The sequence below is a fragment of the Artibeus jamaicensis genome, unplaced genomic scaffold (genome assembly GCF_021234435.1).
Source record: "Artibeus jamaicensis isolate MK-2021 breed Jamaican fruit bat unplaced genomic scaffold, CSHL_Jam_final scaffold_461, whole genome shotgun sequence".
NCBI classification, from domain to species: Eukaryota; Metazoa; Chordata; class Mammalia; order Chiroptera; family Phyllostomidae; genus Artibeus; species Artibeus jamaicensis.
This window is the reverse complement of record NW_026522045.1, coordinates 6,790,119-6,862,207: the sequence shown is the minus strand read 5'-3', so window position 1 is coordinate 6,862,207 and position 72,089 is coordinate 6,790,119. Positions and strand designations below refer to the sequence as shown.

The window sequence follows — 72,089 nt, the reverse complement described above, 5'->3', positions numbered from 1 at the left end:
GGGTTCTAAGTTTAGACTGTGACTTGAAAAATATTTAAATTTCTAAGGACTAAAGCTTTTTGAAATGTCCTGATGCACACAAGAAGGGAATAGCAGAAATCACGCAAAATACACTTGGCTTAATAGACGCTTTAAAAAAATTGCTCTACAACTTCCATTTGAAAGACTCTAAATAACAATTACAACTTTATCTCTTACCCTTTCTTTTGTGTGTGCACTTTTAAAGAGGCACAGTTATTCTTACATTACTGACTTACCAATTTGAGGTATGCTTTTAAAAGGCTTCTTACTTTTAACAGCATGAAGATCCTGCTTTGGAGCCACTGTTCAAGTCAATAGTGTGACCTAACATGCAATGCTCCAACTGTTCCTCTACAGCCAACACCTGCCTGACAGCTTCTTCAAAGGCCACTGTTACATTAGTATCATCTTTGGCACTTGTTTCTAAATAAGGGTAATCACCATTCTCCATGCACCAGGCTTGTGCCTCCTCAGTAGTCACTTGCCTATCCTCTTTGTCTACCTTGTTACCCAGAACTACAAAGGGGAAGTGCTCAGGGTCTTTCACATCTGCATAGTAGATGAATTCTTTCTGCCAGTTACCAAGGTTCTCAAAGCTCTGTCGGTCATCCACGCTGAAGGTCAAGAGGCAGCAGTCTGCTCCCCTGTAGAAGGGTGTCCTAAGGCTCTTGAAGCGTTCCTGCCCTGCAGTGTCCCAAATCTGAAGAGTTACAAAACGTCCATCTACCTCCAGATCTCGATTTAAGAACTCTACCCCTATGGTGTGAAAAGCCTGGGAGTCAAATTTATTGGTTACATAACGGTTCATAAGTGAGCTTTTCCCAACTCCACCATCACCCAAGAGAATGACCTTTAAGAGCAGGGATTTACCACTCATTGTTGCAGCACCAAATAAGAAGGAGTTTATAACCAAGAGAACCTGAAAATAAAAAGTAGGAGGGAAACAGTTAAACTTGAAATGGAAATCAACTTCATAATAAAAGTATCTAAATTATGAGGCTTTCTAATTTAGCTTTTCTTGATTCATGCTCATTAACTGATGTAGTACAGCAGAAGGAATAAACCTCTTTTTGAATGAGGAGAAAAATAGGTCTTGTTTTTCCGAGAGCTCTTTCTTGTGCCAGGAAAATCACTGAATGCCATGGGTAAGCAGACCAGCAGATGGTGCTGCAACCGGCAATTGGTTCAGCTCTAACACTATTCTCTCTCAGAAGAGAGAGTCTAGAATAGGGATGCCACTCAAATGTGTTAACCATATTAGCTTCTACTTTGAACAGTTCCAAACAAGAGGCAACTACTATGAATCTGATTCAGGGTTTGAAGTTTGTTCCCAGTGGACCCAAGCATTATTGAGGAGAAAAGGCTGCATAAGCTTGAAGTCTGTCAGTAGAGGTTTGGGCTAGAATTAGACCAAACTTGAAAGATGGAAAAAGGTCAAGTTTCTTCTGGCATTTGCCCCATTTTACTTGCATTGATATGGGTACTCTCGCAAGTAAAAGATCTTCCATAAGCTTTTCTTTATAGAACAGTATCAATTAAATTGATGACAGTTGGCTGGTTACCAATATAACAGCTATCATTCAGGAGGAATATATTGAATAGCTTATTAATTTTTAGATTTGGGTTCTATCCCATACCAACACTAAAAAATAATGTAAACTCTCAAATGCTAATAATTATACTGAATCCTTTTGTTATCTCCATAACACGTCTATACATGAAATACCTAGAATGCATTTTAAAATAAAAAGATCAAATATTTACTGACCAACTACCTTGTACAAGATTTTGGTAGATACTTTCACACTAGCTCCATTATGGGAGCTCAACAATGATGATGTTAGTTGAGTATTATTTTTTCAACAGGCCCAAAGAGATGAAAACTAATCAGTAAAAAAAAAAAAAAAGCACGTGCAAAAGAGTCTGGAGGCACATACATTTGAAATGTAATTTTTTAAAAACCTCAGTAGTCCTTAAAATTATGTTGGTGTGCATATGTGCTAACAATATATTTTTCCAAACACTCATTTTTAGGAGCTCTGATGAAAAAAGTATAAAATACATCTAGCCAGGTAAGTATGAAATATAAACCTACCCAGTTGGGTCTTTGTCACAATCTTGCCTTTTCTTGTTATTTTTCTTTTTTGGGATTCTAAAAAACAAGTTGGGAAACATTATTTTTTTAAATCTATAATAAAATAAAGAATATATATATTAAAAAACAAACTGAAGTCAGGAAAAACACAGACCAACCTCCAACTTACCTACAGGGAATGATTTTCATAAACATACTTAAAAGTTTAAAATGCTATAAATGCTTAACATGAACAAAATAATTTTATTGCAAGAACTTTAACTTGCCTTAACTTGAATGTACTTTATATGAATTTAAAGTTTTACACTGTCTCTCCATTGAACTCTCAATTCAAAGTAAATTGAACTCTTAATTCAAAGAAAGTGGGTGATATTCATAGTAGAAGATATTCAGGGAAGGGAAAGCACAGAGGAGTCTAAGATATGTTGAGATTCTATGTCAGAGGTGAAACTCCTTCCCTTCAAACCTACCAATGGTCCTATCTGCATGAACTTCCTAGTGCACTCACAAATCTAGCTTGAGTTTGTCTCTGCATTTGATCCCACAAGATCAGTGAAGAAAAAACTATGTTTGGGGATTCCCTGTTTACAATATATTCTCTTGGCTAATTATTTTACTGATTAACTTTGATCACCTGTCTTTAAAATAAGTTTTAGTATTTAGTTGGTTTTATTAAATTCAAACACAACTTTATCTAACATTTTAGTTACTTATGGCAAGAGTCTTATTTAACCAGCATAAAGGATGCTGGTCTAAAAAGCAAAACTGTCCCTAGATTTACTGAGTCTTCTTCCTTAATGAGAAATAAAGAAGCTTTTAAGAAATCTCTTCTGTTTAATAATCTCATCAATTTTTTCAAATATAGGTAAAGCGTATAATAAGGGATTTATTATTAGAGGTAAATTAGTAAATATAAATTTAAGTAATGTTTTTAAATTGATAGGCTTTACCTTCCTTCTTGGTTTTATCTAAAGAATTCTCACATTTTCCACAATTTGTGATTTTTGTCCTCTTTTTTCTATGCTCTCAAACTGCTGTCTTTGGCACCAGCCCAAGTAATAAACATTTCTTTAAATTGCAATGAAACAAGTGTTAGCACACCTCTTTATTTTTAATGCTGGTCTGTAGGATAATTTTATAGAGCCAAACTCTTGAACTCTCACTTTTAAAAAGTAACAGAAGGAAGTGCAAACTTGGGCACAAAAATGACTGTATTAAGGGCCCATGCCAACTAAGTTCCTTAAGTTTCTAGTGAACAGGTGTTCACATCATTCAACGACTCACTAACTCTGCTCTCCCAGTTGCAGATACATCAAATGACAGGCCAAGGACTGAGTCCATATGGAAACCAAATGCTCAGCTCCAGGAATAATAATAAAGTATTACCTATCTGAGGTAGTGCTGCAGTTGCTTCTACATTCCCTATTTGGTCATGTGCACACATACTTCTGGGTACATAGGCTCTATGCCACAGAAAAGGGAGGAAAAGCAATGTGGTTCAGTGTCAAGTGCACTGGCTGGTAGCGACCAGGAGATAAGAGTCTTCATCTCTGCTTTCCCATTCATTTTTTTATGAGCTTGGACAGGTCACTTATGGTAATCGTACTCTGTTTCAATATCTTCCTATATAAAAATAGAGCAGATAATACATGCCATACTTAACTCATAGGATTTGGGGGGAAATGAATAACTTATGAGGTCTGCAAAGATTTGTAAGCATTAATTGAAATTTTGGGTTTGAGGTTTTTGTTCCTCTTGCTCCTCCACCTCCTTTCATTCACTGATGAGAGCACCTAATGACTCAGTATTAACCCTTCTCAGAAAGGGCCGTTCAGTGAGAAGAAAACAATTATTTCTTTTCTCTGTCTTCTATATTTGACAATGCCTTGTTTCCCAAAATTCTGAGCATTTTCATATACTACAGGATCTCAGTGTTGGAGGGACCTTAAGGGTCTTCTGGTCCAATCCTGCTACTGATACCTGAGAAAACATTTGACTACCTATTGTGTGCTGTGTCCTTACTAAGGTGACTCTCTACTCTCCTGCTATCTCCAATACCCATTTGTTTGCTGGAAGTAGAAATGAATACAGTTCAGGCTTATCTCCTTGACTTCAGTCACTAAATGCTGCTGATTTTTCCTTGGACTATCCTTTTCCAGTCTTCTGCTATCAACCTCATTTTGGCCCATATCTCCTTATATCTAAGGAGATTTTGACCCATATCTCCTTATATCTAAGGAGATATCTAAGCTTTCATTTATCCTAAGAAAGCTTCCTGGCTGTTCTCTCCCTGGCCTCAGGTTTCTCCTTACCTAATCTACTTCTCAAATCACTTGAGCACTCACTGGATATAGACACCATTGGAAATTCATACATATTTCAGGCGAGGTCTTAACCTCAAGGAATTTACAAATTAACACATAAGCTTCAGATCTCATGGTTTATAGTTGAAACAGTATCATTTTATTAAAACTTTTCCCCAAGTATGTCCTCCCAACACAACCAAATTTTAAATTCCTGGATAGTATGACACATGTTTGTATATGTCTTTGGAGCCCCTTCAACAAGCAGCACCAGGGTCCTCCATATGGCTAATCAATAAACATTTCTTCATTAATTGTTTAAGTAGGTTCCCAGAACTAATGCCTCTGAATTTATGCTAAGGTACAATAGACCCACAGTTGTATAAGAAATCCAAATACTGTTATTTATAAGGTGGCTTAAGAGCAGAAGTAATGCACTTATCTGGATCATTTTCTAAATGGGACTTAACAGGAATTCCACTTATTGAAAGTTGGTGGAAATATTCTAGTTTTCCTCCTTTTCCATCACATTTTAAAAATAAGTATATAAATTTTTGCATTCCCATAAAAATAAGAGGAAAATAATTCTCCCCATTTCATGTTTTCAGTGGTTGCTCACATCCCCATCAGCAGCATCATCGTTTGAAAATGAGTGTGATCTCTTTTAGTACATATTTATGTTAAAAAGAACTAGCATGGTATAAAAGCAAATCAATTTTTCCTCCCCTAGAATATGCCAAATTTAAATCAAACCTTGAAAGAAGACAACATAAATAAGCAAAAGAACTCTTTGGTAACTAAGTACATTTAATAGGAAAGTCAAACTCCTTATACATCCTTTATGGGTTCCATATCAGGTTAGGATTTGGACTAAAATGTTTATTCTGCTTTTGGTCCTATTAAAAAAAGCTCTGGCTTTAACAGACCAATTACCTTAGAAATGCAATTCTCCTTTCCTACCCCATTGCACCAAATAGATTAACAAGCATTCTCTAATGATAGTTTATTCATTTTTTCCAGTTAGAGTTTAAGTGTCAGACAGTAAATTGAATTAAGAATTCACATAACATATTTGTCAGCTTTCTTTGTTCTTCAACATACTTGAAACCTTCTGAATCTACTGTGCTGGCACCCACACAGGCTTATTAAACTGATTGTATTTAGTTAGGGGTAGGGATGAAGGTGAGGGAGGAGGCAGTACAATGAGGAGAGAGAAGTTGAACCTTTGAAAATAGTACATTTTAGTGTGATGATGGAGAGAAGAAAGAAGTGCAAATTAGTAATGTCAGTTCAGTTGCCATGGGTACAATAATGCACAAATCCAAAGTGCAGATTGGGAGCAAGTCTTGAGAAGAATTGTACTGCAGGACTGAGGGTGGGGATGGAGTAGCAGAAGAGGGCTAGACAGTGGGTGAGAGTGGCACTAGTGGCAATCTGCATAGGAGAGGGACCATAGTTGGAGAGGAGTGAGGAAAGCCCATCTTGTGGTGATATACTGGTTGAGGCTCCTCAACTCACTGTTGATTCTTGGCAAAATATTTGTTAATATTGCACTTGAGAACTGGGAAAAGCTTTTATGTAAAAATCAGTACAAATAAGAAATTATTGAATCCCTGAGGTTCTCCTCCTCAAACAGTGTAGGTTATTTCCAATACATCTGATGGTTGGTGGTATTGGTGGGGTTCGTAGCAGGAAAGCCCTGTGATGTGTGCGCTGTATTCATTTTGTAGAGCTAACAAGTTATTGGCTACATCCATGCACTGAGTCCAAGTACCACAACTGTCATGCCACTGACATGCTATTCCCACATTTTTGCCCATATTTAGACTCTATATATAACTAGAATGAACCAATGTGGAACTTCACTTCCAATCTTTCATTCCTCACTATGACAGTTCTGTGACTATAAGCCTGAAGGCACACTAGATAGCAATTTTGCACTGTCCCCAGGCCACTTCTTCCCAAGTAGAATGGCTGGAGATAAATAGGCAAGGTTTGGGTAACTGGTCAGGGTATCGGGAAAAGAAGCTTCCCTAGGAGACCGGGAATGTTGTAATCTTTATGGCAGGGATACTGTTAGCTTGAAAATCCAGAAAATGAGATGTCACGCATGGTGTCAACTACCTCAGACCCAGGTCCTCTCATCTCATTCCTAGCTCTTGGAACTAGCGGCTCTGGCGCATGCGCGCTGAGCCACACCCGATCCCCAGGGAGCCCTATGCCTCCCTGCCAGGTTCTGGCAGCCTTTGGGATTACTCAGCAACGCCTGCCCTCAGCCACCACCTACTCCTGAATCCCGACCACTGCAGTGCCGAGGTCCCTTTCTCAAGGGTAAGCGGCCCCAGAAATCACCTAGACCTCCCCTTCTCTGTCCTCTCCCAAAACCCCCACCTTTCAGCCTCCTCGGTGTCTGTGGTCCACCTCCCTCCCTGTTCACGCAGAGGCACCTTACCTGACACAATGGGACAGACAGAAGAGATATGAGGGCTCCAGGCAGTAAGCTTCAGGAGCCAGTAGCCCAGCTCCTCAGAGACACCGTCACTGCTCCCACTGCCTCCTTGTCCTCAGTGGGGCAGCAAGTGCAGCTTAGACCTCGCGGGCCTGACGGCTGCCGCTCGTGCCCGCGGCTGCCGCCGCTCAGCATCTCGGGCCCGCGCCTGCCAGGGGAGGGGGTGGGGCCCCCGCGCTGCCTCTTTGGGTCCCTTTCTTGGCTCTGGAGACCCAGCCTCCTGCCATTGCTGGTGCAGAGCACAACCTGGCTCACTCACTCTTCTTTTATGCTTAGTGTCCAACCCTGGTCTCCCCAGTCCTCTGCCCCTCCCCTCGGTAGGCATGGAGACAATGGACTGTCAAATGTTGCTCTCCCATTTTGTGCCTCTGCAGCCGGGGTCCACAGCCCCATTTCCTGCAACTGCCCTTCGATGTACCTCATTTACCTTACCGCCAAACCTTCTAATTTTGCCAAAAGTATAGCACACACATTTTCCTGTTTCAAATAGCTCAGGGAAATACATTACTAGCAAATACATTACACAGCACATTACTCGGCCCTCTAGCTCCCTACTGCTCATGAAATTCTCATGACGTCCCAAAAAGAAACGTTCACATATGTAATTCAGGCACAGAAGTCACAGCCTTTTACCCTTACCGTTAGCGTTCTGGAGGCCCACATAGAGAGCATTGCTAGAGGTTTCCGGAATTGTTGATGGAGTAGAATGAAACGTTCCAATTGTGCCCAGCCTCTCAGCCAGTACTTTTTTGTTGTCTCCTGTGGCCCTCTAGTGCATCCAAATTGTTTGTGATTTATTCTTTTCTGGAATCAAAGAAAGACAGAGTTCCTGTGGTTAGTCAGCCAGCACTCCATCTCTCTGTCAAGCAGATCTACTTGTGAATCTTCCCTGATATCTGAAGACCTGTGCCTCCATGGCACTGCCCCTCACTCACCATGTGCCCCCGAGGGCCCTCACACATGCCCTCCCTCCAAAACTACTCAGTCAGTGCCACAGGGCCCGGCTTAAATGTCACTTCCTCAGAGTAATCTTTCTCAATTACCCCTGAACAGAGGAAGTGCCCTGATTTATTCTCTTGCAGTCTTGTGTAGACTGCTGTGCTTTTCTACATAATACTTATACATTAATGATTAGGTATTTAAATGTATATTTTGATTGACAACTGCCTTCCTCCACTAAACTATATTGCATGCTAAAATCAAGGACTGTGACTGTCTAGATTCACTATCATATCCCCAGGGCCTAGGGCAATGCTTGTTACACAGGACATGCTCAGAAAATATTTGGTGAATATGATTGAATGTTTTATCATCAACAATTATTGTTCTTTAAAAATAAAATAAAGGGATCTAAATGAATCCTTTGTGCTCCTACTTAAACCAGTCCTCCACTTTCTCCACACTAAAACCCTCTTCTGATGGATATAGTCCTCTAAATCAATTTTTCACTCCCACATTCTTATCTATAATAACAGGAAACTTCTTGAGCATGGGCCCCATTATATGTATATGTATTTATAGAATATACACATATACTACTGTGCATATATACTTTATACATTACATTATATAATACATATACATTAAAACATTCCAACAGACCTTTTAAAAGAATGAAAAAAATATAAATGTATTTCAATGTTTTTTCTGCACTCCAATGAGTTGTTTAGTAAACTGCTCAAAAATAATAGTCCTTCATACTACAGTGTCTCATTTTTACGTGACTCTTAATCTCTTTTTTCCCTTTTCCCATAGATGGTATTTTTCAACAGTGTAATCATCTCTGAGAATCCTCCAAACTTACTTGCAAGTTTCAAGGTCCTTTTAATTTCTAGGTTTGAATACCCTCTTCTGTAGTCAGAAGCTTATAATTGCTGAAGAAATTACACATTTGCAGAATGTTCAAACCCTTAAGGGTAAACAAAATCCTATGTTAGCCCACATACTCTTAACTGCATATCCTATATTAAAAGTCTCTAAAGGCCACTTGAAAAGTAACTACTATCCAAATAGAATAGAAGCAACATACTCCCACTATTCCTTAGGAAAAACCACAAAAATGCATAGCTCAAAGTTTCAAAGTTGTAATTGGTTTTGTAGCTCTTGCACTGTCAAACCATGTCTTCCACGAATAATGCTTCCATGTATAAGGAAATAATATAATCCTGTTTTTTTATAACACAGTTCCACAAACATACAAAAACACATACCACTTTTATCATACTGTGGTCAGAGATAGGAGGCTAAGCCAAGATTGCCTTTAAATAACTGGAGAAAAGGTTACCTTTGGAGAATGACACACATGCAAAAGAAAGCATTCAATGTATAATATTCATTATTTTGAAGAGTCCTCAATTATGATTCAATTTTTAAATACATTGACTTGGGCTTCAAGAACATATAATTGAAATGTGATGACTATAAAAGAAAAGCCTAATTCAGTGTTAAAAAGATCGTTATGAACAAAAGACTGCTGGCTGGTGTGACTCAGAGGATTGAGTTCTGGTGTATGAACCAAAGGGTCACTGGTTTGATTCCCAGTCAGGGCACATGCCTGAGTTGTGGGCCAGGTCCCCAGTAGGGGGAACGCAAGAGACAACCAAACTTTGATGTTTCTCTCCCTCTTTTTCTCCCTTCCCCCCCCTAAAAATAAATAAATACAATCTAAATAAAAGAGACCCATGAAGAGATCCAAATAAATTCATAAACGCTGCATACTATTTCCCTTCCTGGAGAGTCATAATGCATAATAGAACATTAAAACATCTTTTGTTTATGGAATACCTGTTAACAGGATTCAGACACTTCAGAACTCAATTTGGTAGTTGCTCTCTTAATCAATTGTAAAAAGTGGTAATGTGAGAATAGGACATTGGTTTGCCTTGGACGTGGATGGCAATAGATGTCTTCTTGCTTGGCAACTCATACAGACTTGTAGTGGTTTCTTGGAGAACTGTACTCTGGAGGATTCCAAGGTGCAACAAACTCAGTAGAGAAGAGTGATTAGTTAGTGATGACTACCATAAATAAGGCAATGTGTTTGCTGTCCTTGGCCTAAAGTATTCATATGGCAACTATACACTTCATATTTTCCAGATAGTTCTGATTTCAAATGTTGTTCTGATGGAGCCACATTTACAGTAATAATTATAGGACTATCTGATATTTTATTCAGAAAATATAGTAACCATATATATGTAAAAAGGAAATTGGGTAGTAAGAATTTGTCAGTCTTCATGCCCTCACTGGTGTAGACCAGTGGATTGAGCGTTGGCCTGCAAACCAAGAGTTACCAGTTCAATTCCCAGTCAGGGCACATGCCTGGGTTGTGGCCAGGTCCCCAGTGAGGGGTGCACAGGAGGCAACCACACATTGATGTTTATCTGTCTTTCTTTCTCCTTCCCTTCCCTTCTCTCTAAAAGTATGTAAATAAAATCCTTTAAAAAAAGTGTCAGTCTTCACCAATCATTCTCCAAAAGCAACTAACTGGTTCTGGTGACACAATAACTTTGTCCCTTGATATGTGGATAATCTTTGCAATAAGGATACTTTGCAAATTTTTCCATAGCCTGAAGGAAAGATCTCTGAAGATCACACAATTATTGAAAGCATCAGTATAAACTCAGTTTTATTATTTTAAATACATGTATTTTTTAGATGGAGGCAGAGGCAGAAACACTATACCTCCTCAAACAACCAAGTTTAAACACAACAAAGTTTTAGTAACAAAAACGCAGCCAAAACACAGAAAATTAAACTATGGAAGTCCCACAGCCACAAACCATTTATCCAGACTGGTAAGAGGGGTGAGTCAGCGGCTGGCAAGGTGGGATCAGGCAGGAAAAAATTGGCCAGACCGACCCAGGTGCTCAGGCAGCTGTTGGCAGATCCCAGGTGTGGGGTGGCAACGGGCAGACCCAGTGAGGGTGCAAGGTGGTTGGCTGACCATCGTCACACATTCACATGCAGATAAACCAAGCAAAGGAGCGAGCAGTGAGACAGACCTCCTAGGCTAGGGTCCCAGCACCGGGAATTAAAGCCTAAAAGCACCAATTGGAAAAAATTTCCGGGTTGAGGTTCTGGGAGAAGCTCCCAGGCTCAGAGAGTGTTTGTTGGAGAGACCCAAAGGGTCCTGGAGGGTGCACAGGCCCACACACCTGGGAGCTGGCACCAGGGGGCCAATTTGCTTACAGGAAGCAGCAGAGGGGACCGAAATCCGAGAGAGAGTGGAACAAACAACATTGCCCCTCTCTGACCCTGCTCCCACATACAGTATCACAACCCAGCAACTGGGTCGCCTCACCCTGGTGAATACCTAAGGATCTGCCCCGCGTACAAAACAGGTATGAACAGACCAAAACATTATGGCTTAAGAAAAGCTCAAAGCCCCAGAGCCAATACTTCTAAGTGACAAAGAGAGAGCCAACCTATTAGATGCACAGTTCAAAACACTGGTGATCAGGATGCTCACAGAACTGGTTGATTTTAGTCACAAATTAGAGGAACAAATGAAGGCTAAACTAATTGAAATGAAGGGAAATGCACAGGAAACCGATAGTGATGGAAAGGAAACTGAGTCTCAAATCAACGGAGTGGATAAGAAGCAAGAAAAAAAATGACCAAACAGAAAAGAATGAAGAAACAAGAATTCATAAAAATGAGGAGAGACTTAGGAACCTCCAGGACATCTTTAAAGGCTCCAACATCCGAATTATAGGGGTACCAGAAGGGGGAAAGGCACAGCCACCAGTGGAAAACTTATTTGAACAAATAATAAAGGAGAATTTCCCCAATCCAGCAAAGGAAATAGACTTCCAGGAAGTCCAGGAAGCTCAGAGAGTCCCACAGAAGTTGGACCCAAGAAGGAACACACCAAAGCACATAATTATATTAGCCAAGATTCAAATGAAGGAGAGAATCCTAGAAGCAGCAAGAGCTAAGGGGACAGTCACCTACAAAGGAGTTCCCATCAGACTGTCAGCGGATTTCTCAAAAGAGACCTTACAGGCAAGAAGGGGCTGGAAAGAAGTATTCCAAGTCATGAAATCCAAAGACCTACATCCAAGATTGTTCTACCCAGCAAAGCTTTCATTTAGAATGGAAGGGTAGATAAAGTGCTTCTCAGATAAGGTTAAGTTCAAGGAGTTCATCATCACCAAGCCCTTATTATATGAAATGTTAAAGGGACTTATCTAAGAAAAAGAAGTTAAAAAAAACATGAACAGTGAAAGGACAGCAAACTCACAGTTATTAACAACCACACCGAAAACAAAAGCAAACTAAAAGGACAGCTAGATCAGGAGTGGAAACATAGAAATGAAGATCACATGGAAGGTTAGCAACAGGGGAGTGGGAGGAGAAGGGGGGAGAAGGTACAGAGAATAAGTAGCATAGATGGTAGATAGAAAATAGACAGGGGGGAGAGCAAGAATAGTATGGGAAATGTAGAATCTAAAGAACTTGAGACACATGGACATAAACTAAAGGGGGGGAATGGTGGGGGAGGGGTGTGCAGGGTGGAGGGGAATGAAGGGGGGAAAGGACAAATGTAATGGCATAATCAATAAAATATAAAAACTAAAAATATGTATTTCTTCTTTTTTAAATGATTTTATTTATTTATCTTTAGAGAGAATGGAAGGATGGGAAAAGAGAATAAGAGAAACACTGATATGAGAGAAACATCAATCAGCTGCCTCTCACACCTGCCCGATGTGGACTGAACCTGCAACCCAGGCATGTGCCCTGACTGGGAATCAAACCAGTGACATTTTGTCCTGCAAAATCATGTCCAACCTGTTGAGCCACACTGGTCAGGTAAAAAATATGTATTTTCAAGCTCTGCTTACTGAAAATACTTAGAAAAAATGAAAATCCCAGTGCCACAGAGTAACGTTGTGCCTAGCTTGATATTCTTTTTTTTTTTCATTTTACTGTTCATATTTTTGATCTTCTTTTTCTTAGATAAATCCCTTTAACATTTCATGCAATAAGGGCTGGGTGATGATTTACTCCTTTAACTTGACCTTATCTGGGAAGCAATTTATCTGCCCTTCCATTCTAAATGAAAGCTTTGCTGGATAGAGCAATCTTGGATGTAAGTCCTTGCCTTTCATGACTTTAAATACTTCTTTCAGCCCCTTCTTGTCTGCAAGGTTTCTTTTGAAAAATCAGCTGACAGTCTTTTTTTAATTAATTTTTTTAGTGATTATGCTGTTACAGTTGTTCTATTCCCCCCCTTAATTCCCCTCCCCCCTACCCCCTCCCCATTACCCCCCCTTTAGTTTATGACCATGTGTCTCAAGTTCTTTAGATTCTATATTTCCCATACTATTCTTGCCTCCCCCCATCTATTTTCTATCTACTGTCTATGCTACTTATTTTCTGTACCTTCTCCCCCCTTCTCCTCCTCCCACTCCCCTGTTGCTAACCCTCCTTGAGATCTTCATTTCTATGTTTCCACTCCTGATCTAGCTGTCCTTTTAGTTTGCTTTTGTTTTAGGTGTGGTTCTTAATAACTGTGAGTTTGCTGTCCTTTCACTGTTCATGTTTTTTTTTAACTTCTTTTTCTTAGATAAGTCCCTTTAACATTTCATATAATAAGGGCTTGGTGATGATGAACTCCTTGAATTTGATCTTATCTGAGAAGCACTTTATCTGTCCTTCCATTCTAAATGAAAGTTTTGCTGGATGGAGCAATCTTGGTTGTAGGTCTTTAGATTTCATGACTTGGAATACCTCTTTCCAGCCCCTTCTTGCCTGTAAGGTCTCTCTTGAGAAATCCGCTGACAGTCTGATGGGGACTCCTTTGTAGGTGACTGTCCCCTTAGCTCTTGCTGCTTCTAGGATTCTCTCCTTCATTTTAATCTTGGCTAATGTAATTATGATGTGCCTTGGTGTGTTCCTTCTTGGGTCCAACTTCTGTGGGACTCTCTGAGCTTCCTGGATTTCCTAGAAGTCTATTTCCTTTGCCAGATTGGGGAAATTCTCCTTTATTATTTGTTCAAATAAGTTTTCCACTGGTGGCTGTGCCTTTCCCCCTTCTGGTACCCCTATAATTCGGATGTTGGAGCCTTTAAAGATGTCCTGGAGGTTCCTAACACTCTCCTCATTTTTTTGAATCCTTACTTCTTCACTCTTTTCTGTTTGGCCATTATTTGCTTTCTTCTGGTCCACTCCATTGATTTGAGGCCCAGTTTCCTTTTCATCGCTATTGGTTTCCTGTGCAATTCCATTCATTTCAATTAGTTTCGCCTTCATATGTTTGTCTAATTTGTGGCTATAATCAACCAGTTCTGTGAGCATCCTGATCACCAGTGTTTTAAACTGTGCGTCTGAGAGTTTTGCTATTTCTTCATTGCTTAGATTTATAGGCTATGGGGCTTTGAGATCTTCTTGAGCCATTTTTGTTATGTTCACGCCTGTTAGGTATGAGAAGCGGTGCCTTGGACTCCCAGGTTGCTGGGTTGTGACTCTGTATGTGGAGGCGGGGTCAGAGCAGGGAAATGGCGGCCCCCTCTGCTGTTTCTTGCAGCAGGGTGAAGAGCGGAGCCTTAGGTGGTTCACTGGTTCACCGGGGCAGGGCCACTTAGGTCCCTGGATTATGACACTGTATGTGGAGGTGGGGTTAGAGTGGGGAAATGGCAGCATCCTCCACCTCCGCTTGCCACTGGAGCTGCTGGCTCTCATCCAATTGCCCACTCCCTCACTTGTCTATCCACACATGAATGCGCGACCACAGTCAACCCACAGCCCTGCTCCCTCGCTGTGTCCCTGAGATTGCTTGCTGAGTTGCACACCAGGTCCAACCCTGCGCCTGGATTCCACGCGCCTGAGTCCACCTGACCGAGTTTTCCTGTGCTACCCCACTCTGCCAGCTGCTGGTTTCGCCCCTCTTACCGGTCAGGCTGAAGAATTTGTTGTTATCAGACTTCCGAAAAGTTCAATTTTCTGTGTTCTGGCTGTGTTTTCTGTTGCTATTATTTAGTTGTCTCTAAACTTGGTTGTGTGAGGAAGGATGGCGTCTCCACCCATGCCTCCATCTTGGCAGAAGTCCCAGCTGACAGTCTTATGTTAACTCCTTTGTAGGTAACTGTCTCCTTTTCTCTTGCTGCTTCTAAGATTTTCTCCTTATTTTTAATCTTGGGTAATGTAATTATGATGTGCCTTGGTGAGTTCCTCCTTGGGTTCAACTTCTTTGGGACTCTCTGAGCTTCCTGGACTTCCTGGAAGTCTATTTCCTTTGCCAGATTGAGGAAGTTCTCCATTATTTGTTCAAATAAGTTTTCAATTTTTTGTTCTTCCTCTTTTCTATCTGGTACTCCTATGATTTGAGTGTTGGAACATTTAAAGGTGTCTTGTAGGTTACTAACCCTGTATTCATTTTTTTTTTTAAATTCTTGTTTGTTCATTCTTTCCTGGTTGAATGTTTCTTTCTCCCTTCTGGTCCACACATTGATTTGAGTCCCAGTTTCCTTCCCATCATTGTTGGTTCCCTATACATTTTCCTTTATTTCACTTAGCATAGCTTTCATTTTTTCTTCTAATCTGTGACTATATTGAATCAATTCTGTGAGCATCTTGATTGCCAGTATTTTGAACTGTGCATCTGATAGTTTGGCTATCTCTTCATCACTTGGATGTATTTTTTCTGGAGCTTTGATCTGTTCTTTCATATGGGCCATTCTTTTTTCTCTTTCAGTAAGCCTATTACGTATAAGGTGCAAAGCCTCATGTGTTCACCAGGACAGGGCAACCCACATCGCTGGGTTGTGATGCTGTATGTTGGGGACGGGTTTGGGAGGGAACAATGCCACTTGCTCCATTCTCTGCCAATTTTCAGTCACTTCTTCCACTACCCACAAGGAAATTGGTCCCTTCTGGTGCTGATTCCCAAGTGGGTGGGCTTGTGTATGTTCTGGGACCCTATTGGTCTCTCCAATTAACTCTCCTGTGAGGCTGTTTCTCTTGCTGCTTTATCAACCCCCACAGGTGTTTTCAATCAGCAATCTGAGGCTTTATTTCCCCATGCTGGAATTCTGGGTTGTGAAGCCTGTCTTGCTCCCCAGTTTTTCCTCCTGGTTTATTTGTGTGTGGATGTTGTACTGCCCAGTCCACAATCTGCTGCCTTGCCCACCCTGGTCCTCCAGCAACTGCCTTGCTGGGAGTCCTCTCTGCCCGGCTGCCTGTCTCCACCCCGCACCCCACTGGTCTGGATGAATGTTTCTTCTTTGACTCCTTGCTTGTCGGACTTTCATATAGTTTGATTTTCTCTCAGTTCTGTTTTTTTGTTGTTTTGTTTTTAAATTTTTTGTTGTGCTTTTGGTTGTGCAAGGAGGCACAATGTGTCTACCTATTCCTTCATCTTGGCGAGAAGTCTCTCTAGCTTGAGATTCTGAATGCCAGTTCCCAATGAAAGGACCCAAGGTTTGTTAAATAAATTTCTGTGGCAAGAAATGTCCAAGATGAACCTCGTATAGCATGTCAAAACAGATTGCAAAGAAGCTAAGAAACTGTGAAATAATAGAAAAATATATTGGGTTGGCCGAAAAAAATCCATTTAGTATTTTCCATAAAGTAAAAGACATATTTTTAATTTTCATTATTAACTTTATTGATTTCGATATTTTGAGTATGTCTCCTATCTCCCACATGGTATAATGTTGATTGTTCTCAATTAATGTCTCTGTTTGATCGCTATCAACTTCAACTAGCATAGTTACCTGTAGGGCATTGTCCAGCGAGAAATCTCCAACACAAAACTTTTTAAACCATTTTTGACATGTTCAATCAGTCACAGCACCTTCCCATACACAGCACAATTTTTTTTTTTTGCATTTCAGCTGTGTTTTCACTTTTCTTGAAATGGTGAAGAATAATATGCTGAAAATGTGTATTTTCTTCCATTATTAATATGACTACACAAAAATTCACCAATTTTGATAAGGTTTTTAAAAAATGCACACTGATATGACAGCTGTCACAATACAATCTAACAAAATTGTTTTGAATGATGTTAAAGAGAACTAAGAGGTACTAGAGCCAACTTACGAAAAAAACAACAACAAATGAACTTTTTGGACAACCCAATACATTGATCTCAACCCCCACTGCTCCATTCTTGACACAGAACTTCTGAAACCCTTGTAAATTTCTAAGGGATAAGAACACTAGGAGCATCTTTGTTCTAATATTCGGTGTTTGACCCTAGTCCCTGACACAAGGCTCCTAAATCCTCTGGAATTTCCTTGGTGATAGGATTGTCTTTTTGTTCTGAGGGGATTCTGGGTGGCTCCTGGATGACTCCTGCATGGGGGCTGGTCACCAGAGAGTCCAAGTCATAATTAGAAGCTTGGAATTTTCAGCCATGCCCCTGGCCCCACTTCTCTACAGAGATCCTCCATAAACATCCCAAAAGTAAGGGGTTCAAAGAGCTTCCATATTGGTGAACACATCTACATACCATGAGGGAGACGCACCCCAACTCCACAGGGACAGAAGATCCCACTCTCAGGACCCTCCCAGACCTCACCTTATCTATCTCTTCATCAGGCTGTTTATCTGTATGCTTTATCATGTCCTTTAATAAACTGGTATTTCCTTGATAAACTAGGCCTTTCCTTGAGTTATGTGAGCTTCTCTAGCAAATAATATAATCCAAGGGTTAGGAGGTCATGGAACCTCTGATATATAGCTAATCAGTCAGAATCACAAGTAACAGCCTGGACTTGTGATTAGGCTTTTCCCTGTACTAGACACTACAGGCTTATGTGAAAAAACTTAGGAACCAAATTGAAGAGGCTCTCATAGGACAGTAAAGACAGTAACTACAATGGACAGAAATGTATCAAATATATTTAAATATATAAGTTAATAATGATACTTAAATATAATTGCTCAACTTGGAGAAAGCTAGGGAAGTAACTCATTATTTTGAAACTGGTGAATAAAATAATTAATCAAATATTTAACCTGCTTTTCTTATACACATTATCTTTCTGTGTAACCAAATAGTGAGAAAAATGTTGTTTTTGTGGAAGATTTCCAGCTAGTAAATTAAGAAGCAATTATACAATTTTACACGTGTTAATGAATCTATTGATTTATTTTATAAATAAAATTTTTAAGGATTTTATTTATGTATCTTTAGAGAGGAAGGAGAGAAGGAGAGAAATATCAATGTATGGTTGCCTCTCGTAAGTCCCCTGCTGGGAACTGGCCTGCAACCCAGGCATGTGCCCTGACTGGGAATCGAACCACGATCATATAGTTCGAAGGCCCACGCTCAATCCACTGAGCTACACCAGCCAGGGTATTTTATAAATAATTTTTAATTGTTGTTTATGTAGAGTTGTCTCCATTTTCCTGACACCACTCCCCCCCCCCACCGCCCGACCCCAACCCTCACTTCCTACTCTCAATCCTTCCCACCTTTGGCTTTGTCCATGGATACCTTATACATGTTCCTTGATGACACTTTCCCTTCTTTCTCCCATTCTCCCTCTCCCCTAGTCCCTCTAGTTACTGTCAGTTTGCTCTTTCTTTCAATATCTCTGGTTATATTTTCCTTGCTTTTTTGTTGATTACATTCCATTTGTAGGTGAGATCATATGGTATTTGTCTTTCACCACCTGGCTTGTTTCACTTAGCATAATACTCTCCAGTCTAATTCATGCTGTCGTGAAGGTAGGAGTGCCTTCTTTCTTTATGCTCCATAGCATTCCATTGTGTAAATCTTCCACAACTTTTTGATCCACTCATTTACTGATGGGCACTTAGGTTACTTCCAGCACTTGGCTATTGTAAATAACATTATTATGAACATTGGGGTGCATAAGTTCTTTTGAATTGCTGTTTCAGGACTGTTACAATATAATCCTAGCATTGGAATTTCTGGATGCAGCTTCCAGCTGCATTCCAAAATGCAGCTTCATTTTTAGTTTTTTGAGAAAAGTCCATACTGTATTCCACAGGGGCTGCGCCAGTCTGCATTCCCTTTTCTTCATGTCCTCTCCAACACTTGTCTGTTGATATATTTATGATGGCCATTCTCACCAGCATGAAGTAGTATCTCATGGTGGTTTTAATTTGCATCTTTCTGATGGCTAGTAATGCTGAGCATCTTTTTTTTAAATTTAATTTATTTATTTTTTATTGATTATGCCATTACAGATGTTCTATTCCCCCCTTCTTTCCCCTCCACCCTACCTCCCCGTCCCCATTACCCCCCCTTTAGTTTATGACCATGTGTCTCAAGTTCTTTAGATTCTATATTTCCCATACTATTTTTGTCCTCCCCTGTCTATTTTCTACCTGCCATCTATGCTACTTATTTTCTGTACCTCCTCCCCCCTTCCCCTTCTCCCACTCCCCTGTTGCTAACCCTCCATGTGATCTCCACCTCTATGGTTTTGCTCCTGATCTAGCTGTCCTCTTAGTTTGCTTTTGTTTTAGGTGTGGTTGTTAATAACTGTGAGTTTGCTGTCCTTTCACTGTTTATGTTTTTTTAACTTCTTTTTTTTAGATAAGTCCCTTTAACATTTCATATAATAAGGGCTTGGTGATGATGAACTTCTTGAATTTGATCTTATCTGAGAAGCACTTTATCTGCCCTTTCATTCCAAATGAAAGTTTTGCTGGATAGAGCAATCTTGGTTGTAGGTCTTTAGATTTCATGACTTGGAATACCTCTTTCCAGCCCCTTCTTGCCTATAAGGTCTCTTTTGAGAAATCCACTGACAGTCTGATGGGAACTCCTTTGTAGGTGACTGTCCCCTTATCTCTTGCTGCTTCTAGGATTCTCTCCTTCATTTGAATCTTGGCTAATGTAATGATGATGTGCCTTGGTGTGTTTCTTCTTGGGTCCAACTTCTGTGGGACTCTCTGAGCTTCCTGGATTTCCTAGAAGTCTATTTCCTTTGCCAGATTGGGGAAATTCTCCTTTATTATTTGTTCAAATAAGTTTTCCACTGGTGGCTGTGCCTTTTCCCCTTCTGGTACCCCTATAATTCGGATGTTGGAGCCTTTAAAGAGGTCCTGGAGGTTCCTAACACTCTCCTCATTTTTTTGAATCCTTACTTCTTCACTCTTTTCTGTTTGGCCATTATTTGCTTTCTTCTGGTCCACTCCATTGATTTGAGTCCTAGTTTCCTTTTCATCGCTATTGGTTTCCTGTGCAATTCCATTCATTTCAATTAGTTTCGCCTTCATATGTTTGTCTAATTTGTGGCTATAATCAACCAGTTCTGTGAGCATCCTGATCACCAGTGTTTTAAACTGTGCGTCTGAGAGTTTTGCTATTTCTTCATTGCTTAGATTTATAGGCTATGGGGCTTTGAGATCTTCTTGAGCCATTTTTGGTCTGTTCCTGCCCTTTAAGTGTGAGGAGCAGAGCCTTGGACTCCCAGGTCACTGGGTTATGACTCTGTATGTGGAGGCGGGGTCAGAGTGGGGAAATGGCGGTGCCCACTACTGCCGCTTGCAGTTGGGACCCGCTGGGTCCCGGTCCAATCGCCCACTCTCTCGCTTGTCTATCCACACACAAATGCGCGACCACATTCAACCCCCACAGTCAACCCGCAGCCCTGCTCCCTCGCTGTTTCCCCATGGTCGCTCGCCCGGTCGCTTGCTCAGTCTCTCACTAGGTCCAACCCTGCGCCTGGATTCCGTGCGCCTGAGTCCGTCTGACTGAGTTTTCCTGTGTGACCCTGCTCCACCAGGTGTTGGTTTCGCCCCTTACTGGTCAGGCTGAAGAATTTGTTGTTAACAGACTTCCAAAAAGTTCAATTTTCTGTGTTCTGGCTGTGTTTTCTGTTGCTAATATTTAGTTGTCTCTAAACTTGGTTGTGTGAGAAGGCACCGCGTCTCCACCTATGCCTCCATCTTGGCGGAAGTGTTGAGCATCTTTTCATATGTCTCTTGGTCCTCTGTATGTCCTCCTTAGAGAAGCGTCTGTTCAGATCCTTTAAACATTGTTTAATTGGTTTGTTTGTCTTCCTGAACTGGAGTCATGTGATTTCTTTATATATATATTGGAGATGAAACCCTTCCCTAGGTATCATTGGCATATATGTTTTCCCATATGATTGGTTCTCTTTTTATTTTAATGCTGTTTTCTTTAGCTATGAATAGCTTTTTAATTTGATGAGATCCCATTTGTTTATTCTTTCTTTTATGTACATTACTCTAGGGGACATATTGGTGAAAATATTGCTGATTGGTATGTCTGAGATTTTCCCGCTAATGTTCTCCTCTAGGAATTTTATGATATCGCGAGTTATATTTAAGTCTTTTCCCCACGTTGAATTTACTTTTGTGTACAGTGCAAGTTGGTGATTGAGTTTCTTTTTTCTTCTGCATGTAGCTGAAGAAAAAAGATCTCCCAACACCATTCGTTGAAGAGGCTATTTTTTCTCCATTTTATGCTTCTGCCTTCTTTGTGGAATATTAACTGATCACAGAGAGTTGGGTTTATTTCTGGGCTCTTTATTGTGTTCCATTGGTCTATGTGTATGTTCCTATGCCAGTACCATACTGTTTTGATTACAGTAACATTTTAATATAGTTTTCTATTGGGTATTGTGATCACTGCTACTTTGTTATTTCACAAAATTGCTGCAGCTATTTGAAGTCATTTACAGTTCCATATAAATTTTTGAAATATTTGTTCTACATCTGTGAAATATGTCATTGGTATTTTAATAGGGATTATGTTCAATCTATAAATTACTTTGGGTAATATGAACATTTTGATGGTATTGATTCTTCAAGTCCATGAACACAGTATATGCTTCCATTTAATTGTGTTTTTCTTAATTTTGTCAGTGTTATGTAATTTCCTGAGTACAGGTTTTTCACCTCCTTGGTAAGGTTTATTCCTAGGTACTTTCTTTTTCTTGTTGTTATAGCAATTGGGAATTTTTCCTGATTTCTGATTCTGATTTTTTAATCATGGTGTACAAAATTGCCTTCAATTTCTGAATATTCAGTTTGAATCCTGTTTTGCCAAATTTGCTTATTAGCTCAAGTAGCTTTTTTTAGTGAAGTCTTTAGGGTTTTCTATATAACTATCATCTCATCTGCAAAGTGACAGTTTTACTTCCTCCTTTCCAGTTTGGATACCTTTTATTTCTGTTTCTTGTCTGATTGCTGTGGCTAGAACTTCAAATACTATGTTGAATAGGAGTAGTGAAAGTGGACGTCCCTGTCTTGTTCCTGATCTTAGTGGGGAAGCTTTTAGTTTTTGCCCATTAAGTATTATGTTGGCTATACATTTCTCATATGTGGACTTTATTATGTTGAGGTATGCTGCCTCTACTCCCACTTTGCTGAATGTTTTTATCATAAATGGATATTGTACTTTATCAAAGGCTTTTTTGCATCTATTGATATGATCATGTGATTTTTTCCCTTTTATGTGATGTATTATGTTTATTGATTTGTGAATGTTATACCACTTTTGCATTCCTGGGATGAATCCACTTGATCGTGCTGTATAATTTTTTAATGTATTGCTGGATGTGGTTTGTCAATATTTTGCTGAGGACTTCAGCATCTATGTTCATCAGCAATGTTGGTCTGTAGTTTTTCTTCTCTTGTTGTATCTTTATTTGTTTTGGGGATTAGAATGATGATGACTTCATAAAAACAGTTTGGGAGTGTTCCCTTCTTGTGGGGGTTTTTTTCTTTCAATTTTCTGAGAAGGAAAGGGGTTAGCTCTTCCCTAAGTATTTTGTAAAATTCTGCAAAACCATCCTGTCCAGGGCTTTCGCGTGCCAGGAGTTTTCTGCTATTGGTTTATTCAGGCTTTCTGCCTCTTCTTCATTAATGTTTGGAGATTATATTTTTCTATAAATTTGTCCATTTCACCCAGCTTTTCAAATGTCTTGGCATATAGTTGTTCATAGTAATTTCTTACCATCCTTTGTGTCTGTGTAGTATCAGATGTAATCTGCCCTCTTTTATTTCTGATTTTGTTTACTTGGGTTTTCTCTCTTTTTTTCTTGACAACTCTGCTTAAAGGCTTGTAAGTTTTGTTTATCTTTTCAAAGAACCAGCTTCTGAATTTATTGATCCTTTGGATTGTCATCTTAGTCTCTGTGTTGTTTAATTCTACTGTAATCTTGATTGTTTCCTTCCTTGTATTCACTCTGGGCTTTGTTTGTTGTTCTCCCTCCAGTTCTTGTTGATGTAGGGTTAGGTTATTTATTTAAAACGTTTCCTTTTTTAGGTGGGCCTGTATCACTATGAACTTCCCTCTCAGGACTGCCTTTGCCATGTCCCATAAGTTTTGGACTGTTCCGTGTTTGTTTTCATTTGTTTCCAGAAACATTTTGATTTCTTCTTTGATCTCATTCTTAACCCATGTATTGTGTAATAGCATGACACTCAATCTCCATGAATTTGAGTATTTTTGAGTTTTTTTTCTTTAGGTTGGTTTCTAGTTTCAGGTCTTTGTGATCTGAAAAAAGTGCTTATTATGATTTCAATTATTTGAATTTGTTGAGGTTGGTTTTTTGTCCTATTACATAGTGTATCTTTAAAAATATTCCATGTGTGTTTGAAAAGCATGAGTATTTTGCTTCTTTGGAATGAAAGGCTCTCTCTATATATCTGTTAATCCATTTAATCTAGGGCATTGTTCAATGCCACAATATCCTTGTTGATATTTTGTTTGGAAGATCTATCCATTTTTGACTGTGGGGTGCTAAAATCCCCTACTATTAGTGTTTTGCTGTCTATATCTTTCTTGAAATCCTCCAAGATTTTCCTTATATATTTGGGTGCTCCTATGTTGGGTGCAATATGTTTACAATGTTTATATCTTCTTGAGGGATTTTTCCCTTGAGTATTATGAAGTGTTCTGGGTCTGTATTCATAGCTTTTGTTTTGAATTCTATTTTGTCTGATATGCGTATTGCTACCCAGCTTTTTTCCTGTCCGTTTGCTTGGAATATTTGTTTCCAGCCCTTCACTTTCAGTCTGCGTAGGTCTTTTTTTCTCACGTGGGTCTCTTGTCAGCAGCATATGTGTGGGTCATATTTTCTCATCCATTCAGCTATTCTATGTCTTTTGATTGGAGCATTTAACCCATTTATGTTTAAGGTTATTATTGATAGGTACTTGTTCATTTTCCTCCCTTTGTACCTATGTTCCTCTCTCACTCTTTTTCTTCCTCTTGTTATAGCAGTCCCTTTAGCATCTCTTACAGTGCTGGTTTGGTGGAAGTGTATTTTTTCCACCTTCTTTTGTCTAGGGAAGTCTTAATTTTGCCTTCCAGTTTATTTGAGAGCCTTGCTGGGTAGAGTAGTCTTGGTTGTAGGTCTTTGCTTTACATTACTTGAAATATATTTTGTCACTCTTTCCTGGCTTATAGTGTGTCTGTTGAGAAATCAGCCTCTAGCCTTATCAGAGCTCTTTTCTTTTTTACTTCTTGTTTCTCCCTTGCTACTTTTAAGATTCTCTCTCTGTCTTTAAAACTTGGCATTTTTAATCATGATATATCTTGGAGTAAGCTTCTTTGGATTCTTCTCAGTTTGGGCTCTCTATGCTTCCTGAAGTTTAGGGGCTTTCCCCTTCTCCAAGTTTGGTAATTTTTCTGTCATTATTTTTTCAAACATGTTTTCTATCCCTTGCTTCTTTTCTTTTCTTTCTGGTATTCCTGATTTAGATGTTTTTGCATTTCATGTTTTCCTGCAGTTCCCTTGGCTATGTTTTTTTAGTCTTTTTTTTTTTTTTGGTGCATCTGCTCTGCTTGGGTGTTTCTTTCTGCCTTGTCTTGGAGCTCACTACTTTGGTCCTCTGCTTCATCCAGCCTGCTTGCAATTATTTCTAGTGTATTTTTATTTCAGAAATTGTATTCTTCATTTATTCCTGGTTCCAGTTTATAGTTTATATTTACTTTTTCATACTGTTGTAGTTCTCACTCAGTTCCTTGCAGTTGTCTGTGAGTTCTTTCAGCAACCTCATAATCATTCTTTTGAATTTTATATTTGATAGTTTGCTTGCCTTTCATTTAGCTCTTTTACTGGGGAATCTTCTATTGCTTTTGATTGCAGGTTCTTTCTTTGTCTCCCCATTTTAGGCGACTCTTGTTGTTTGTTTCTGTGATTCCTGATGCTCTACTTTGCTAACTGTCTTTGTAGGATGAACTTCTATGGTAGGAGTTCTGTGGGACTCAGTGGTGTGGTCTTTTTGATCTCCTTGTCTAGATGTTCTATGATTGCCCTTTCTCCCCTTTGTGTGGGTTGTGTTGTTGTACTTGGGTTCTATCTCTTGCTGGTTCCTTTGTTGGTGGGTTCTCTCCTCCAGTAGTTTTATTAGTTTTCACAGCTCCCACCTTACCTTGTCTGTGATGATCATTGGCTGGGTAAAGGTGAAATGGAATAAAACAGCAGGAGAGTATTCTATGGGAATTAAAGTTCCAACAAGTAGAGAACAGATAGGAGATCCTTTGGGGAAGTACAGCAATAATATTTCACCCAACTAGCCACTTTTTATAAAAAGTGAAAAAGAAAAAAAACTCTTATTAGAGAGGAGAAAGAATGTGAACTGAATCCAGAACACAGAGCACTTGTGGAAGTTTATATGGTGAGATATAGTGAGAATAAGGGATAGAAACTAGGCATAGTGTGGGAGATAATAAAGTTAACCACAACGGTAATAATGTTCAGGAAGATAATAAAATGGGCCAAGACCAAGGAGGGCTGCTGTGTAGTATTTACAATAATATGGAACAATAATTATTTATAATAATACAGGGACAACAATAATATGATAAAAAATGTATGATGTGAATAAAGAGAATAGAAAGTAAAAGACCAAGAGCAGTGTTTTATTGGAATACAAATAAAATTAAAGAATAAAAATTAAAATGCAGTGTGAAAGGGAGAACAAGGAAAAGGAGTCAAACAATGTAATTAAACAAACAAAATGAAGAAAACTAAACAGAAAGAAGAGAAACAAGAAATAATAATAAGAGATAAAAATAAAAATGCAAGTTCTGTAGAATAGCAAAGTGACATTTTTCTAAGTTTCCCAGTTGATGTTAGCCTTCTGATCTGTCTCTGGATCTGTCTTTGGTCCTTTGGTCCTTTCACAGTTCCACATCTTACTATCTTACATTTGAAGAAGAAAAAATTAAAAATAAAAGCCTTCGGCTGACTTTAAACCCATCAAGCAAGTTCTGCTGGCATTCCTGGATGCTGTAGGCAGACTGGAGCTGGGCTTTACTTTTTTTTCTTTCCTGTGGTTTAGCAAGGATGGGGGCTCCATCTGGGCTGCAAAATTCACAGGTGCCAGCCTCCAGCCCAAGTCTTCAGTGCCCTGCTTGGCCCCCCACTGTCATCTGTGCCAGGCTGGTGCCTTTAATCCACCACATTGTGCTGTCATGAGGTGCACTGATTAGGATCAACTTGTACCCCTCCTCCCTCTTTCTTGGCCTGGGTGCTGCACACTCTCAAAGTCACTTCAGGGCAGTTTTGTTCCCCTATTAAAATAAGTCTTTCTGGGGACTGCTAACTCTCTGAGTCTTTGCTGCCCTCTTCTGATCAGTCCATGCAGCGCCCCTCCTCTTCCTACTTCACTGGCCTGGCTACAGCATGGGAGTGGTCCTTGCACAGCAGCTATGCACCATTTTTTTTTGTTTGGTTGGTTGTTTGTTTTTTTTAGTGAATTTCCCTTGGTTGCAGACTGCCATCCTTAACAAGCACCCAGGTTTTCACACAGCCCAACTGTTGTGGACCACTCTGCCTGGTTTCAGGAATTGTAACTCCTACCCTCTGTGGCTAAAGATGAGTCAGTGACCTCTGGAATGTGAGCAGCAGAAGACAAAGCTTGTCTCTGGTAGCAAACACTGCCTCAGTTTCCCCCCTGCCTGCAAAGCATGGTCGGAAGTCCTTTATGTGTAAGAGCCCTCAGAGAAGGGGAAACCTAAGCCAGACACAATCACTTGGGAAGACATCATGGAAGGACTTGGGGGGGGGGGACGCAATGAAGAGTAATGGACTCTCACCCCCAGGGCTTTGACAAAGCCTGAGTCCCCTGTACTCTAGGAGAAGTACTTCCTGGCTCTAATACCCTTAAGCTTGAATATCTGATGGGGAGGGGTACAGCTCCTTGCCTTGCTAGAGCATGTCTAGGGAAAAATCTGGCATTACAAAGACTTCCTGATAAATCTGTGAAATCTACTCTGCTGAGAGTGCTTTCATTCATATGTTAACGGTTCCAGCAAGAAACCCTAAAACTCTTCCTGATACACTCTGACTCAGACTAAGCCCTCAGATTTCTTTGAAATGTTATCTACTGTTTGATCCTTGCTGCCCTGTATTCCTGTGTATTACAACACAATACAAGCCCTTGGAGGAAGAGGCCCAATGCCTTTTTTCCTCAGAGAAACCGACCACTGCTCAAGGCCTTTTTCCTCTGGAAAACTGGCCACCTCTCCTCCCCAAGCAGATCACATCTTGTCTTGGTAGTATTTACTTTCATCTGTGGCAATTGGGGGGGGGATATGTGGGAAAAGTTGCCCCCACACCCAACTCTCTGACCAGTCCTGAGACTGTGTCATGGTCAGTTACAGCCCAACTCTTCTCCCATCTCCAGGTGTCTCCCTGCTCCCCAATTTGTCTGGTACTGTCAAGCCAGCAATCACAATCCAAGCTAGGGAATGAACCCTGCTGTGTGTCTCCCACTGTGTCTTTATCCCTCCAGTGACTTCAAGTACCCAGGTCTCTCCTAGGCATGTCTGACTTCCCTGCTGTGGGAGAAGGAGCTGTGAACATACAGCTGCTGACTTGGTCCTCCTCCAAAGCTCCTACAGCCACTGAGGTCCCTGGTACCGGGCCTGGGGACTGCTCAGCAACAGACCCAGGCACAAAGAGCCCAGGAACCTTCCCATCAGCCTACATAATCTCTTTACCATCCATTTTTTTTATCTCCACTTTTTAAAATTTATTTTTAACGTATTTTATTGATTATGTGATTACAGTTGTCCCATTTCCCCCCTTCATTCCCTTCCACCCTGCACACCCTCTCCCTCCCACATCCCCCCTTTAGTTCATGTTTATGTGTCTTAAGTTCTTTAGCTTTTACCTTTCCCATACTATTCTTGCCCTCCCCCTGTCTATTTTCTGCCTGCTATCTATGCTACTTATTCTCTGTACCTTTCCCCTCACCTCCTCCTCCCACTCCCATGTTGCTAACCCTCCATGTGATCTCCATTTCTGTGGATCTATTCCGGGTCTAGTTGTTTCCTTAGTTTGTTTATATTTTAGGTGTGGTTGTTAGTAATTGTGAGTTTGCTGTCATTTTACTATACATGTTTTTATCTTCTTTTTCTTAGGTAAGTCCCTTTAACATTTCATGTAATAAGGGCTTGGTGATGATGAACTCCTTGAACTTGACCTTATCTGAGAAGCTCTTTATCTGCCTTTTGATTCTAAATGAAAGCTTTGCTGGGGTAGAGTAATCTTGGGTGTAGGTCCTTCCATTTCATGACTTGGAATACTTCTTTCCAGCCCCTTCTTGCCTGTAAGGTCTCTTTTGAGAAATCAGCTGACAGTCTGATGGGAACTCCTTTGTAGGTGACTGTCCCCTTATCTCTTGCTGCTTCTAGGATTCTCTCCTTCATTTGAATCTTGGCTAATGTAATGATGATGTGCCTTGGTGTGTTTCTTCTTGGGTCCAACTTCTTTGGGACTCTCTGAGCTTCCTGGATTTCCTGGAAGTCTATTTCCTTTGCCAGAATGGGGAAGTTCTCCTTTATTATTTGTTCAAATAACTTTTCCACTTGTGGCTGTTCCTCTTCCTGTTCCGGTACCCCTATAATTCGGATGTTGGAGCCTTTAAAGATGTCCTGGAGGTTCCTAAGCCTCTCCTCATTTTTTTGAATTCTTGTTTCTTCATCTTTTTCTGTTTGGTTAGTTCTTTCTTACTTCTGGTCCACTCCTTTGATTTGAGTCCCAGTTTTTTTCTTCCATCACTATTGGTTTCCTGTGCATTTCCCTTCATTTCAATAAGGTTAGCCTTCATTTGTTCCTCTAATTTGTGACTAAAATCAACCAGTACTGTGAGCATCCTGATCACCAGTGTTTTGAACTGTGCATCTAATAGGTTGGCTCTCTCTTTGTCACTTAGAAGTATTGGCTCTGGGGCTTTGAGCTGTTTTTCTGCTTGAGCTGTGATGTTTTGGTCTGTTCGCACCTCTTATGTATGAGGGGCAGATACTTAGGTGTTCACCAGGGTGGGGCAACCCAAGTCACTGGGTTGTGATGCTGTATGCGGGGGGCAAGGTCAGAGAGGGGAAAAAATGGCACTTTGCTGTGCTCTCTGTTGCACCTCAGTCTGTTATACTGCTTCCCCCAAGCAAATTGGGCCTTTCTGATGCTGATTCCCATGTGGGTAAACTTGTGTGCATTCTAGGACCTTGTGAGTCTCTCCAACAAACTTTCCTGTGAGGGCGGGAGTTTCTCCCTATGCCTCAACCCCTACAAGTGTTTTCAATCAGTGTTTTGAGGCTTTATTTCCCAGTGCTAGGACCCTGGATTGCACAATCTGTCTCGCTTCCCAGTTATCTGCACGTGACTGTGGGACTGCTGCAAGGTCAGCATGCCCTGCTTGCGCACTGTGCCCCGCTTCTCAATCACCACCTCGCTGGGTCTGCCCATTGCCACCCCACACCCAGGGTCTGCCAGCTGACACCTGGGTGACCAGGGTCTGCCTGGTGCCTCCTTGCACACCTAGGGTGACTTGTGCCTAGTGTCACTGCTTCCTGCACCACAACCCCTCTCGGCTTGGCCGCCTGACTGGGTCTGGATGAATGTGTCTATTTCAACTCCTTGGTTGTCAGACTTCCATACAGTTTAATTTTCTTTCAATTTTGGTTGTTACCTTGTTTCTGAATTGTTGTCATCCCCATTTTGGTTGTTCAAGGAAGCACAGTGTGTCTACCTATGCCTCCATCTTGGCCAGAAGTCCTTACCATCCATTTTTTAAGCACCCTCTGCAATCTTTGGCTTCCAAACTTTATATAAGCTGTGATTCCATTTGCTGTTCACTCTGTTCTTCAGAAGATCTGCTAGGTGTCCCAGTTGGGTGCAAGAGCAAGTGGGTTAGGTGCCCACCTACCTCACCACTATCTTCCAACCTTCAAAAGTTTCAATATTTTATTTTATTTTTTAGAACATTACAGACCTGTTATATCTGTTGCAAATGCTTCAAAACATTGTTTAGATGAATGTGTTAGTCATACTATGATGGTATGTACAAAAATTAACAAGCAAGCAAAGTATAGCCAAAGACATTGAAATTGAGAACAAGCTGGCAGTGATCAGAAGGGATAGGGGAGGGAATAATGAGGGAAAAGAATGAAGGGTTTACAGGAACAAGTATAAAAAACTTATGGACAATAACAAGGGGGGTAGAAATGGGGAAAGAAGGTGGGGAGGGCTGGGGTAGTGGGAGGGGTGGGGAGAAAGGCAGAAAACTGTACTTGAACAACAATAAAAATAAAATGAAATGAAATACAATAAAAAATAAAATTATATTAAAAATTAATGTTTGAAAATTGAGTTGGCTAATGTAAAATATCCAAAGTAAGCTTACTCAACTTTTCTTGAAGAAAAGTTGTGTTCTAAGACTATTAAAGATTGATTTATTGTCACTGTAAAGTTGAAATTACAATAATCTTTCAATTTCTTCAAAATAAATATGGTTTTCTTAAATTTTATGCACAGTATAAAATTTGTTTAGTTAATTACTATATTTGACAGTTTCCCCTCATTTGCCAATTTAGATCAATTGATATTTACTGCTTGGATAACAATGGTAAATGTGTTGTGATGTCTGCTCTGAGGACAAGAGTGAGAAGACAGCAACCTATAACCACCTACTAATCAACATAATGTTTCTTTAACATAATAGACCTCTAAATATCTGGATTGCCCTCATACACCCTTTAATTCTTCTTTTCTCCAGCTTAATATCTTCAACTACTGTAAAAAGTCTCCATGTAGACCTGGTTTTGAGATCCTCCATTCTTCTTTCCCACAAAAGGCCCCAGTGCTCATTTTTCTTTTCTGGTCATTTATCTCATTTTTCAGGGCCATGCACAATTCTTACTATGTATTTTAAGATATATACTAGCCTCCTTTCCTAATTTGGTTTCGTTTACAAATTAGTAAGCATGTTCTTGATTTCATAATTCAGATTAGTTCATTCATCTATTCAGCAAATATGATATTCATTTCCATGCCTGGCTCTGCCCTAGAATTTAGGAGTCTGCTGGTGAGTAAAACCAGACACGGTTTCATGAATTTACAGTCTAGGAGATAAAAATCAAAATGTAACATTCACATAGGTGAACAGTTTGGTTGTTTCTTACAAAACTAAACATACTAGCCATAGCCAGATGACTCAGTTGGTTGGAGCATCATCCTGTGCAACAAAAGTTTGCAGGTTCAATTCCAGGTAGGGGCACATATCTAAGTTGCTGGCTTGATCAGATGCTTAGTCAGGGTGTGTACTGGAGAAAACCAATGGGTGTTTCTCTCTCACATTAATGTTTCTCTCTCTCAATCAATAAACATATCCTTGAGTAAGGGTTAAAAAAACAAAATACAAACATATTTCTACAATATGTTTCAACAATCATGCTATTTGATATTTACTCAAAGGAGTTGAAAACTTATGTGCACCTAAAACCCTACACATTAATATTTATAGTGGCTTGGATATTTATAGCAGCTTGGCTATAGCAGGTTTGCTTGCCAACATTTGGAAGTAACCAAGATTTCCTTCAGTAGGTAAATGGATAAATGAACTGTCCTACATTCAGACAATGGAATACTATTCCATGCTAAAAATAAATGAGCCACCTAACTGTGAAAACACAGAGGAACTTTAAATACATATTACTAAATGAAAGAAGCCAATCCAAAAAAGCTGCATACTGTATGAATTCTAACTATATACCATTCTAGAAAATACAAAACTGTGGTGACAGTAAAAAGATCAGTGATATCCAGGGTTTTGGGGTGGCAGTAAAAATGCTCTAAATCATAACCATAATGATGGATACATGTCATCATACATATGTCTATAGGATGCATAACACCGAGTGAGCCCCAAGGTAAATTATGGACTTTGAGTGATAATAATATGTCGATATAGGACTTCTGGCCAAGATGGAGGTGTAGGTGGAGACTGTGCCTCCTCGCACAACCAAGGTTAAATACAACAAAGTTTTAGTAACAAAAACGCAGCCAAAATACAGAAAATTGAACTGTATGGAAGTCCCATAACCACAAACCATTCATCCAGACTGGTAAGAGGGGTGAATTCAGTGACTGGCAGAGTGGGATCAGGCAGGAAAAATTGGCCAGACCAACCCAGGCGCTCATGTGGTGGTTGGCAGATGCCAGGTGTGGGATGAGAATGGCAGACCCAGTGAGGGTGCAAGGTGGCTGGCTGACAACAGTCACACATCCGCGCATAGATAAACCAAGCAAAGGAGTGAGCAATGAGACAGACCGTGCAGGCTAGGGTCCCAGCACCGGGAATTAAAGCTTAAAAGCACCAATTGGATAAACTTTTGGGGTTGAGGTGCTGGGAGAAGCTCCCAGGCTCACAGACAGTTTGTTGGAGAGACCCACAGGGTCCTGGAGGGTACACAGGCCCACACACCTCGGAGCCGGCACCAGGGGGACCTGGATTGCTTTTGAGCCAACTAACTATGAAAAGACAGAGGAACTTTACACAACCAAGTTTAAAGACAACAAAGTTTTAGTAACAAAAACACAGCCAAAACACAGAAAATTGAACTGTATGGACGTCCCATAACAAACAATTCATCCAGACTGGTAAGAGGGGCAAAGTCAGTGACTAGCAGACAGTAGAAGCAGCAGAAGGGACTGAAATCCGAGAGAGAGCTGAACAAATATCATTGCCCCTCTCTGACCCTGCCCCTGAATACAGCATCACAACCCAGCAACTAGGTCGCCCCACCCTGGTGAACACCTAAGGCTCCACCCCACATACATAACAGGTGTGAACAGACCAAAACATTATGGCTCAAGCAGAAAAACAGCTCAAAGCCCCAGAGCCAATACTTCTAAGTGACAAAGAGAGAGCCAACCTATCAGATGCACAGTTAAAAACACTGGTGATCAGAATGCTCACAGAACTGGTTGATTTTAATCACAAATTAGAGGAACAAATGAAGGCTAAACTAATTGAAATGAAGGGAAATGCACAGGAAACCAATAGTGATGGAAAGGAAACTGGGACTCAAATCAAGGGAGTGGATCAGAAGCAATAAAAAAATGACCAAACAGAAAAGAAAGAAGAAACAAGAATTCATAAAAATGAGGAGAGGTTTAGGAACCTCCAGGACATCTTTAGACATTCCAACATCCGAATTATAGGAGTACCAGAACGGGAAGAGGAACAGCCATGAGTGGAAAAGTTATTTGAACAAACAATAATGGAGAACTTCCCCATTCTGGCAAAGGAAATAGACTTCCAGGAAATCCAGGAAGCTCAGAGAGTCCCAAAGAAGTTGGACCCAAGAAGGAACACACCAAAGCACATCATAATTATATTAGCCAAGATTCAAATGAAGAAGAGAATCCTAGAAGCAGCAAGAGATAAGGGGACAGTCACCTACAAAGGAGTTCCCATCAGACTGTCAGCTGATTTCTCAAAAGAGACCTTACAGGCAAGAAGGGGCTGGAAAGAAGTATTCCAAGTCATGAAAGGGAAGGATCTCCATCCAAGATAGCTCTACTCAGCAAAGCTTTCATTTAGAATGGAAGGACAGATAAAGAGCTTCTCAGATAAGGTCAAGTTCAAGGAGTTCATCATCACCAAGCCCTTATTATATGAATTGTTAAAAGGACTTATCTAACAAAAAGAAAATAAAAAACATGTATAGTAAAATGACAGCGAACTCACAGTTATTAACAACCACACCTAAAACAAAAGCAAACCAAGTGGACAGCTAGATCAGGAGCAGAACCATAGAAATGGAGATCACATGGAGGGTTAGCAACAGGGGAGTGAGAGGAGGAGAAGGGGGGGAGAAGGTACAGAGAATAAGTAGCATAGATGGTAGGTAGATAATAGACAGGGGCAGGGGAAGAATAGTATGGGAAATATAGAATCTAAAGAACTTGTGACACATGGACATAAACTAAAGGGGGGAATGGTGGGGGAGGGGTGTGCAGGGTGGAGGGGAATGAAGGGGGGAAGTGGGACAACTGTAATGGCATAATTAATATAAGATATTTTAAAAATAATAATATGTCAATGTAGGCTCATCAACTATACAAATTTATACCACTCTGGTGGGGGATGTTAAAAACTGGGGAGGTTATGCACATATGGGGGAGAGGCTATATCTCTGTACCTTGTTGTAAATATTTCTGCAAACCTAAAACTGCTTTAAAAGTAAAATATTTCTCTGACTAGCTTATTTTGTTTAGCATAATAACCTCCAGATCCATTCATGCTGCTACAAAGAGTAAGAGTTCCTTCCTTTATAAGCTGTGTAGAATCCATTGTGTAAATCTATCACACGTTTTTTTTCCACTCCTCTACTGATGGACACTTGGGCTGTTTTCAGATGTTGGCTATTGTAAATAATGCTGCAATGAATGTAAGGATGCATATATTCTATCAAATTAGTGTTTGAAGATTCTTAGGATATATTCCCAGAAGTAGAATTGCTGATATGTAGAATCTAAGGAACAAAATAAACTGACAAAAAATTAAAACCAGAGGCATGGCTACATGGCAAAAGTGTCAGATCTCAGAGGGAAGGGGGTGGGGGGAACTGGAAGAGATTACCCAGAGAACATATATGTATACATTCATATAGCCCTTGGACACAGACAAAAATATGGTGAAGGCCAAGTGAGGGAGTAGGGGCTTCACGGGGAGGGAAAAGCAGGAAGGGAAATGGCAGACATCTATAATAGTGTCAAGAATGAAAAATGTAAAAAAAATAAAATCTTAATTTAAAAAAATGAGAAATCTAAATGCCACAGAGTGTATATAATATCAACAACAATAACACTAATTATTACAGAAGGGAATCTGGGATAGTTGTGTCTTGGCCAATAATAGAAGTTCTTTAGAGGAAAAACAGGTTTCTTTAGATGGAAAATGATTGGACTGGCCTAAAATTCACTATAAAATTTTTTATTTTTTGAACAAAAAAAAACAAAAACCAAACTTTTAATTCCACATCAAGAAAAATATTTTTTGAAATAATAAATTATTTTTATTTATCCCTGGATATAGATGAAATCATTTGAAAGCTGTATATTTTGTTGCATTACATGTTTTGTTTTGTTTTTAAATTAATTTTATTTAGTTATTTTTCAAGTACAGTTTTTTGTCTATTTCTCCCATCCCAGCCTCCCCCCCCCTTACTCCCCACCTCCCTCCCATTTCCACCCCCCTTAATTCTCATCCCTGTGTCCTTCATATTTGTTTCTCCAAATCCCTCCCCCTTTTTCCCCTTAACTTCCCTTCCTTCTCCCCTCTGGTCACTGTCCCCTTGTTCTCTATTTCAGTGTCTTTGGTTTGGTTTTTTTTTTCTGCTTGCTTGTTTGTTTTGTTGTTTAGCTTCCTGTTAAAGGTGAGATCATATGGTATTTGTCTTTCAGCACCTGGCCTATTTCACTCAGCATAATGCTTTCCAGTTCCATCCATGTTGTTGCAAAAGGTAGTAGCTCCTTCTTTCTCTCTGCAGCATAGAATTCCATTGTGTATATGTACCACAATTTTTTGATCCATTCATTTACTGACGGGCACCTAGGTTGCTTCCAACTCTTGGCTATTGTAAATTGTGCTGCTATGAACATTGTGGTGCATAGGTTCTTTGATATTGATGTTTTAGGATTCTTAAGAAAAATATCTTCTATCTTCTGTCAGTACAATAATCCAAACACTCAAATATTCAATTCCTATAGTAGGAAATGCTGTGTTGGTTCTGCACTGTGGATTGACAGCAAAATCTACATATAGCACCTTAAGAAACAGACTGAAAGGGATTCTGAGGGATTCATGGTTATATACAAAAGTAGCTAGAATAGTATATGAGTGAAATGGTTTTCTATTACTACTTGGAGGAAGCAGTTGACACCATGGGAAGTGCATGAGACCAGTTGTCAGCATGACTAACTACCCAAATACCCATCCAAATAAAGTGGAGCTATTTCACAAACATAATGCTGAGTAAAAAATCCAGAAAACATTTGTGTACCGCATGGTTCCATTTATATAAAATTCAATACTATGAAAATTCATGTTTAATACCTGATTATGCCAATACGTTTATCTAAGAAGCTCATTTTGTTTCTTCCCATGAATACTATTTCCGACTTTTTCTCTCATCACACCTCCTACATCTCCTCCTTCATGTTCACTCCCATCTGTTGACCCTGATTCATATTCTATTGAAAAAATATCAATAAAAACCATCACAGAAACTCCAATCTGTTCCCACAAGCAAGTCTACAATTCTACCCTTGCTTTCACCCTTATTTTCCTCTTACTTTCTCTTACCAGTAAGTAAGCATCCATCCTCTCACCAAAGACCAGTTTCTAAACATATGCTTTGAAGGTTATACATCTTAACTCTCAATTAACTTACTCTTTGAATTGGTTATTTCCTCTACCATTTTCATCAATTTCTTTGTTTCTATGCAATGATTTCCATGAGCACAAAACATCTTCTACTAACTCATTTTTTTAATGAAAAAGAATTTTGAACTTAGGTTACCCTTTAGCCATTGTTCTGCTTCTCTAATTCCCTTTACAACAAAATTTCCCAGTAGAGTTGTATGTAGTAGATAATTCTACATCCTCACCTCTTCATTTCTCTTCAGTCCATTTTTTTCTGGCTTCCACATTCATCATTATTTTTGAGAAATTTTTCTTGTTAAATCAATTATTGTCTCAATATTGCTGAGTTCAATAGCCACTGCTTTGTTTTTATTTTAGTTCACTCCTCAACACCACTTTTTTTCCCTTGAAATATTCTCCTCTTGACTTTTGCATTAGTCAGTATTGGCCACCATGACAAATACCATAGACCAGGTGGCTAAAACAATAGAAATTTATTCCTCATAGTTCTAGAGGCTGGGAAGCCCAAGGTGATCCTTGAACTAAACCCTGATGATTGTACAGGGTTTAGTTTCTGGTAATGACCTCTTCCTGGTTTGCCAACAGCAATCTTCTGACTGTGTCCTCAGGGAAAGGGAGAGAAAGAGAGAGGGAGAGAGAGAGAGAGAGAGAGAGAGAGAGAGAGAGAGAGAGAGAGAGAGAGAGAGAGAAAGCTAGTTCATCTCTGGTTTCTCTTCCTCTTTTTACATGGATACCACCAATCCTGTCTTATTTGGTCCCAAACATCAGAACCTTATTTAACCTTAATTACTTCCCAAAGACCTTGTTTCTGAAAACAGTTACAATAAGGGTTGGGGTTTCAACATATGAATTTGGAGGGGGGCAGTGTTAGGGTGGTCCTGACGTAGGTTGTGAAAGAATTCACAAAGACAAAAAAAGTGCAGAGAATAAAGCCTTTTATTCACTCTCCAAGAGGGGAGAGGGGCTTTGTGTGGACAGATACAGTGATCCCTCACCTATCGCAGGAGTTGCATTCCAGAGACCCCTGAAATAGGTGAAAATCCGTGAAGTAGCAGAGTTATATTTATTTTAGCATATATATATATATATATATATATATATATATATATATATATATATATATATATATATTTAGGCTTTATAAACCCTTCCCACACTCCTATTACCCTCCTATAAACCTAAGGCTTTATAAACCCTTTCCCACTCTCTTATTAACCTTTCCCACACTCTTGCAAATAGTTCATATGCTCTCAAACACTTTATGCATTCTTAAACCTATGTAATTTTAACAACATATAAAATTATATATGGGTACTCACCAGTGAAATATACTACAACTTGAATGATGAAGATCATGAATTATATAGCTGGGCAGTACTGATGGTGATGAAAGTGATGACGAAGAGATGAATGTACTGCACAGTCAAGAAGAGCATTATAGCTCTTCTGAAAACACTGTTTCATCAGGCACTTCATCAGGTAGTGCAGTATCTTCACCCTGGGCCGTAACATCTATTTCCACTAAAGGCATAATTGATCTCTTTGTCCAAGTGATGAACATAGTTATGGGGAGTTGCTAGCACTGCTTTTTATCCACAGAGTCAGCTTCTCCATGCAGAGAAATGCTCTTGAGTCCAAAGTATCTCTGAAATCTGTCAAACCAGCCCTTGCTGGCACTGAATGAGGTTGCTCTGGTGGGAGAAGCACTCAATGGTCCTGCTTCTGTGTCGTCATCCTGGTATTCATCCTTGTCACCATCGTGAACATCCATGCTTTCTGCAAAACTATCATAAAGTTTCTTGGCTTTTGTCCAGATGGTATTAGTATCCAGCAAGATATTCTTCTTCCTACAGTCATTTATCCACAGGGCCAATGCAGACTCCATCCTCACAATGGCCTTATTGTAGGAAGTGACCACACTCTTTGCAGTCTTGTTAAAAGTCATTGTTGCCATAGACCTAATATTATTCTCATATTTCTTTATGTAGCAAACAGTAGATTTGTTGATCCTGTAATGGTGGCCTACAGCCGTGTAGCTTTTGCCTTCCTTTATCATGTCGAGAAGTTCCACCTTTTCTTTGATGGTAAGCATATTCCTCTGGTGCTTGGGTTCACTGCCAGAAGGCTTAGAAGGTGCAGAACGTTTGAGTGGCACCATAGGGCTTGAAATAAATTCAAACTTGTACAAAAATTTCACAAAAACACAACACTGCAGAGCAACACTACACACAACAATCAGACATTAATGTGAAGTGGATAAGGAGAGATGTTGAACATATGGGCACAGTGCAGGAGAGCAAACAGACCCATTTTACAGTCACTGAGCCAATCAGCACCCAGGATACAGAACACAGTGCTGTGGTTGGTCACCTTTCATTCCATCAGCCAATAGTGTGCAGTGTACAATCTCACATTGTCAAACTTGTACAAGCGGAAGTGTCGTATTGCATTTCCATTGTGTACAGTACAGTATTCATCCGCTGATGAAATATATACTGTATTTTATTTTGATTTAATATGTTTGAATTAACATTTTATATCTTTTTTAAAAATTTAGGCAAAAATAATTAAAATAATTAATATTGTATATACTTATATACTGCAAAATACCATGATATAGCAAAAACTCTGTGATACAAAATTAGATACATATTTTTTCAAAAACGTGCAGTAAGTAAACTGTGATATAGCAAGGGATGATCTTGTCCTACTTACTTATTTTTCCCTTTACATATCTTACACTAGGAGACATACTGGTGAAAATATTGCTGAGTGGGATAGCTAATATTTTTCAACCTATGTTTTCTTCTGAGACTTTTAAGGTATCATTACTTATATTTAAGACTTTTATTCATCTTGAGTTTATTTGTGTGTATAGTGTTAATTGGTGGTCGAGTTCCACTTTTTTGAATGTAGCTGTCCACATCTCCCAACATCATTTCCTAAAGAGGTTATTTTATTCCATTTTATATTCCTGACTCCTTTGTCAAATATGAATTGAGCATAGAGATTTGGTTTTACCTCTGGGCTTTTTAGTCTGTTTCATTGATCTATATATCTATTCTTATGCCAGTACCAGACTGCTTTGATTACAGTGGAACTGTAATACAGCTTTACAATGTAATTGTAATGTAATACATTGTAATATCACGTATTGTGATTCTCCTACTTTGTTCTTCTTTCTCAAAATCACTGCACCTATACAGAATCATTTATGGTCCCATATAAATTTTAGAAATGTTTGTTCTATATCTGGGAAATATGTCATTGGTATTTTGATAGAGATCTAAGAATTTTTTTAAAGGAGGAAATCTTTTTTTTTTAATTTTATTTAGTTATTTTTCAAGTACAGATTTTTGTCTATTTCTCCCATCCCAGCCCCCCCTGCCCCGTCTCCCCACCTCCCTCCCATCCCCCCCCAGTCCTCATCCCTGTGTCTTTCATACTTGTTCCTCAAAATCCCTCCCCATTTTTCCCCTTAAATTCCCTTCCCTCTCCCCTCTGGTCGCTGCCCACTTGTTCTCTATTTCAGTGTCTTTGTTTTTATTCTGTTTGCTTGTTTGTTTTGTTGTTTACCTTCCTGTTAAAGGTGAGATCATATGGTATTTGTCCTTCAATGCCTGGCCTATTGCACTCAGCATAATGCTTTCCAGTTCCATCCATGTTGTTGCAAAGGGTAGTAGATCCTTCTTTCTCTCTGCTGCATAGAATTCCATTGTGTATATGTACCACAATTTTTTGATCCATTCATTTACTGATGTGCACCTAGGTTGCTTCCAACTCTTGGCTATTGTAAATTGTGCTGCTATGAACACTGTGGTGCATAGGTTCTTTGATATTGATGTTTTAGGATTCTTGAAATATAATCCTAGCAGTGGAATTGCTGGGTCAAAAGGAAGGTCAATTTTTACTTTTGTGAGAAAATTCCATACTGTTTTCCATAATGGTTGTACCAGTCTGCAATCCCACCAACAGTGAACTAAGGACCCCTTTTCCCCACAACCTTTCCAACATTTGTTGTTTGTTGCTTTGTTTATGATAGCCATCCTGACTGGTGTAAAGTGGTATCTCATTGTGGTTTTAATTTGCATCTCTCTGATAGCTAATGATATTGAGCATCTCTTCATGTGACTCTGGATGTTCTGTATGTCCTCCTTGGAGAAGTGTCTGTTCAAGTCCTTTCCCCATTTTTTAATTGGGTTGGTTGTCTTCTTAGAGTGGAGTCATGTAAGTTCTTTGTATATTTTGAAGATAAAACCTTTGTCTGAGGTATCATTGGCAAATAGGTTTTCCCATACAATTCGTTGACTTTTTAATTTAATACTGTTTTTTTTAGCGATGCAGAAACTTTTTATTTTGATGAGATCCCATTTGTTTATTCTTTACTTTATATTCCTTGCTCTAGGGGACATATCGGTAAAAATGTTGCTGCGTGGAATATCTGAGATTTTCTTGCCAATGTTCTCCTCTAGGACTTTAATGGTGTCACGGCTTACATTTAAGTCTTTTATCCACCTTGAATTTATTTTGGTGTATGGTGTAAGTCTGTGCTCAAGTTTCATTTTTTTTGCACTTAGCTATCCAGTTCTCCCAACACCATTTGTTGAAGAGGCTATCTTTACTCCATTTTATGTTACTGCCTTCTTTGTCTAATATTAATTGACTGTAGAGAGTTGGGTTGATTTCTGGGCTCTCTGTTCTGTTCCATTGGTCTATGTGCCCTGCTAAGTCCCCTAGAGCAAGGGACATAAAGGAAATAATAAACAAATTGGACTATGTCAAGTTAAAAAAAAACTTCTGAAGAACTAAAGAAAACATCGGCAAAATGAAAAGGACCCAAAGACCACTAGTCTTTGTAGGGTGAGTTTCTGTGGTAGGAATTCTATGTGACTCACTAGTGTGGTCTCTTTGATCTCCTTGTATGGATACTCTAGGGTTGCCCTTTCTTCCATTGGAGTGAGTTCTGTTGTTGTACTTAGGCTTTACCTGCTGCTGGCTTCTTTGTTGGAAAACATTTGCAAAATGAAAAGGAAACCAACCATATTAGAAAATACATTTGCCAATGATACCTCAGGCAAGGGTTTGATCTCCAAAATATATAAAGAACTCACATGACTCCACACTAGGAAGATAGACAAGCCAATTTAAAAAATGGGCAGAGGACCTGAACAGACACTTCTCCAAGGAGGAGATACAGAGGGCCCAGAGACATATGAAAATATGCTCAGCATCACTAGCCATCAGAGAGATGCAAATTAAAAGCACAATGAGATACCACTTCACTCTGGTCAGAATGGCCATCATAAACAAATCAACAAAAAGTGTTAGAGAGGATGTAAAGAAAAGAGAACCTCAGTGCACAGTTGGTGGGAATGCAGACTTGTACAGCCACTGTGGAAAGCAGTATGGAACTTCCTCAGAAAACTAAAAATGAACTGCTTTTTGACTTGGCAATTCCACTGCTGGGAGTATACCCTACAAATCCTGAAACACAAATTCAAAAGAACCTATGCACCCCAATGTTCATAGCAGCACAATTTATAACAGCCAGGTGTTGTAAGCAACCTAAGTGTCCACCAGTAAATGAGTGGATCGAAAAACCATGGTACATTTATCTAATGGAATACCATGCAGCAGAAAGAAAGAAGGAGCTCCTACCCTTTGTGACAGCATGGATAGATCTGGAGAGGATTATGCTAAGTGAAATAAGCTAGGTGGTGAAAGACAAATACCATATGATCTTGCCTGTAAGTGGAATCTATTCATCAAAACAAGTAAGTAAGCAAAATATAACCAGAGAATTTGAATTAAAGAACAAACTGACAGTAACCTGAGTGGACGGGGCAGGTGATAACAGGTGGAAAAAGGGGAAGAGTTATCAAGGAACATGTATAAAGGACACATGGACAAAGCCAAAGGGCATAGGTTTGCAGGTGGAAGTGGGGATTTGTGGGGTGGGGGAGTGATGGGGGTAAAATAGAGAGAACTGTACCTGAACAACAATTTAGAAAAAGAAACAAAAAGAAAAAAATACCTAAAGTACTTTGTAGAGAGCTCAATAAAATACCGCTATTCTTGTTGGAGGTATGGCTGTCTGTACACTGGGCCAAGATTCTTTTCAGACATGTATTTTAGGTCTTTCTTTAATGTTGAGACAAATAGGTGATCAAAACTCCATAAAGCATGACATGAAATTTTTAAGTGGAAATATTTTAAAGTGGTTATAACCATCTCAGCTACTAAAGGCAAACAGAAGGCAAACACACAATAATAGCAATAACATGTATGCACACATACACTTCAGTAAAAAAAAAAAACCTGGCTTTGAGAAATGTCACTTACTCATGCCCTGCCAGATACACTAGCTATAGAATACATCCCATGATATGTACTCTACAAAATGATTTATGCTATTCACCAATAAAAAGTTGAGAAGTGACTGAAAATTATAATTTTTGTAAATATTTTATTTATTTATTTTTAGAGAGAGGGGAAAGAAGGGAGAAAGGATGTGAAACGTCAGTGTGAGAGATACATCTTTCAGTTGCCTCTCACACATCCCCCACTGGGGACCCAGCCAGCAACCCAGGCATGTGCACTGACTGGGAATCAAACCAGCGACCCTTTGGTTTGCAGGCCGGCACTAAATCCACCGAACCACACCAGCCACAGCTGAAAATTATAATTTCTTTTAGGAAATTTGATATGTAGGTCTTTTTTCCTAAGCAATAATTAGCTGAGGCGTTGCTTTACTAAGATCACTCCTAAGTTGTGGTAATAGTATCATATGCATATAGGACAATGATTGTGTTTCTGATCACACTTTTTGTTAAAGTGGGCTGCTTTCAGATTTTAAATGACATGAGAGTCCACGCAATTCATATCTGGTACATTTGGGCACATGGAAGAGAGCTTTGATCGCAAGGGTCACATTTCCGTTTTTAAGTGGCTCTACATGTAAGCTCAAGTCATTAAATAAAATTAGAGCCATCTATACATTTTCAAATATCAGGTGGCTTGTTTGGTTTTAAATTGTAACCCTCAGATCTAGCTTCATGGTTTTCCCTTTTCATGTTTGAAAGGTAGAATTTCACATAGTACATGGACTATCAGTGAAGCTGATTTCTTCTGAGCCCAGAGTTGGTTTACTATTCATTGTTGAGCAAAACAATAGGAGGCCATTTTTAACATTTTTACTATAAATACCATAGCATGACAGACTCTTTCTCTAGATACAGAATTGCATCCTACATCTTCTTTTACTTGACCTTTTGTTTTTCCTGAAACTGTAGAAGTTTCTTCCTGATTCTGTCTTTTCTGCCTTTTGGTCAAAGGATGTTAGTTTCATCCTTTACCATGCTCCTATCTCCCACCATAATCCTAATTTGTGTTTAGTTGAGTTCTATAGAGCAGAGACTGTTTTCTTCATTCCTGTATTACTAACACCTAGCATAACCCTTGGCACAGATAATTTATTAAATAAATATTTGTTGAAGGTTTGAATAAAATGTTATGGTTGGATTTTTTTGGTTATTTCATAATCTGGAAAATACTTATTACTTTATCTAATTTTTCTTTTCTTTGAAATAAAGTATACCAGTTCAAGGAGTTCCAGAGCCAAAGCACAGGCAGCAAACTTTGCAGGACAAGAAAAATTTTGAAGAGCATGGTTGATTGTTCCAATACAAGTGAGTGAACATGGAAAATCTTTCCCAATTTGTAAATATCGACTTGAATTCCATACCTGCTATTGATATAGGGAAAGGCCAGGTTTTAATTTTGTTCATGTGAGAATCAATTTTTCTTCCACTTGTTACTTAAATCAACCTGTTAATGTCAAAATAGACACACTGTCTATGCTGACAGTAAAGAAATTCAGAGAGAAATACCTTGTATCTTATCACATACCCTTCCATGGCTTTTCAGATTTAGCCCTGACGGAAAGCAAAAGCAATGATAAACAGCCCATGTTTGTGTAAATTCTGATCCATGTGCCCTCTAACTCCTCAGATGACTGAGTGGGTGAAAACACGCACATGCATTGTGATAGTGTGTGCATAATACTGTCACACGTAAGGCCAGAAGCAGGGTGACATAGAAGGGGCAAATCACAAGCTTTCAGGACTCCAAATTGAAGTTTTGTTTTGTTGGGGCCTAAGAGAACCAGAGCCACGTGAAATCATGGCCCTTAAGCACCACATCTCCCACATAAGAAGAGGAGAATTCAAATGCCTTTGCAGTCAGCTGGTCAGATTGCTTCTTGCATGCTTCTTGTCTCGAATCCACCCTAGGAGATGTCTCTGTTCTGGTTATGGATGAATGAAATCTTTTAATGAAAGATCATATCTTTATCACCTTTCTACCCACATGGCCCCCAAACTTGAAACTCCCAGGTTTTAGCATAAAGCTTAATATGTGCTCCATAAATGTTTGTAGACTCTATTAATGAATAAACAAATGTAGCTTTGGCCACATTTGCAGCTTCAACACCCTGCATAACTGTATGCAGTACTGACCCTGAAGATAGGAAAAGCAACATAACTGACACTGTAAGAAAATGTTTCTTGTTTATACTCATGCATCTTGAACTTTGGCTGATCTGAGCACAAAGAGAGCTCTTTCAGTTCAGAGAAAGGAGGTTTATGATGTGTGGGAGAACTAAGAACAATGGGCTCAATTGATATACTGGAGATGCTCTCAGCTTTCCAGAGCCTGGAAACTCCATCTACAGTTTGGTCTCAGAGGGCAGAGCTAAATAAGGGCAGACTAACACAGCTTTCTTGGGAACTAGCTCTCTGCTCCTTTGAAGGGAAAATAAATTCACTTTATAGCATCATGAATCAATTCTGCAAAATATGGTGCTGTGCCCTTTTTTGCCAGTGTCTAAAAATAAGGCCTTGTCATATCTTTATTCTTTTTGTCTTAAAGTTGTCCAACCAGATTTGCTTGCAGATTATTGATTGTGATGAAACAGCAATCAGGAAATTAAATTGAAATAATTTTTAAAATTTATTTTTACTGTATTTGAGAAAAGGGGACCCTAGTTCACTGTTGGTGGGATCGCAGATTGGTACAACCACTATTGTAAACAGTATGGAATTTTCTCAGAAAACTAAACATGGATCTGCCTTTTGACCCAGCAATTCCACTGCTAGGATTATATCCTAAGAACCCTGAAACACCAATCCAAAAGAACCTATGCACCCCAATGTTCATAGCAGCACAATTTACAATAGCCAAGTGCTGAAAACAACTTAAATGCCCATCAGTAAATGAGTGGATCAAAAAACTGTGGTACATTTATACAATGGAATACTATGCAGCAGAAAGAAAGAAGGAGCTACTACCCTTTGAAACAGCATGAATGGAACAGGAAAGCATTATGCTAAGTGAAATAAGCCAGGAGGTGAAAGAGAAATGCCATATGATCTTACCTTTAACAGGAAGCTAGGCAACAAAACAAACAAGCAAGCAAAATAAAAACAAAGACACTGAAATAGAGAAAAGGGGGAAAGTGACTAGAGGGGCGAGGGGAGGGAATTTCAGGGGAAAAGAGGTAGGGTTTACAGGAACAAGTGTGGAGGACACATGGACAAGTACTAAGGGGGGTGGAAATGGGAGGGAGGTGGGGAGCACTGGGGGGGTGGGCTGTGTTGGGAGTTAAAGACAGAAAACTATACTTGAACAATTAAAGTAAATTAAATTAAAAATATAATAAATTTATTTTACTGTATTTTTTTCAATTATCATTTATCCCTCTTATATGTTCTTCTACCTCCACCCATGAAACTATTTTTAATGGCTATTTTCATTAATTTGTTTGTTTTTTTTTATTTTCATTGATGTTTGAATATAGTTGTCTCCATTTTTCTACCACCGCTTTCCCCCACCCCACCCATCCCCACCTTCCACTGTTGATCCTACCCCCCTTTGGCTTTGTCCATGGGTCCTTTATATATGTTCATTTACAGCCCTCTCTCTTCTTTCCCACATTATTTACCTCCACCCTCCCCTCATGAAACTGTTTTTGAATGGAGCTCCTTAATTGACAGCTGACTTGTTGCCCCAGCTAAAGTCTCCTTTCTCTCCAACCATGTTCCTTGCCAGCTGCAACTATAAGACAATGAATGAATCTACACCTAATTTTAAGTCCGATTTCTTTTTTTAAATTTTATTTGTTTATTTTTAGAAAGAGGGGAAGGGAAGGAGAAAGAAAGGGAGAAAAACATCAATGTGTGGTTGTTTCTCATGTGTCCCCCACTGGGGGGACATACCCACAACCTAGTCATGTGCCCTGACTGGGAATTGAACCAGTGACCCTTTGATTCACAGGTCAGCACTCAGTCCACTGAGCCACACCAGCCAGGGCTAAGTCAGATTTCTTTAGGCTGGTCATTAGAGTGCTGACCAAGAGCACGAGATTCTAGCCTGGGGTTGTCACAGGCATTTAATGCTGTGTCCCAAAGGCTAGTGGGTTGACCAATCAGAGTAGTAGATGTCACTCATTATTTTAATATTGTCCTACTACAAATTGTTTAAATTTATATTGCTCTTACCATATGTGCTTTGCCTTGACATTCAATCTTTCCTCCAGTACTTTACAGATAAAGCTAAGCATTACTCATGCATGAAGCATTAAGGGCTCATTTTTGGAAAATTCAAATATTTCAAAGAACAGCTTAGAATAATTTAATTCTAAAGACACCAGAGCTGGGCACCATTATTGTATTAAAGAAGCAATCCTGTTTGATTCTGAATTAGCAGACTACTCTGAAACCTAACTTAATATAAAAGAAACCTTAAAACACAAAATGAATCGTTATCAAATCTGAATTCTAGTCCAAGCTCAAAAATGTTCTTTTGGGGTTTCTTTGGGTTATCAGTGTTTCCCAAACACTGATATCAGAAATATCAGAAATACCACTTCACACCAGTCAGTATGGCTATCATAAACAAAGCAACCAACAACAAATGTTGGCGAGGTTGTGGGGAAAAGGGGACCTTAGTTCACTGTTAGTGGGATTGCAAACTGGTACAACCATTATGGAAAACAGTATGGAATTTTCTCAGAAAAATAAAAATCGACCTGCCTTTTGACCTAGCAATTCCACTGCTAGGATTATATCCTAAGAACCCCAAAACATCAATTTCAAAAAACCTATGCACCACAATGTTCGTAGCAGCACAATTTACAATAGCCAAGAGTTGGAAGCAACCTAGGTGCCCATCAGTAAATGAATGGATCAAAAAATTGTGGTACATATACACAATGGAATTCTATGCAGCAGAGAGAAAAAAGGAGCTATTACCCTTTGCAACAACATGGATGGAACTGGAAAGCATTATGCTGAGTGAAATAGGCCAGGTGTTGAAAAACAAATACCATATGATCTCACCTTTAACAGGAAGCTAAACAACAAAACAGACAAGCAAGCAAAAGAAAAACAGATACACTGAAATAGAGAACAAGGGGACAGTGACCAGAGGGGAGAGGGGAGGGAATTTAAGGGGAAAAAGGGGGAGGTATTTGGAGGAACAAATATGAAGGACACAGGGACGAGAACTAAGGGGGTGGACATGGGAGGGAGGTGGGGAGCAAGGGGCAGGGTGGGCTGGGATGGGAGAAATAGACAGAAAACTGTACTTGAAAAATAACTAAATTAAATTAAAAAAAGAAATATCAGAAATTTTGAGATATCATAAATATCTCTATTCTTTAGTGTCACCAGCTATAAAACTAGAAGTGATCTAGTATATTTTAGAGAATATATCTAGTATATTTTAGAGAATTGTTATGAGAATGACTTGGATGACCTGAAAAATTAATTAACTTCTTAAACAAAGCACAATAAAAATATAATTATTCAAGTTCTATTGTGGGGTTAAAGAGAACAATTCACTCAGAGAACACAATGTTTTATTGAGAACATTCTTAATTTTATTTTCTTTAAGTTTATAAAATACATTTTATAGGATAAGTTTCTAAAAGGTTATCCATTATGTGTGTTAAAATTGAAATTCTATATCAGAAATGAGGCAAACTCTTGCAGGTGATTAACTCTCTTTGTGTGTGTACATGTGTATGTATGCCTGGGGGGGTTTCAGGAAAGGCTGGTTATTTATGTTGTTAAATCAAAACAAAACACAAGGTATGGATTACTTCACTTTTTTTTATCTTGATTGGTTTCTTACAGAACCTTTTACATCTCTCCTCTATGCAGCCTGGAAGCTTATCTAGTATACTGGTCTGAAAACAAATATCAAGTGTCTTTTTGTAAAGATATTATATCTCCTTAAACATTGCTGAAAACAGTTTGGGAGGGAAACATATAACTTTTTACAACAAAAGAGCCACCTACAGTTATACCCATAAAATCTTTCTTTCAATAAAGACAAATCAGCTTTTTTTTCTTTAAAACAAAGTTAATAAACAAGAAAAAGAAGACTAAAACCTGAGAGCTATTCAGGTTTCAAAATCTTTTCACCTTTCCTTTTCCATGGAATCTTGCCAACTGAATAGCTGACAGGTGGTGCATTCAGTTATGTGTTCTACACCAGGAGAGAATAACCTGTATGATAAATCCAAGTCTTTAATACACCAAGGTAACATTGCTATATCACATCATTTCCCACTAGCTAGGAAGAACAATCAACTAATAATTGAAATAATAGGTTATTCAAATTTACCAAATCTGTTTCTGCAAAAGGCAGAATAATTTATAGAAGATTGCAATAGATTCATGGAACTAGCCAATTTTATGTATCATTTGTGATGTTTACTACCCAATTTTCATTTGTTAGAGAATCATATTCAAAGAATCATTCTCCAGACCTTTCTGGTACACACCCATCCAAGTAAAAAACAAACTGGAAAATGTGAAATGTGCATCAATCTGAAACAAATCAAGGTCTTCAAATCACCTACGGTGGCTGAATGGATAATACCCTATGAGAAGAGCACCATTGTGAAGATATGGCAGAGGCCAGAGTACATAACTAATTAACAGGAAAAAAAAAAAGACATGCTATCATAGAGTTATCTACCCTGTGTCTATCAGAGGGCTGGCTCAGTTTACACCATTAGCCACTAGCAACTGCTGCTTCTTAAGTGAGTGTGTTTTTTTTTTAAATCTGAGCTAGTTTCTCTTTATTCTCAGCTCCTTTGAAACTACAGGGTTGTCATGGTAGCTGCTCTTAAGGAGAAGGGAGTGAGAAAATGCTGATAACACCCTGTTTCTCTTCTCTAATGAGGTGTAAGACCAAGTTTCTCCTCTGTCTACACATACACTATGCTCCCTTATGCTATAAGTAAGGTTGGCTGAGTTAGGGCTTAAATAGTCCTTTGCCATTGGGGTCAGTGCTCTCTTTCTATGCGTGAAAGATCCTTGCTTTGACCCCCTTCTCCCAGCTGCAATAGGTAGATTTGGGGAAACGCTCTTATTGTTTTACTGGCATTCCTTTTTTTCTTCTATCTTCAGTGGTAATAGGGAGACAGGACTGAATTCTGTTTTGCATACCAAGAAGAATATATTTGGTCCCTATAGATGGTAATAGAATCAAGTACATTCCTTCTTTCTACCTGAGCATCTTTCTTTTCACTTTGTTTCCATCAGTGGAATTGCCCTTTGAGAAGAAAACACTCCCTGGTCCTCAGGAGATGCTTGAAAGTTGTGGTAGATCCTCCATTTCTTTGTGGCTTGTAGCTGGTGAGTCACCATCTTAAGCATTTCCCATTTCTAGCATGAACTAGCTGTGAAGCAAAATGACTAAAACAAGCACATATGAGGGCAGAGTCCACAGAGAGATATCAATCACCACAAGACTCTCCTTTCTTGTTACACTCATCAAGTAAGAAGAGGGCCAGTCAGTGGCAAAGGCAAAGAGTTAACATGGGAAACGTAGTATGTAGGCTGTGCGGTTAGAGCCTCGCTAAGTAGGGAAGGGGAAGTTTCTACAGGCAATCAGAACTTGGTGCCACGGCCCATAAGTTTAAGGACAGCAAAGTTGTAAGTGGCAGCAATCATGAAGGTGAGCTGTAGGGAAGAGAAGAGAGAATATGAGTGTGAGTACGAAAGGGAACTATCTCCCTCCTCCAATATTCTTGGGAATGAGGAAGGAATGAACTAAATTATAGCTAAATAAAGGAAGAAAACCTGTTCTTTAAAAAGTATCACATCCCAGGCTTTTGTCCTATCTACTCGACTACTAGTCTTCTCTGAAATATTTGGTTCCAATGGCCCAGGCCCAGAGCATGAACTCGTCAAGGATTTATTTCACACCTATGCTCGGCCTAACATAGACATTTCCTGAGGGAAGTGAATAATACATGGTCTCTGCCATCACCTTACCCACATGTCTATGTGACCTGGAATAATAGGGTGTTTGCTGCAGGCAACACAGCCCTCCAGTGCTTAATGATTAGTTTATTTACAAAATGAGAAACAACTAGACTATATGAAACTCTCAGCAGTAGGGGCCAGGAGTTCTGTGAGGTTATCCTTGAACATTCACCACTTATTTAATGACTTCAGATAAATTGCTTCACCCTTCATTACCCTAGGTTTTTAATGTGAGCAATGAATGCACTACCTTGACTGTCCTGCTGTGCTATAATACCACCAGCGGGACTTAGAATATAGAATTACATTATAGTAATAACAATTCTCATACTATTAGGAGGTCCTTCCTGTTTACAGGAGAGTAAATACTTTGGAGAATATCCAAGATGCAGTCATATTTACAGTATCTAGAATTTCAGGCTTTGAAACACTATGTTTAGTAATGCTTCAGTGTTCCTAACACTGATCTGACCAGGATGTGTTGGGAATTAACTGTAATGTATGACTGTAAGTCATTTGATGATATCATATGCTCTGTAAATGCTAAATATTATTATTCTGGACTATGAATCTCTTACCTCCTCTTTCCTCATTTGCTTTGTTCATAATTTCTGGGTTTTATGCCCTGCCAACACAAAGTAGAAGTGCACAGTCTCTACATCCTGCTGTCTGTTCTCAGTAGCTTCTCTTCATCATTTTTTAAAGATTTATTATTATTATTATTTATTTATCTTTAGAGGGGAAGGGAAGGAGAGAGGGAGAGAAATATCAATGTATGGTTGCCTCTCATGCATCCCCTGCTGGGAACTGGCCTGCAACCCAGGCATGTGCCCTGACCGGGAATTGAACCACAATGCTTTGGTTTGCAGGCTCGCGCTCAATCCACTGAGTTACACCAGCCAGGGCATATCATTTTAAGGTTAGAAGGAGTCTATTTTTTTACTTTCAGTATAGGTAGACCCCAGTTATTCAGGCTTATTTATTTGCTAGTATCATTCAAAGACAACTCACCAGCGAAACCAGTGTGGCTGCAGCCCCCACAAATGCAGCAATAAACAGGTGGAAGGTCATTTGGAACTGCAAGAAAATGCAAAAGGAAGAACTGTTTCTTGCAACAGAAAGCATATGCTCTGCTATATATCATGAACTCAGCTTTTTAAAAAGAAAAATATGTTATTTATTTATTTTTAGAGTAGAGAAGGAAGGGAGAGAGTGAGAGAAACATCAATGTGTGGTTGCTTCTCGCATGCCCCCTACTGGGGACCTGGCCTGAAACCCAGGCATGTGCCACACACTGGGAATTGAACCTGGAACCCTTTGATTCACAGGCTGGCACTCAATCCATTGAGCCACACTAGCCAGGGCAAATTCAGCTTTCTGAATATGTATTGATATCTTTCTATATGTTTTTTCAGCATCTCTAAGTTGTCACTTCTCTGACGGTAGATCTTCCATTCTTCAATGTATACCAAAATACCTACCCCATAACACCCAGAACACAGAATACACATGAAATACTCATAAAATATTTTAATCATCTTGTTCCTTACAATTGTGCCTAGGATTCCAAAATTTTAAATCAACATTTTCTTTTCAAATAATTTTTTTTTGCCTTCTTCCTCAGGATTACTTTTATTTCTCCACTTCATTTGTGTATAATATCTGTTCTCAATATAGTATTTTTCTTTTTCAAATATACTGTTTTTTACTTCTCACTAGAGATTGGGAAGTTCCAAACTAAAAGTGTTTTTTAAAACATATGAACATCTCTAAGCACAATTTTCTTGATGGTTTTTTTTAACTAAAAGAATGAAATTTCTCATTTGGGGGATTCTACCATTAAGCTCTATGTTCACCTAAAGTTACAAATTTCTCTTTTAAGAGAGGGGGTCTTGGAATGGAAGGCTTTCTATGCACCTCTAGGGAACATAGATGTTTTACCATTTATGATCATTAGCTCAGGCACACTAAGCCAACATTTTTTATCTTCATGTGAGAGCATTTTTTTCATTGCTTTCAGAGAGAGAAGGGAAAAACAAAGGGAGAGAGAGAAACATCAGTGGGAGAAAGAATCATTGACTGGTTGCCTCTCATACACAACCAGACTGGGGACTGGTATCTGCACCGGGGATCATATGCATCCAGACCAAGGATTGTTCACATCCAGATCAGGGGTTGCATGCACCCACACCTGGACCAGGGATCAAACCTACAACTTAGGATGTGCCCTGACAAGGAACTGAATCCACAACCTTTCAGTTACAGGATGACACTCTAACCAACTGAGCCATACCAGGATGGTCTATGCCAATATTTTGTAGAAGACAATGTCATAACTCAAAATCCAGAAAACATAAACTGTGATCCTTAAAATTAAAGGCCACAGGTAGAATTTTGTATGGTACTAGCCATTCCACTGTGAAGTAATCTAAATGGCCTACTCACCTCAGCTGTTTTGCAGATGGACAGAAGGTTAGAGCCACACACCTTGCCAGGGAAAGCATTCCATGGGAGAACACCTAAGTAAGACACACAAGTCAACTAAGGTAAGCTTCATGGAGTTGTGGGGCTACATGAAGACTTTTCTTCAGAGCCCTTCTGTCATTTTTAATCATCCTTCCTAAAAAGTTGGATCCTACTAACAATCAAGATTCTCTTTTCTAAAGAGTTACCAAAAAATAGAAGGTAATATTGAATAATTGTAAAATCTTGTATTTGTTATTAAAATGTAGTGTTCTGGGTTGGGAACACCAGTCAAATAGGATAGAGTTGTGTATACAGCCAAGAAATCTCCCCCTTCCAAGAAGTTCCCTTCCAAGGGAAGAAATATCTCAAGTTTTGGTGGAGAGAGGATAAAAAAACTAAGATCCAGGTACCCCCTTAATTTCCCCCATAATTACCACCCTTCTTACCCTAAGAACCAAATTTATAGTGCTTCCATAAAGGGGTTGAGAAGCCAAGGCACCCATGCACTAACTCACCATACATTCTGGCATCAGCACAGAGGCTGCCTATACTGGCAGAGGTCTTGCTGGGGGAGGCAATAGACTGGCAGGTGGTCCAGGTGTTGAAGTAAATGTACACAGGCACAGCAGAACAGGCAAACACCAGGAGCCACACAACAGTCAGGGCATAGGTGATGCCAACAAACTAAAACAATTGACATGGGTTGGTTAGAAATGAGCATTAGCCTGTAGATGTTAAAACACAAAGTGGGAGATGCTGGAGTGGCATGTGCCAGAAATGGAACCAGATGCCAGGGATCTCCAACCAAATGAAATTAGTAAGCAAGGCACCTCTGACAAATGTCATTGGCAGTATCTACTAGAGAACTGGCCCTGCGTGTGACAGAGGATGGCAGGAACAAGTCAGGGGTTGGAGTGAGAAGGATCCCTGGGTTAGAGAGGAGGCTTCAGGAGATTTTTTGGGCAGATAAGGTGTGAAGAAATCAAAGTAGATCTTGAAAGAAAGTTGTGCCATTTCTTGCCTTAGACTGAGCTTAGAAAAATGTTTGTCACAAGACTTTTGATCCCTAGTCATTAAACAAGGCCAATAGGAGATTTACATTTCAGATTCAAACAAAACCTTTCTAAGTCAGCTGCTGGTCACAAAAGACATCACCACAACCCACAGATGTTCAACCCCCAAAGGACCTTTTAACTCTAGAGACTGGAAACCACTGTGTGCCTCAGTAGAAGCATGGATGGCCTTCAGTCAAAAGATGAAGCATTAAATACGCAGATTTATTCTAGTTCCCCCGGGACCTCCAACAATGTATGATCCCAAAATATTGTGAATCCTACCTTAGAGTCAATTATTTAATTCCCATGATCCACCATCCCTCTCAAATTATCTACCTATGTCTCAGCTACATAGGTGACATTTTAGACTCTTAGGCAGTCAGATCTATTCTTGTTATGGTTCCTCCAAGGACGGAAGTAGAGGGATACCAACGGATGACTTAGAAATGGTCTGATTATACAAAGCATCCCATAAAACTCATGCTTTTTATTTTGAGATGAAATTTTCTAGGGAACTTTACAAAGGTGAGGCTAAGCCAGATGGGCACCACGTTCTTCCTGACCTTGTTCAGCTGTAGCCATCACTTCCTCACTAAAAGGCCAGGTACCTGGAGAGGAACCAGCCTTGTGAGAGGGTGAGGCCACAGAATCACACCCAATTGTCCCCCACCCCTTGTTATTGCCACAAAATCCTGATGATGATCACCTTGTCGGGATGTCCTAGCCATTTTCCCAAACAATGACACACCCGCTCCAAAGAATGAACTTGATGTTGGCCTCTGGAACCCCTCCCCTTCTGGCCCCCTGTTACCGTTGCACTCAGGCCCTTGCCGCAGATGGTGGTCTTGTAGTCGCCAAAGATCTGCCTGACTGCACCAGTAGTGTAGAAACCCTCAGCCAGCAGGAGGGCCCCATAAAGGAAGAAGAAAGAGGCAGTTCCATAGATGACATACTGGAAGGCATGGATGCTGCATTAACAGAGAGACAAGTAGGACCAGAGAATCTTATTAATTGAGGAACCAGTTCCCTTACTGCATAAGTGAGGTAGACACTTAAATGGGCACCTAAACAAGGCTCAGGAGTCTTTAGAGGGATCACTAGGCTCCATCTCCATGCTTTCACCTTATCTGGATTGGAGTAAAGGGAGACAGGGAGTGTGTGGCTAGATGCACATGTTTCTCCACCCACACCTTGCCTACCCTATGACCTGAACAACCAGAACTCTACTCTTCTTTGCCTAACACTTCAGAGATGCTCCCTCAGAGGAGAGAAGAGAGAGGAGCTGGACAAGAAGACCAACAAAGGAACAGGGACCTAAATTGTTCTAGAAATAGAAAAAACTAGCACTGGGCCTCAGCAGACTCAAGTGGTGTGTCAAACCAAATGCAGTGACCCTACTCTGTCCAGTCATTATGCCTCCCCTGAGTTCTCTGTACCTACCACTTTGGAAGCTCCAACTCAGTCAATGTTAACCCCACTGAGCAAAAGTTTAAATGCATGGAAGAGAACAAGGACTGAGGGAGACAGGCTCCTCTTTTCTGAACTTGGCACTTTCCCCTTATTTACGGGTTCAGATGTGGTATGGGTAAAATATGCACATAGAAGGAGAACTCAGGAATCCTTCCTGATGCCACACCAATCCACTACTTGTCACTAAGGTACTTATGAATTCTGTATCTCTAAGATGGAGAGAAGGAAAAAGAGAGGGGTTTGTGTGGGATGACAAGTACTCACACATTGATAAGATACTCATAGTCCTGGTAGTTTTTGGAGAAATAGGTCTCAATTAGTTTTTCTGTACCAGTGAGGGCTTCATGTCCACAGCCACAGAACAGTGCCACCCCAAAGAAACACAATCCAGTGGCCACCAGGGAGGCAAAGGGGGCCCCTACAAGACATCTTGCACAGCACTCTAACAAACCTGGGGAAGAAGGAGAGGAAACAGTCAGGGATGTACAATAGGAGAGCCATGCCACTCATACCTCTCTACCAAATCAGTCAGACTCTGTGCTCGCATGCATGGATAGAGTCTCACCTCAGAGTCCAAGAAGCAGGAGAGTATAGAGCTTTAGGTTTCTGGAATGTGAGATTGACCCTAAAACTATGCATTCCAGGTGGGCAAAACTTTGGAAATTGCATGCTCCTGGATATTCCTGAACATTGTGTAAATATGCTGCATGGAATACTTGATTCTTCTTAGTCTAGATATGTGAACAGCTGTCCAAGGAGATAGAGGGGATTTGGCAGAGGACAGAAAATGGTAATGAGAGAATTACTATTATTATTTGCAGTAATAAAAATTCTTAGTGATTTTTTAACATTTTTCCATGGCTGATTTGTCCCTTTATATTGCTGCTTAACCAATGTCCCCATCTTCAGTCTTACATAGCATTTCTGTCAAAATAGCTACAAATAAACTTTATACAAAGTCAGCAGAGCACGAAACGTCTTACTGGCATGACAAAAACAGACCAGGGCCTTGGAATACAGGTGTCTTAAAGTGCTAACAGTCCCTGAGATCCCCAGACCTGCTGAGACAGGAAAAGCACACAAGAAGTCTCGGGCTCTAAGAGCAGCTGTGCCCCCATTACTAGACCCATGGTCTAAGGTGCCACATGAAGTAAAACTCAACAAATTTTAGGTAGATGACTGTCTATATGGGGAAAGGATGGCTCCCTCTGGCCTCTTGGTCTGATCCCCAGAAGCTAGAAGACATAAAAACATTAATCTTATCAGAAAAAAGTTCTTTGTATATATATACATATATAAATACACACACAAATTATGTATATATATATATAAAATGTGATGCCTATATATTGTGACATGTATATAAAATGTCATATGTAGATATGACACTTATAGATATATAAACATCATATCTATGTCATATCCATAACATATATAGATATGATTTATGAAGTATTTTATATTTTTGTATATTATAGGTACATATAAATTATTTATACACATACATACACACACAATCAGCAATTGTGCTGAAAAACTGTTATTTTGGAAAAGCATCTTGGGAATTCTTATAAAAATAAAATAAATTATATTAATTTTTAGGTTTGAGTTTTTATACAAAGCTCACTTATCTATACCAGAGTATCAGGGACCACAGGAGCCCTTTGCTCAACCTTCCTAATACTGGTAGAGTTTCTTTTTAGCCCTGAGTACTTGATCATCTGATGATTTGCGTGGCTGAATTGCACCAGTCTGAACAGATTCTAAAGGACAAAATTATCTCTATAATGGGAAAGTTGAGTTAGATGTGTTTGTCTCTGTTATCAGAGCTACAGAATGAGTGAGTCCTATACCTACTATCCCTTAAAATGACAGCCCTTCTTTGTCCTCAAAGAGCCTCTTCTTCAAAGATTCTTCTGTATCACACCATAGATTAGGCTTGGAAGCCCAAGCCAAGCAGAGTAAGTAGTTAACATTTGCAGCAGAACTGAATTTGTTTTCTTTTCCAAGAAACAAAGCACTGCTGTCAAAAAACTTGGCCTCTTTTGGAAGCAATTTGTAGCTGTGCTGCTGTAAGTAAAGGCAGAGTTTACTTAGCATGAACTTTGCAATAGTGCTTGGTAAGTGTCTCATTAGAATTGGTCCATGGTGTGTGTGTGTGTTTGCATATGCACATACATATATACCTGCAAATGTGCCCACACATGCATGGGTATAACAGAGAGAGAAACACAGCATTTGAAATTGATTATTCTCAGGAAAAAAATTCAGAAATTGATCTTCCTTTCATAACAGGTTAAAATACTAGATGCATCCTGTAAGTCAAGAAAAGGAGCTTGAGCCCTAGCTGGTGTGGCTCAGTGGATTCAGCATTGGTCCGCAAACCAAAGAGTCAATGGTTTGATTCCCAGTCAGGGCAGATGCCTGGGTTACAGGCTAGGTCCCCAGTAAGGGGTGTGTGAGAGGCAACACACATAGATATTTCTCTCCCTCTCTTTCTTCCTCCCTTCCCCTCTCTAAAAATAAATAAAATCTTTTTTAAAAAGGACCTTGAAAATAAGTAGTGCTGCCATTTTCTTTCCCTGCCTATCCAACTTTTCCCCACCCCCAAACTCTTAGACTCTTCTAGTAAAGAAGGTCTCTGAAGCCTGGAGGTGGGGGGAGGGAAACGTCAGTGACCCCACTGTTCCCTCTCTCCCTAGCACATGGTCAGGGCTTAGACAGAGCCCTCCATGCTTCTTCAGACAAAGAAGCCTTGTTTTTCCCAGAGATCTCAGGAGCCTCATTGGTATTCTGCAGGGGCCCACAGGCCTGAACATCGACAGGGGGTCAGAGTCAAGGAACAATGGCAGAACTGTTTGTTTAGAGTAAGGAGAGCCATCACCCCAGCAAGTGACTATACTGTGCCCACTCAGTCACCCCAGCTTTTTCACCCTGAGAAGGGCTAAATGGTGGTGCAGATGTGATCAGAGATGGAGGAACTTGAAGTCTTGCTAACCAGAGAATTCCACTCTAAGTTTTAGCTGATGCCCCTCCAGAGCTGTAATCCTCTTTAATGTGTCTGATCCCTTGATCGTTATCCACCTAACCAGGACATGTCATATGTATTGTTCTTACTGGGTGATGAAGAGCTAAACCTGATACTTTCTTTTACATCCATTTTTCCTTCATTTTCTTAGAGATCAAATAACAAGCAAGTCCTTTTCTGCTCTATGGCTACTCAAAGCAAGAGGCAAGAAGGACATAGGCTTTAATGAATCTCTAATGTGAAGTTGAAAATAAATGACCCTAGATAAATCTATCACTGTTGAGCTATAAACAGTTCAATATCAACATATGCATCAGATGTCCATCTCTTCACAATCGAAATGGAATGTTTGTTCTGGGGGCATTTAAGTCCAGCAGAAGTGAACAATCTGTCAGTCTGTCTAAGTAAACATCAAATTTTGGGTTCCAACAGGGAAAAACTCAGAACATGCAAGAAATTGTGTCTTCTTCAAAGTAGCTGACAATCCAAACATTCTGAGAAGGGTCCATTGGGTTCACTTTCATTTTTCATAGGCCAAGAAATGACCACAGGGTTAGGGAAATAAGAGCCTAAAAGCCACAGGCTCTTCATTTCCGAATCCTTCATGGGTGAAAGGGTATTGATGTAATTCTGGAAGGCTGTGAGGGATTCTGAAGAAGTTCCTTGCCTCTCTAAAGAAATGGTCTCACATTTTCCAGGCTAAGTACAAACTGCAACATAGTAGAGTTGGCATTAAAACACTGTATAGTAATCATATTACCTAATGCAACTCAGTTGGATTAAAACAACTAACTGATGAGATATCATAGAGAAAAATAATGACCCTCCCCCAGTGTTTCCCTTTTATTTCTGTTTATGTGGATTCAGTATAGTCATTAAATACATTAGCACTAACCTAGATTCTATGATAAACAAAGGGGAATTATAAGGCTCAGTCTCTTTCTTCAAAGACCTTTCAGTCTTGGGGAGAACAAACTTATGTCTATGAATCAAAGACCAAAGCTACCTATCATCTTGTGTTAAAATGTATATAACCAAGTCCTGTGGGGAAAATGTAAGGTACAGGGAAACATTCTGTGTTGATAGATTTATCTGGAAACTCCTCAAACTAGTCTAATGGATATGTGATAGAACTTCAAGCCCTTTTCACCAATGCTCTTCACGGGAGTTTGAAAAACATCGACAGGACTGTTGTGATATGTCCATATCTACCCAAGAGACAGTGTTGATCCTGATGCTGGCACTTTAAGCAGGAACCAAAAGCTCATAATCCCTTCCTCCTTTCCTGTGCCCTGGGCATGCCTCAAGAACAAGCTCCATGATGGAAATTCATTGTGAATCTGGAAACTCATCAAAGGGAGGAAAAGAAGGGCTTCATCGAAAAAGATGGTAGAAAGAAACCAATTGTGCATTGCACAATTCTCACTCTGTCCCTTGAAACCAGCTAACAAAGGGAAAAATAGAGCCCTATACAATATAGCTAAACAACAGGCAGGCTCATTGAGTTAAAAACTGGCCCTATCTCTCTAAGTCTCTAATTAGCATTACAGTCTTACCCTCCTCCCAGATCCCAACCCTTAACCTCACCCCATGAACAGAGGTTTCCTTGATCAAAGTCTATAAGCAGTTGACAGGGCCAAGCTGCTGGAACAGCAGTGACTGGTACTAGGGATGAATGGGGATCACTGGGTGGGTTTTAGGAGTAAAACAACAATCATCAGGAGGTACCAGCAACAAAGACTTTTGCTTCTGGCCTTATCCTGGTCAGACAAAGTCCTGCCTATAATCTTGTCTTTCCTACATGAAATCAGCTCTTATACTACATTCAAAGGCTAGAAAGGAGCCCTGCAGCCACTGGGGCATGGGAATCCAAGTCTGCCTGATAGACAAGTCATATGGACAGCGTTAAAGCAAAAGAAACCCTTGCCTCCTCTTCAACTGGGTATTGCTATTACCATGGCAACTGCATCTGGACCACATTGTTTCCTATACCCTCTGCTCCTCTACAGCATACACACGCGCGCGCGCGCACACACACACACACACACACACACACACACACACACACAATTCATGCCCAAACATTGGGAGGCTGGGGTAGAAGTTTGATTGTTAAACTGTATCCATAATAAACTGCCTCACCTTGCCCACATATAAGAAGGTAAAACAGAAGCAGCTGACACTAAGCTAAGAGACATTTTTCATAGCTTATTCATTAAGTTAGTCTCCTACCAATATCTCCTTTCTTCTTGGTTGCAGTGTAAAGTTGATCTGGAGAACTTTGTTGTCTTCCTTGGGATATCACTGACTCAGAGTCGTGCCTGGCAGAGAGCTCAGAAGCCAGCACAGAGCAGACAGATTGACCTTAGGATAATTTGAAAATAGCCAGGGAGGAATTAATCCATTAGTAATTGCTGAGCTTATGATATAAGTTTAGCCCCTGGCACTGGGAAAGGAAGGAAAAGCTGTTTTGTTTGCCTCCCATGGTTGATATGACCTTTCCTGATCATGTCACTATTCTGACTAGACCTTACCCCGAACCTGAATTTCTGTGGGCAAGAAAAGCATTTCTACTGTTGCTTTCTTTCAAGACTAAGAACTGTCTATCCCCTGATGATGGTTTTCAGGACTTCAGGATAATATAAAAAAAAAAAAGCAACAAGAGAAAAAAGATGCCAGTCTGGGGTTCTGCCTTGATGGATTTGAAGGCTGTATTTCCCCCTACCCAAACAAGTCCCAAAGGTTCTTGAACCTTATTACTACTGAGATAGTTTTGAGAGAGTACTTCTCGTTGTCAGGCTGTTGAGTAAACTGGCTTTCCTAGTGCACAGCCAGAACAAAATCCCCTCAAAGCAGAGAAGATTTTTACATCTGCCTAACTCTCCAAGAGCTCCTCTGGTTCTGCAGGGCTGAGGTGAGGAATGGGGTACAGAATAATGTCCATGGTCATTTCAATAAGCATCTCTTAGAAGAATAAGTAAATGTGCGTGTTTGGATCTGGTTTCTTTTTAACTCCTGGCATTCTTGCAGCATTTTTGGCATAGGGTGGGGTTCAGTTAGTCTTCAGGTATTTTGTAAAACTGGACCTCTGTTCTGCCTCCACACTTTGCTTGGCCTACATGAACTTACTCTGAGCTAGCCAAAACTACACTGCTTAGGGAAGAGCCACCTTTCAAGGAAAACATCAAACTCTGGTTACCAGGATAACAGTCATTGTTCTCAGACATTAGGCTTACAGGAGTCAATGTTTTTGCTGTTCTGTAATGTCATTGTGTTACCGAACAGACTAATCAGCTACTGTTCTTTGGCTCTTTTCTGGTTCTAGTAGTGTTATCCCAAAAACTCATTTGGAACATCTTCCTCCCAAGTTGGGACAAGGTTTAAAGAATTATCATTTCCTCATAAATCTTTTGTGCAGACACTACTGAATTCATTGTTCCTATTTGCTTCCAATGCTACAGCATTCTATATGGTTGAGGTAGTGAGCTCCCTGTACTTGGAGGTGATTAAGAAGAAGCTGTAGGGAGCCCTGGCTGGTGTAGCTCAGTGGATTGAGCACAGGCCTGCGAACCAGACAATCGCGGTTCGATTCCCAGTCAGGGCACATGCCTGGGTTGCAGACCAATTCCCTGCAGGCCAGTTCCCAGCAGGGGATGAACGAAAGGCAACCATACATTGATGTTTCTCTTCCTCTCTCCTTCCAAAGATAAATAAATAAAATATTAAAAAAAAGAAGAAGCTGTAGGAACATTCAATTGGCTACTGTAAAAGGGACTATTGCATTAAGGTTTGGCTCAGATAGCTTCTAAATTTCTTCCAACCACAGATTCCATGATGTAATTGTCTACTACAATGATTAAAGAGTGCATACTTTTATCCTCTGAAGAAGTAATATTTAGCACCATTCTTTACTTCCTTTCTATTTTAAAATCACAACCTACCTAAACAGCCACTCTGACATCAGGTAGGTTTTCTGATGTCAGGAATTGGGAAGGAATTGAGTTACTCCCACATTCACTTCTCACCTAGCCACACTCAATTGGTAAAATGATTCTTACCCAAGTGCACAAAGTGCATACAAAGAAAACCCAACCACTTTGGAAAAAATAAGTTAACCTGTACACAAGTTATTAAATACTAATTGGCATTACATGATTTACAATAGTTAGCCATTTTCAAAGGACTTTTGCATCATTACTTGATTTTCACAACCTTGAAGACAGACAAAACAGTTATTGTGATCCTCATTTTCCAGATGAAAAAGTGATCATTCACAATGACCTACCAAGGTCACGAAGTTCATATGTAGCAGATCTGGGTTATAAACTTGATTGTATTGACTTTTAATTCAGTGCTCTGCCCTCTTAATTATCCTACCTGAAAACATGCTGAAAAGAGCTCTCTTGATGTTTCAGGATAAAACAACCTAAAGGCTGACATCAGCTTAATGGAGTTGAAAACCTATCTTTCTGAATGTTACTAGAGTCTTCTGGGCACTATATTTGATGTGAACATACAGGGCAATACATTTTCATTTTATTTAGGATGGATTCAAGCTGCTACTCTTGTTTTGCCATGTGTGATCAGTGTCTACATGTTTCTGTAGCATCTTGTGTAGACAAATACCCTTGTGCTCTGCATACTTTGCTCTGAGTGAACATTACCAAAAGCTAAACATCATAGCTTCTCTCTTTGTTCATGGAAACTGGAAAAGCCCTCAGTACTCAACCAAGTCAACAAGAGCCCTAAGTCCTTAGCACCCTCCTTGTCATAGCAGGGATTTAGAGTTTGGACTGTGACCTCATGAAGGCTAAACCTGTGAATATTTGTTGGATATGACCACCCACACATACATGCATGCACACACACACACACACACACACACACACAACTACTCATATCCATTAACCATGGTAAAGCCATTGAAGACTTTATTTTCATTTTCTGAACTTGAGATTGGCCTCCTTGGCCATGGCCAAACCTGAATCCATTTTGCCTAGTTTACCAATTTCCTACTGTTGCCAGACAGGGTCCAAATTCTGTACCAACCAAGCAAGCAGTTATTTAGTACATCTGAGAGGTACCCAACAATCAGTTGCCTCCAGCAGAACCAGGGATGTCAGCTGACATGGCCATTACCAGGGTCTGAGAATCAAGGGGGAAAAGAAGGTAGAAGAAAGTAAGGGGTTAGGAGGACACATAACCACATTCAGCCTGCTGGGTACTCTCTCCAAGGACCTATGGGACTTTGCAAGTGCTGTGCTGGAATTCTTTGCTGATAAAGCATCAATCTCAATACAGCAGAGAAGGAGTTAATCTAATTGAGTTAAAAAAAAAAAACAAACAAAAAACAAGTGTCAAAGCACAACTCACTTAAACCATCAAAAACCCTGAACCCCAAAGTTGGAAATTCTCTTGTGCGTTCCTGTGCCTGTTTAAATATTCCATGCTAAAGTTTTTGAAACTCACCCATATCTTTGGGACTCTTGATTTCAACTGTAGCCGGCTGGCTAGTCTGCGTTACAGCTTTGTTCAGCTGGAAGGATCCTGGTCTCTCTAGTCTCCTTCTTCGGTCCTTTACTTTTTCTCTCTGAATATCTTTGTCCTTTTCTCCAGCAATGAAAAGGGCTTTCTGATTGACAGCCAATCCCCTTAAAGGGATAGGCCTACTTTCCTCCTCCTTTCCTCCTCCCCTCTCCTCCCTTTGTTCCCACCTCCTCAGGGATACTCCCTTCTCTAAGGGCTCCATCTTTTCTGCCTTTCACTACCTTTTTTTTTTTTTTGCTGTTTTCTTTTTTCTAAGAGTTACCCATATGGAATTTCACTTTGCTGCAGAGACATCTAGAAATATGTTTGGGGCTGGAAATGCAAAAAAAGAGGTCCTAGAAGCCTCCAACTGATACTTAGATCTATTTGGTATAGGATATGGCAGCACAAGTGTCAGAAACCATGGAAGTGGTAGCTTTGGTGAGGGGTTCAAGGTAAAAACCTAGATGCTATCTTTCACAGTCCTTCCTTCCAACTCTGGCACCAACCCCAACCCTCACTCATAGCTGTCCTTGGCCCTGTCCACATTGCTCTTCTCTTCACTCCTTGACAAATAAGCACCTACCCTACCCGGCTTCAGAAACACAATAGAGAAGAAAAATTTGTCTTTTAAAATAATATCCTCCAACTGAATAAGGACAAAATGCAAGCTGTTGACTCCACAAACAGATTGTGACCAAGCACTGCATCAGTTTATCAAAAGGGTAATAGAGAGCCAGAGAGGAGTCAAGTCCTGTGCAGGTTCACTGAATAGACTAAAGAAAAGGTCAGAGTTAAGAGTGTAAGTGATTTCCAAGGAAGATAATTGACTTTGATACAAGTCAAGAACATGATCTGGGAATCGGGTAGTCAATATCCCATCCTGAGAATGCAGTATCACTGGAGAGCTAAGGCTAGGCTCACAGGGAGGGTATGGGTTGGATTGAAGCAGCAGGTGCCAGTGAGGGTGGAGAGAAAGGAAAGGGAAATATAGTGATTGCCCCAGATAAAGAAACACTAAGAAAAAATGGCCAAGCAGCAAAAATATGGGACTAGTATATGAAACCTGCCTTACCAATAATAGTTGTTTCTAAAGACTATGAAGGTATTTGAGTGCCAAGAGCAATTAACCTGGGAAGGTTTTCTTAAAAGGTTGATTTTTTTTTTTGTAAATGTACCGTAGGTTTTTGATTTGCTCATTTACTGATGGGAAATTAAGTTGCTTCCAGCACTTGGCTATTGTAAATTGTGTTGCTATGAACATTGAGGTGCATAGGTTTAAAAAGATGAATCTTAACCAGTGTCAATATAGGCTCTTTGTTATTGTTCTTTATCCTTTAAGGAGCCTCAAAAATGCATAGATCTCTTGAACGCGAGGCCCACATCCTCCTATGGATGGCCTACAAGGAAGGTGTTGGCATATAACTGGAGGAGTACCTGTTGGAAAACTACAGGGAAAGAAGGTATGGGCCTCCAGAATTTTTCCTATGACTTTGCCTTTGGGTCAGAGAGGAGAGGATGTACTGAGCAGAACCTAGAGTCTTCCTGCAGAGGCAGAGACAAGATTGTGTCTTACACTTATGGCCTTGTGTGTCTACTGGAGTCCTGAGTTCTTCAGTGTTTGAGGCTCGTTCAGAGTCCTAGAACTCTAGGTCCTTTGCTCTCATACCATCCCCAAGGAGAAAGGATCCTTGTAAATGCAGCCCTTACTGCAGAATGGTACAGAAGTAGCTTTCCAGAGCAAACCAAATAAGGCCATATGACTGAAGGTAGAAGGTCCCAGGACCCCTGACCTCACCAGCCCTGCTTTACAGTCATACCCTCTACCTGTTGAGGAAGCTGAGTTGTAGGATTGTGCCAACAATTAACTTCTGAGTAGTTTTTTGTTAGAATGGCCCTGTAGGAGAGGGAAGACCAAGAGCAAGAAATCCCCAAATGTGCTCCCTCAGCTACTCAGATAACAGAAGGAATTGAGTCCACACTTTGGGGGTTCTGATTTAGGGATTAGAGAGATGGTTTTTAGGGATTAGATAGACAGGATAGGCTTGCATGCAAGGGGGATTGCTCAGGCTGAGCCCTCTCATAAATCTGCCCCTGGATTCTCAGCAGCAGCTCTGAAGACTGCTAAAATCTTCAAGATGTGTTCCCAGTAAACCCATAGATACCAAATTTTCAACCATGTTCACCTAACACACATTCTCTTCTCCTTTTCTCCATCTCTATTGCCTTTCTATGCATTTCTCACTTTCCATGTCTCAAACTGTTTCAATCTCTCCCCGTCTCTGTTTCTCTCTGTGTATCTGTTTCTCTGCCCCTCTCTCTTTTTTCTCTCTCCACACTCCTTGATTCCTTGATGGAACATGTCTTCCTGTCCTCACCTAGTTCTTATACCCAGTGGCTGCATCATGCTCACTGTCCCCAGTGCCTTAAGGTTTCCAGCTCCCCGGAGTCTAATATGTTGTAGTCACCCCTTTGTCCTAACACTCTGCCTCAGTGCCCACTAATCAGCCCTCTCCTGATCCTTTCCCAGAGCCCTGATAGGGTTTCTTTCCAGGCCCCCAAGGATTTTTTAAAATTTATCTGCCCCTACCTATTTCTGTGATTCTGCTTCCAATGGTTCTGCTGGGTGTTCATGGCAAAAATTTTTTTAGTCCAGCTGGGTCCCTAGCAGTGCCCAGTGATTCCTTAGGAGGGCACTGCCAGCTTTCTTGGTAGCAGCCTGCTGCCTGCACTTTTTGCTTGTGGGAACAATGTAGGATTGTACAGAACTAGTAAACAGTTTGCTTCATGCAATTCTGATGGGACCTCAGAGGATCTGGGCCCCTTTGATCATAACTTCCTTTGATTGTGCAACTTTCTTACAGATAACTCCAAAACTCTTGGATATTGCCTTCACTTTCTGCTGTGTGGTCCCATAGTACCTGATTCTTGAAGGCTACTGGGCAAGTGGGCACTCTTTGCTCCATTATAAAGACTGAATTCTGAAACTCAGGGAGTTCCAGTGAATTTCTCGTAGAAAATTAAATAAGGGTTCAAGTGCCCAATTTAACAGTCCATTTCTCCATGTCTACATGGAATATCATAAAGGGGAATATAAAAGATAAGGTCCTAGTGAAAACCAGGGGTCACCTGCTAGCATTTGAGCTTATGGAGGTGAGTTTTTGCTTCTTGTCCACAAGATAATGTCCTCTCAGGACACATTTAGGAAGGCAAGTAGCTTTTTCTTACAGCTTTTGTAGCCCTGGCACAGAAGGCTGGCTACCAAGGAGGCAATATATTATACTCTGTGTACTTGCTGATAGAGCTTTCCATATACAACTTCATGCTAGGTGCTTTGACCATATCTTTCTAGCCAAGAGAACTGAGGGCTGAGGGCCAGAGGTGTCACATACTTTGAGCTAGCATGGGCAGGTGGAAGCTGCTCTTCTTCCTCTCCTGAAGATTCAGGGAGAAGTACAAGGATGGATGGGAGCAAGTGATGAGTTGAATGCGTATTTGGGAGGGGGAGATGCCCATGGCTTCTGGTAGACTGGAGAGCAAAATAATCAGAGTAGGACTTTTGATCAAGATGGAGGCATAAGTAAACACACTTTGCCTCTGCACACAACTATAGCAAAAAATAAAAATAGACTACAAAACAAATATCACAAGAATTGTCAGAAAATCTAGCTGTGTGTAGGTCTGACAACCAAGCATTTAAAGAAGCCACATTCATCCAGATGGGTATGGGAGGGAGAGACATGGAGAGGCACAGAGAGGTACAGAGAGGAAGAGAGGCCCAGAAATGGGAATGGGTGGTTCCACATCCATATGTAGTGTATAAATATCAGGAAGGATACCTCAGGAGGAAGGGATACCTAGGGAGTGAGGGGTCCCAACCCCATACCATGACCCCAGCCCAGGGTTCCATTGCCAGGAAGATAAGCCCCCATAACATCTGGCTGCAAAAAAACAGTGGGGATTGAGGTAGTGGAAGAATGTACAAGATTCTCAAGAGACTCCTCTTAAAAGGCCTACAACAGAGTTAGGACTCATATAAACTCACTCCATCTGGGATTTAGCATCAGGGTAACATCTGGAAGGGTACATGGCATATGGGGAGAAATTGAAGTGACTAGAATTAGGTCAATTGCTGGGAGACAGCTTCCTCCCCAGAAAAACTCCAGAGACCATGGAGTGGCATTATTCCCTCTCCAAGCCCTACCCCACACAGAGCCATAGAGCACTAACACAGGTTGTCCTGCCCTGGTGAATACCAAAAGCTCCACCCCATACAACTTAACAGGTGTGCTTTTCTACAACAGTCCACAGTACTAAAATGAGGAGTCAAAGCAGCTCTACCTAATACACAGAAACAAACACAGGAAGGCTGCCAAATTGAGGAGAAAAGAAACATAGCCCAAATGAAAGGAAAGAACAAAACTTCAGAAAAAAAGAACAAAACAAAATGTAGATAACCAACCTATCAGATGCACAGTTCAAAACACTGGTTATCAGGAACTCATTGAGTACTTCAACAGCATAAAAAGAGACCCAGGCAGAAATGAAGGTTGCATTAAGTGAAGTAAAGAAAAATCTACAGGGAACTAGCAGTGGAGCAGATGAAGCTGAGCATCAAATCAACAATTTGGAACACAAGAAAGGAAAACGCATTCAATCAGAACAGCAGGGAGAAAAAATGATCCAGAAAACTAAGGATAGGCTCAGGAACCTCTGTAACATCTTTAAATGTACCAAAACCTGATCATAAGTGAACCATAAGGAGAAGAGACAGAGAAAGAAATAAAAAACTTATTTGATAAAATAATGAAAGTAAACTTCCATAATTTGGTGAAGGCAATATACAGACAAGTTCAGGAAGTACACAGAGTGCCAAACAAGATAGACCCAAAGATGATCACATAAAGACACATCATAATTAAAATGCCAAGGGTTAAAGATAAAGAGAAAATCTTAAAAGCAGTGAGAGAAAAGCAGAGAGTTACTTACAAAGGAGTTCACATAAGACCATCAGTGGATTTCTTAAAAGAAACTTTGCAGGCAAGAAGGAACTGGCAAGGAGAATTCAAAGGGATAAAAAGCAAGGACCTACAACCTAGATCACTCTATTTAGCAAAGCTATCATTTAGAATGGAAGGACAGATAAAGTGCTTCCCAGACAACATAAAACTAAAGGAGTTCATCATCACCAAGCCATTATTATATGAAATGCTAAAGGAAATTATATAAGAAAAAGAAGATCAAAATGACGAACATTAAAATGACAATAAACTCACATCTATCAGTAACTGAATCAAATAACAAATGAGGCAAACAAGCAAAATCAGAGCAGAATCATAAATATGGAGATCATTTGCAGGGTTACTAGTTGGGAGACAGAAGGGGGAGAATGAGGGGAAAGGTACAGAGATTAAGAAGCACAATAACAATGACCTGAGGGGAGAGAGGAGGGAATTTCAGGGGAAAGGGGGAAGGGTTTACAGGAACTAGTTATAAAGGACATATGGACAAAAACTGAGGGTGGTGGAAAGGGGAGGGAGGTGGGGAGCACTGGGGGGTGTGGGCTGGGATGGGAGTAAAAGACAGAAAACTGTACTTGAACAACAATTAAATTAATTAATTAAAAAATAAAAGAACCAGAAAAAATTAAAATAAATAAAACACTGTTCTGCTTAAAAAAAAAAAGAAGCACAAGGAGGTAGGTACAAAACAGACAGGGGGGTGTTAAGAACAGTATAGGAAATGTTTAAGCCAAAGAACTTATATGCACAACCTGTGAACTAAGGGAAGGGATTGCTGGAGGGAGAGTGAGGGTACTGGGTGGAGGAGGACAAAGGGGAAAAATGGGACAATTGTAATAGAATAATCAATAAAATATATTTTAAAAAGAGAAATCTTGATGATCTTGATGTCAACTAAGAAATTATTTTATCAGGACTTCTGGCCAAGATGGAGAAATAGGTAGACACACTGCCTCCTAGCAAAACCAAAAGAAGGACAAGAACAAATTTAAAAACAAAAAAACAACCACAACTGACAGAAAATTGAACTGTGTGGAAGTCTGACAACTAAGGAATCAAAGAAGAAACATTCATCCAGACCTGTAGGAGGTATGCAAACAGGCAGCCAGGTGGAGAGGACTCATAGCAAGACTGAGACTAGAGGATCAGGGCAAGCAATGCAGTGGCTGGTGGAGTGGGCAATCCTACCTTTGCCTGCAGATAAACCAGGAAGAACAACTGGTGATCAAGACAGATCGCACAACCCAGGGTTCCGGTGAAGGGAAATAAAGCCTCAAAACCTCTGATTTAAAACACCTGTGGGGGTTGAGGCAGCAGTGGGAGAAGCCCCCAACCTTAAGGAGAGTTCATTGCAGAGACCTGCAGGGTCCTAGAATGTATACAAATCCACCCACCTGGGAATCAGCACCAGAAAAGCCCAATTTGCTTGTGGGTAGCAGAGGAAGTGACTGCAAACTGGCAAAGATCGGAACAAATGGCGTTGTTCACTCTTGGACCCCTCCCCCACATACAGTGTCACAACGCAGCTATATGGGTTGCCGCACCCTGTTGAATACCTAAGGCTCTGCCTCTTACATGTAACAGGCACATGGCGACAAAAAAAAAGTGGCCCAAATGAAAGAGCAGATCAAAGCTCCAGAAAAAATACAACTAAGCAACAAAGAGATAGCCAACCTCTCGGCTGCACAGTTCAAAACACTGGTAAACAGGATGCTCAGAATTGGTTAAATATGGTCACAAATTAGATGAAAAAATGAAGGCTAACTAAGTGAAATAAAGGAAAATGTACAGAAAACCAACAGTAATGGGAAGGAAACCAGGACTCAAATGAAGAGTTTGGACCAGAAGGAAGAAATAAATATTCAACTAGAACAAAACGAAGAAACAAGAATTTAAAAAAATGAATAAAGGCTTAGGAACCTCCAGGACATCTTTAAATGTTTCAACATCTGAATTATAGGGGTACCAGAAGGGGAAGAGGAACAGCCACCAGTAGAAAACTTATTTGAACAAATAACAAAGGAGAACTTCCCCAATCTGGCAAAGAAATAGACTTCCAGGAAATCCAGGAAGCTCAGAGAGTCCCAAAGAAGTTGGACCCAAGAAGGAACACAGCAAAGCACATCATAATTATATTAGCCAAGATTAAAATGAAGGAGAGAATCCTAGAAGCAGCAAGAGATAAGGGGACAGTCACCTACAAAGAAGTTCCCATCAGACTGTCAGCTGATTTCTGAAAAGAGACCTTACAGGCAAGAAGGGGCTGGAAAGAAGTATTCCAAGTCATGAAAACCAAAGACCTACATCCAAGACTGATCTATCCAGCAAAGCTTTCATTTAAAATGGGAGGGCAGATAAAGTGCTTCTCACATAAGATCAAATTCAAGGAGTTCATCATCACCAAGCCCTTATTATATGAAATGTTAAAGGAACTTATCTAAGAAAAAGAAAATAAAAAAGATGAACAGTGAAAGGACAGCAAACTCACAGTTATTAACAACCACACCTAAAACAAAAGCAAACTAAGCAGACACCTAAAATAGTGGTAGAGCCACAGAAACAGAGATCACATGGAGGGTTAGCAAAAGGGTAGTGGGAGGAGGAGAA

The 72,089-nt window shown here is 40.0% G+C and overlaps 2 protein-coding genes across 4 annotated transcripts in view; both read right to left on the bottom strand.

Annotated features, from left to right (window-relative positions):
* Positions 1-7,697, bottom strand: part of RAB9B (RAB9B, member RAS oncogene family) — a 10,103-nt gene extending 2,406 nt beyond the window's left edge. Inside the window, exons 1-3 of one of the 2 annotated variants that reach the window (XM_053657451.1) lie at positions 7,568-7,697; positions 2,117-2,173; positions 1-940 (exon numbers count right to left, since the gene is read on the bottom strand). The exon at positions 1-940 is cut by the window's left edge and continues 2,406 nt beyond it. In XM_053657451.1, coding sequence (XP_053513426.1) covers positions 293-898 — 606 coding nt within the window. In that variant the 5' untranslated portion in view covers positions 899-940; positions 2,117-2,173; positions 7,568-7,697 and the 3' untranslated portion in view covers positions 1-292. Of the gene's footprint in view, positions 941-2,116; positions 2,174-6,871; positions 7,027-7,567 lie in introns of those variants that run through there. The other variant, XM_037141034.2, reaches the window with a different exon arrangement.
* Positions 7,698-48,477: 40,780 nt separating this feature from the next.
* On the bottom strand, positions 48,478-64,532 carry PLP1 (proteolipid protein 1). 2 transcript variants are annotated; one of them, XM_037141035.2, is made up of 7 exons: positions 64,405-64,532; positions 56,172-56,358; positions 55,144-55,405; positions 53,898-54,066; positions 53,362-53,435; positions 51,928-51,993; positions 48,478-50,610 (listed from the first exon to the last, which is right to left on the bottom strand). In XM_037141035.2, exons 1-7 carry the CDS (start codon positions 64,406-64,408, stop codon positions 50,539-50,541), a joined length of 834 nt encoding a protein of 277 aa, XP_036996930.1. In that variant the 5' UTR covers positions 64,409-64,532; the 3' UTR covers positions 48,478-50,538. The 2 variants fall into 2 exon arrangements, with proteins under 2 accessions (XP_036996930.1, XP_036996932.1); XM_037141037.2 differs by having other exon boundaries at positions 55,249-55,405.
* Between the last annotated feature and the right edge of the window lie 7,557 nt (positions 64,533-72,089).

Coding starts and splice junctions, on each gene's coding strand:
- PLP1 (XM_037141035.2), bottom strand. Junction 55,406..56,171: donor TATGAGTATCTTATCAATGT/GTGAGTACTTGT, acceptor CTGTTAATGCAG/CATCCATGCCTTCCAGTATG. Junction 54,067..55,143: donor GGCTAGGACATCCCGACAAG/GTGATCATCATC, acceptor CAATTGTTTTAG/TTTGTTGGCATCACCTATGC.